The sequence below is a fragment of the Leuciscus leuciscus genome (genome assembly GCF_965113295.1).
Source record: "Leuciscus leuciscus genome assembly, chromosome: 6".
NCBI lineage: Eukaryota > Metazoa > Chordata > Actinopteri > Cypriniformes > Leuciscidae > Leuciscus > Leuciscus leuciscus.
This window is the reverse complement of record NC_138730.1, coordinates 33,466,987-33,523,854: the sequence shown is the minus strand read 5'-3', so window position 1 is coordinate 33,523,854 and position 56,868 is coordinate 33,466,987. Positions and strand designations below refer to the sequence as shown.

The 56,868-nt window shown below is 38.8% G+C and overlaps 5 protein-coding genes across 9 annotated transcripts; 1 reads left to right on the top strand and 4 right to left on the bottom strand.

Moving 5' to 3' along the window:
• Positions 1 to 303: 303 nt before the first annotated feature.
• On the bottom strand, positions 304 to 1,382 carry gpr160 (G protein-coupled receptor 160). Its single transcript, XM_082172870.1, has one exon. The coding sequence runs from the start codon at positions 1,212 to 1,214 to the stop codon at positions 309 to 311; it is 906 nt and encodes a 301-aa protein (XP_082028996.1). The 5' UTR covers positions 1,215 to 1,382; the 3' UTR covers positions 304 to 308.
• Positions 1,383 to 4,462: 3,080 nt separating this feature from the next.
• Positions 4,463 to 13,396, top strand: nadkb (NAD kinase b). Of its 4 annotated transcripts, none has more exons than XM_082171892.1 (12): positions 4,463 to 4,601; positions 5,417 to 5,677; positions 5,765 to 5,848; positions 6,629 to 6,758; positions 6,915 to 7,023; positions 7,149 to 7,234; positions 7,425 to 7,527; positions 7,634 to 7,788; positions 9,800 to 9,899; positions 11,566 to 11,723; positions 11,885 to 11,967; positions 12,239 to 13,396. In XM_082171892.1, the coding sequence occupies exons 2-12, from the start codon at positions 5,427 to 5,429 to the stop codon at positions 12,396 to 12,398; spliced, it is 1,419 nt and encodes a 472-aa protein (XP_082028018.1). In that variant the 5' UTR covers positions 4,463 to 4,601; positions 5,417 to 5,426; the 3' UTR covers positions 12,399 to 13,396. The 4 variants fall into 4 exon arrangements, with proteins under 4 accessions (XP_082028018.1, XP_082028020.1, XP_082028019.1 ...); XM_082171894.1 differs by having other exon boundaries at positions 4,468 to 4,616; positions 5,425 to 5,677; XM_082171893.1 differs by lacking the exon at positions 4,463 to 4,601 and adding an exon at positions 4,627 to 4,877.
• Positions 13,397 to 13,711: 315 nt separating this feature from the next.
• Positions 13,712 to 26,150, bottom strand: sec62 (SEC62 homolog, preprotein translocation factor). The gene is made up of 8 exons (XM_082171896.1): positions 26,077 to 26,150; positions 22,529 to 22,637; positions 21,787 to 21,892; positions 20,845 to 21,052; positions 20,668 to 20,763; positions 16,567 to 16,627; positions 16,371 to 16,490; positions 13,712 to 16,258 (listed from the first exon to the last, which is right to left on the bottom strand). Exons 1-8 carry the CDS (start codon positions 26,110 to 26,112, stop codon positions 15,759 to 15,761), a joined length of 1,236 nt encoding a protein of 411 aa, XP_082028022.1. The 5' UTR covers positions 26,113 to 26,150; the 3' UTR covers positions 13,712 to 15,758.
• A 1,621-nt stretch (positions 26,151 to 27,771) lies between these two features.
• Positions 27,772 to 31,601, bottom strand: samd7 (sterile alpha motif domain containing 7; the record flags this gene model as incomplete). The annotated part of the gene is made up of 8 exons (XM_082171806.1): positions 27,772 to 28,008; positions 28,524 to 28,634; positions 28,720 to 28,832; positions 29,237 to 29,925; positions 30,049 to 30,127; positions 30,216 to 30,340; positions 31,238 to 31,361; positions 31,499 to 31,601. The coding sequence occupies 8 exons, from the start codon at positions 31,599 to 31,601 to the stop codon at positions 27,772 to 27,774; spliced, it is 1,581 nt and encodes a 526-aa protein (XP_082027932.1).
• Positions 31,602 to 42,699: 11,098 nt separating this feature from the next.
• LOC309500327 (apolipoprotein D-like) lies at positions 42,700 to 54,893 on the bottom strand. 2 transcript variants are annotated; one of them, XM_082171897.1, is made up of 5 exons: positions 54,831 to 54,893; positions 43,936 to 44,070; positions 43,366 to 43,484; positions 43,079 to 43,167; positions 42,700 to 42,989 (listed from the first exon to the last, which is right to left on the bottom strand). In XM_082171897.1, exons 2-5 carry the CDS (start codon positions 44,053 to 44,055, stop codon positions 42,748 to 42,750), a joined length of 570 nt encoding a protein of 189 aa, XP_082028023.1. In that variant the 5' UTR covers positions 44,056 to 44,070; positions 54,831 to 54,893; the 3' UTR covers positions 42,700 to 42,747. The 2 variants fall into 2 exon arrangements, with proteins under 2 accessions (XP_082028023.1, XP_082028024.1); XM_082171898.1 differs by lacking the exon at positions 54,831 to 54,893 and adding an exon at positions 44,164 to 44,172.
• Positions 54,894 to 56,868: the final 1,975 nt, after the last annotated feature.

The window sequence follows — 56,868 nt, the reverse complement described above, 5'->3', positions numbered from 1 at the left end:
CATTATTTTACTTCCATAAGCTCACCTCCAGCTCGCGCAGTGCAGTAACGTGAACATTTTTAAATCCGTAGAACCATCAAGAAAATCGGTGGCCTACTGTCGGAAGGGGAGAATTGGGCCCAAAATCGGCTCGATTATCTTGTAGTGTGTGGCTGCTTTAAATTTTACCTCAGTAGGCCTAGTCTTAAAGGGTGCTGGTATAGCCTATTCACTTTTATTCTACTAAAGAGAATCAGTTTTTTTGTGTGTTTAATTTTATTTTTGTAATGCAAACAGAAAAACAAATACGCATACTCCACAATAAATGGTCAAACATTTAGTGTTTTAACTTCAGTGCGGTCAGTTTGTTGTCCATAATTACACTCGTAAGCTCCATATGTAAAACAAAAGTACCAGGAACAAAAACCATCTGTAATGGTGCCGGTTTTCTGGAAATTAGTTGTAAAAGAGCGGAGACACAGTGTCAAAGCGACAGAAAAACTGTTGAGGAAACTCAACCAGACGACGTTTAACTGCAGGTGCGCATGCATCTCTATCATTAGCAGCGGTGCGATGATCATCAGAACGAGAAACGAGGCCCATGTGCTGAGAAACGTATGCATAACCCTCCTTAAACAAAACAAACAGCATTGTTGAGTGGAATGCAGAAAAACCTGCACCCTCCATTTCTCAAACGGAGTGTATGAGTAAAGCATGACAAAGGTGACAGTCAGTAGCAACGCAACAAGAATCTGAGAACTCTGAGGGCTACTGAACAGCTTGCATTGCTTCTCATCATCTCCAAACAGTAGAGCAACGTCATCCACCCTGAAAACATACAAAGCTGCTAGAATCCAAAGGAGACACACTCCCGCAATGTAAGTCAGTTTTTGTGTCCAGGATGTGTGTCTTGAGCTTGATGATAGGGTCCAGAAGTTATCTAGTCCTACAAGGAGGAACACTGGCCAGTGGAGCATGGCGTAGATAAAACAAGCAATCTGAGTCAGTAGGCATATGTAGTACCTGGTGAAGTGCCAGCCTGAGATGCTGACGTCTTCCAGATAGAAAATAGCTGTGAGGACAAAACTCAAGAGACTGTCAGTCAGTGCCAAGGAAATGCAAAAGAATCCTGAGAAAGTCCGGATCATGTAGTGTCGCTGTACCACGACCACCAGCCAGTTCAGGAAACTCTTGAGCCACAGAACCAGCAGAAGAGAAGGGATTGATGTATCCATGGTAAGGCATAGTCCACAGCAGAAATCACAACAGTCACAATTTTAGTCTTTGTTGTAACTGGCAAGCAGTTCCTCATTGAAACAGTTTACACCAATACTGTCAGTAGACACACCCCATTTAAGCTAAGTCCAGCCCTACACATCAAACGAATAGCTCTTTTCATTGGAAGTTCATTATTATGGTAAAGCGTTTTTCCACACAATTAAATTTAGGTGTTGGTTTACCTTTAAGTTAATCCGTTCTTAGGTACTATTGCTGATTCAACAACACTACTCATTCAACAACTTTATTAAAATAGATCTAAAATTTTAAATGAAAATAACTAGAGTATCATAGCAGCAATACAGTACTTGCACTTTAATTAATCAATTACTATATATATATATAATATATATATATATATATATATATATATATATATATACATACAGTATACAAATATCTATGATATTTCTGTAAATATCTTACAACTATGATGATCTAAACAAAGTGTGAAACACAGTGTGAATAATCATGAACCATTTCAAACATTATTATGCGACAATGATTTATATCCATCTGTAAGAGAAAAATATATATTTGATTGAGGAAATAATTGCATGACAACAAACTATTTTTCCACAAGTAAATTGTTTTACCCTAAAGTTTCCCAAAAGTGAAAGAGAAAGTCACATGATAAATCACATTATCACAAGCAGCTTATCCATAGAGCTGAGGCAAATATGAATATATATGGAAGGCGTACGCAGTGTCATTCACACAAATATCAAACAGTATAATGGTAACTCACACGACACTAAAAATAATATTAAATAATAATAGAAATATAAAAACATAAGGTGTAACATTTAACCCTAATGTGCATAATTGATAACAAAAGATTAAGAAGCAGCATAATTATAAAAAAAAAAAAAAAAAAAAACAATAACATCAAATGTGAAGTGTCACAGGGAATTCAGTTTACAGCTTTGGCACTGTAAATTATAAGATGATTTGTTCTTTTTTTTTTTTTTACTTCCAAAAATGGTCGGCTACATTTAACATAATCTTAAAATTACATGACATGTAAGGTTATCTATTAAATTTTTTACCCATATATAGTAAGGGAACTTACTGTAGTATACTTTTTTTTTTTTTTACTGTAGCAATTTTACTGTCTTTTACAGTTAAAATGTGAAAAAACATTTTTTACAGCATATTAAATATAAAATAAAATCTGTATTGTGGTGGCAATGACATTGAGGTGAAAATGTTCAATATTTAAAAATAAAATAAATAAAAAACATGACAAAACTTTTCCTCAGTCATGCACGTGTGTCCACTGTTGGACATTTGTTAGTAGACAAGTTAAAAATAATAAAATTACTAAATAATTAAACTAGTGAGAATGTGAAAAGTGTTTAAGAGAGTTTATTACTTAAAGTCCTCATTGTCTCTTCAGCTAAGGGTAAAAGAGTATATATCATTGTGTGAGAAGGGGCTTGACTTTAAAAGGGAGTCGTTACTGGGAACAAGAATATGCTTTAAAAGTCTAAACTGCTAAAACAGAGCATTTGTAATGTTCAGAATAGACAGTTAGGGAGGTGTCTGACATTAGCAGGCACATCAAGTGGACCAATACTTTCTAATGCTGAGGCTTTCCTGTAGCTCAAACTTGCACTTGCAACGCCAAGGTCATGGGTTCAATTCCCAGGGAAAGCAAGAACTGATAAGAATGTAAATGTGTACCTTGAAATGCAATGTAAGTCACTTTGGATAAAAGCGTCTGCCAAATGTATAAATGTAAATGTAAATGATGTTTAAACCTGGGATGTATCATGAGTGATTGTTCTGACTATACGCTGGTGGTCATAATTACACACTAATGGCTCTGTCTCCATCCCTGGCTAAAATTGCTGTGCCTGGCCCTGGTCACAATTTACAAGATGCAGGTGCAGCTCAATCCTTCTATGGCTGTCCAATGAGCCCAAGACAGAGTGTTAATGAGAAGGTTTTGAGATGAAACATGGTTTGCTTAAATTCACTTTTTGACCAGAGGTGGTTTAAAGTGAACAGATAACAAACCTTTCAACTTTCAGAACTCAAAACAGGTAAAAAAAAAAAAAAAAGAAGGTATTTTGTAACAAACATTCGAACACAAGACGATGAATATGTTTTTACCAATAACATGTTTCAGGATCAACATCTTTGTTGACCTAGGATAGGAACAACATTCCAATCAATCATCATGGATAAGTTTACAGATCATTTTAAGGCTTAAAACCAGTGTTGGAGCTTCTGCACCATTCTTATAAATCTCTCCTTACCCTCTGACTTCAGGAGTAAGTTGGGTTAATAATAGGTTTAGTGGTAAGCAGGGTTAGGACTATGTTTTTGGACAGGAATGTTCCAGGATCAACAAAAGATATTGATCTAGGTCCTGGAACATGTCTTGACTGGTTAGCAATAGCATAGCCTACTATTTGCACCCAAAAATCACTTTCCCCAATTGATGGCCATGCACTGTTTTATTTGCAAACAAAATTCAAATCACAAATTCTTCTTTTTACTATTGCAGACATTTTGCCAGTAGCCTTTTTAACGTAATAAAGCAGTTTAAATGTAGCAGAACCCTAGGAACAACGAACATGTAAAAATAATAACATCAGCTTTTTTTGCATTGGTTTTTATGTACGGTTTCACTGCAAAAGCAGAACGTCGCTGGAAGACGGATGTGTTAACCGAGTGAAATGAATGAAGAAGTGCAGCTGCTATTGACATGATAATCAACCCATGTTGAAAGAATGAAAAATTACAAACCACGCCTGTTTGTTTTTTGCTTTATTCACCCTGGAGAAGTATCCATTTGTGTAATCGTCCCAGTTACACACCTAAGTAAAACAATTTATCATATGACAAGATTAAATTAATGTCTTTTTAATTGTTGTACTGTTTATTTAGGCCTACTCGAGAAACCGTGTGAGGTTTAGCCTAACGTTAGTTGACAATAGGCGTAACGTTATGAATCGCAAGCATACATGTGTAGCCTTCTTCTTGATTTGTTGAGGTCAGGTTGTCCATAAAGGGCATTTTTTTCAGTATGACTAAACAAATGTATCAAAACAACACAAAAAGCAAAAATAAAGAAAGAAAAATCGATACAAAAATCAAGGCAAACTATAGCGATAAGAGTTTCAATTAGCTTCTCAGAGATTCTGCGCAGCAGCTAGTTTGTCAGCCTCGTGATGTCATAGTGGACATCCCATAATAAATAATATTAACAGTCGTTTAGCGTGGTTTAGTAGAAATAATGTTGCTGTCAAGGTAACGCGGTCTAGTGTATTCAATTTACCTCTTAGGTGGTGAAGACTGTAAAGTCCAAAAGGGAAGTTTCGCGGTGTTGTGTGGTAAGCGCTGGGGAAGTGTGTTTGCTTAGCTAACGTTAGCTTCGAGCGGCTATCTTAACTTATGGGAAGTTTTGGTCGATGGATATGATCCTACTGATGTGTGCTTTCAGTGCAATGTCTCGTGTCGCTTAACCTATTTAAGACAATTGATCCTTGTCACCTTGTGACCGCAAACCCCTTGTTAATAGCTTGATAGTTTGCATGTTTAGTAGTATGAGTAAATCTGCCTTTGCGTATTGTGCAGCTCACATCAGATGCGTTTGCTGGCTATTCATGGTAAATAAATACATGGTTAGTTGACAGATAACATGTCCATGGAGTTGTTTTCATCAACACTAAGGTTTTAGTGTTACAGTTTAAAGTGACTATATTTTAGTATATTTTTAAGTCGTCACCCCTTTACATCTTAAATCATCTAGTTTGTGCTAAATTGCATTGCAATATGGCGAATTATGAATATATTTAATGTAGTCTCTAAATTAAACTAAAAGTTAAATGTATAATAATAATAATAGAATTGTGTTAAAATAGTTAAATAATAGTTATGAAATACTAGTGTCTGAATGAGGGAGGGCATATGTATATATAAATGTATTTACACATGAAACCAGCTGAATATGTTTGATTCCTCTGTTCACACAAGCCATTGTTTTGTAATGCATGTCAAAATGTCTATTTTGATCAACAATATCTCATATAAAGCAGGGGTGAGATCAACCCCTGCCCCCAGATGAGGGGGCTCAATTAAGTCTTCCACCTCATTTTTAGAATTTATTTGATTCTTGTAATAATATTGAATTGTTTTTTCCCATAAGAATTGAAGGCATGGAAGACGGGCTGCCCTCCAGAAAGGTGGAGGAGGGTGGTTCATCTAAGCGGTCACAGAGGCAGCAGGAGCGGCAGGGGAAACTTCCTAGGAGACGGAAAGAGGTGAAGAGGTCTCTTCGGAGGCCGGACTGTCCAGAACACCTGTCGGGGGGAAGCGTACATCGGTTGCCTGAACAGCACGAATCAGAAGCCTCTGCATCAACGGAGGACACTGCCGAGAGTTGCCCAAAAAGATGGGATAGATGCAGGTATATAACATGCCATTTGATGTAGATCAGTTAAACTCTAAAGATAAAAATGTGAAGGGACTTAAGTGGAATGTCTGTTTGTTCCAGACGAGGGCACTTTCTACATGGACCATATCCTGCTACTCACTTTGGACCCAAAGCTTGTGTTCTTCCCAACCCGACCTCAGTCATGTAAGTAAGCGCAGGCAGGCCTTCTTTAGGTGAGGGGTGAGGTCACATCCCTTGTTACTGTTTAAACATTAAGTCAAGCAAAGGATTGGACAAACAAGTGACAGGACCCTGTGTGCCAGAGGGCGTTTTTTTGGGTGGAGCTGGATTGTAGTGCAGTCGGGTACTGCTGCTACCGTCACAGGAGCGCTCATGTTGGAACTTTCTAACGGACCCCTTCCAAAAGCCCTCCAGCACTATGCCTGTTTTACACCCCTCAGGACAGAATGCACGCAGAGGGTAATGTGGGGTTTTATGGTTTGATATCTGATGTTGTGCCTTCACATTTTCTTCATATTTCTGTGTCAATAAGGATGATTAGAGTGAATCTAAAAATGACTTATTCTGGATGTCATGCAACATTACATTTTTTAAATGATAGAAACCTAGCTGTTACTTAGGCTTGGTTATTCCTTGGTACAATAAATAAAATGTGTGTATTAAAGATTTATTTAAATATTTGACAAAGTAAGAAGAAAAAAACAGTGAATGTGTCATAACACCTATTATTTGGTGAAAATATTATTATTTTCATTTTTCCACCCATTTATCAATATCAAGAATGATCTGATCCTAGATCTGCCAGAAACCAAAAGCAGAAGTCCACATTTACAGTGCTTACAAAATGTTTGACCATGACTGTAAGTTGCGTAATCAGTGTACAAAGTACATGCAGTGTTTCTCTTTGTGAAGTACAGTGCAGACTCTTAGAATGTTTGCCTACTCTGTCGACTTTCCCGGCAGGCACATTCAGGATCCAGCCAGCCAGCGGCTCACCTGGAGCAAACCACCACTCAATGTCCTGATCATCAGAAAGATCCGAGACGAGACCCTGCTGGAGCCGTTCAAAGAGCTTTGCAGGTTTCTCGTGGAGGTAGGTTACACAAAATCCAATCTAGAAGCATGTTGTTGATTTAGAGTCTTTAAAGCTACAGGTGCTATTTTTTACCCTTTTATTTTCATCATATTATATAAGATTTATGCTTAGATTTGGTTATACAAATTTGATCTAAATTATTTCTACCATCAGGAGAAACATCTGATGGTTTATGTGGAGAAGAAAGTTGTGGACGATGGCTCTCTCATGAAGGATGAGTCATTTTCCGCCATCCGCAATCAGCTGTGCACATTCAGGGAAGGTATGAGTGAATTGTCGGCAGGTTGACCAGTAACCGTATTTACATAACCCTGACACACCATTAACCAATAATGGAGTAGGTGCATTAGGAAAATGAGCGATTCATCATTGTGTTTGTTCATACAGGGTATGATGACATCTCGGACTGCATTGATCTGATTATTTGTTTGGGTGGAGATGGGACTCTTCTGTATGCATCATCTCTTTTCCAGGTATTCTCTCATCTCATTTGTTTGTGCACAAGAATCTCCTACTAGGTCATTCTCAGCTGCTTTCCATTAGATGGTCTCTGTGTGCTCCATATTAGCTGAGAGAATTTGGATATGCAAAAGGTAGTTGGAGATCGATTTAAGAATCAAATGTGGTGTAATCATCCCAGGTTTTTTGTCTCGTTTGTTTAAGGGCAGTGTTCCCCCGGTCATGGCCTTCCATCTGGGTTCCTTAGGATTTCTCACACCATTTAAGTTTGAGTCCTTTAAAACAGAGGTGGATAAAGTTTTTGAAGGTAGAATGATTGAAAGTTTCTAATATTTTCCATCTTTTAATCTAGACAAACTTGTTTTAGTAGCATGTTGTTTGTTATCTGAAGTGTTTGTGTCTGGCTCTTATAGGTAATGCTGCCATCATTCTGCGCAGTCGTCTGAAAGTTAAGGTGGTGAAAGGCATGTTCCAGAGGAACGAGCAGCTCTTCAGCACTCAGGAGAACGGAATAGTGCCTCATAACCACATAAATAACGAGGCAGGCAAAATCACTCTGCAGTTACAGGTAACGCAGCACTCAATCAAAACATTGGGCTTGAGACAAAGTCTGTCTGTTATTTGCCCACACATTTTGGCACACAGGGCAAAAAAAGTACAAAAGGTTGTTTAAATACAAACACTGACAAAATTCAAACTTGCAATCCACCAATTAGGACACTGGAAAAAAATCTGATGATATGGTGTCTACCAGTCACATGACACAAAGGGAGATACCATAAAACAAGCTAAGGGCCTTTTTTTTTTTATGTCATGCCATTTTACCTAGTACTTTGTACCAAATAATAGGTTATAAAATAAAATAAAATATAATATATACACACACACACACACAAGAGTGCATTTATATTTATAAATGTATACATAAACATTACCGTTCAAATGTTTGGGGTCAGTAAGATTTATTTTTGAAGGAAATCAATACTTTTTTTTTAGCAAGGATGTGTGAAATTAATCAGAAGTGACAGTAAAGACATTTATAATGTTATAAAAGATTTCTGTTTCAAATAAATTCTGTTCTTTTGAACTTTCTATTCTTCCAAGTATCCTGCAAAGAAAAATGTATAACAGTTTTCACAATAATATAAATCAACCCCACGACTGCTGTCTTCTTATTAACATTAATAATAATTAGAAGAGCTGTTTTAAAATGGGAATAATAATAATGTTAAAACATGAATGTCTGCCATGTAAGGGCACTCTTTGAATATAATTAAAAAAAGAGTTTTTTAGGCCAAAGAAGCTTAAACAACTGTTTAGGCCAGTCTAATTCTACAGTTTTTTTTTTCTTTCTTTTTTTCCCTTTTTTTTAATGTCCTTCAAGACTGTTTAGAGACATTTTTCCATGGTGACAGACATAATAGGAGTTTTTAAAAATAACAGCTGTGATAGGTCTGTATGTTCAGTTGCCATAGCAATAACATGATGTCATTGACAAGCTGCTCTTTATGTCTGAGATGGATATTTTTGACCAGAGTGGCATGTGTTTTGTGCAGAAATACACCTGCTTTTGTGTGTAATTCATCCATTCACATTAATGATAATTAGAAGAGCTGTTTTAAAATGGGAATAATAATAATGTTTCTTGAGCACACAATCAGCATCTTAGAATGATTTTTGAAGGATCATGTGACACTGAAGACTGGATAAATGGCTGCTGAAAATTCAGCTTTGCCATCAAAGGAATAAATTACATTTTAAAATATATTAAATTAGAAACGGCTATTTTAAATTGTAATAATATTTTACAATATATCTGTTTTTACTGTATTTGATCAATTATTTGCAGCCTTGTTGAGCATAAGAGACTTTAAAAAACAATTAGTAAAAATCTTGCTAACCCTAAACTTTTGGATGATAAGAATACATCTGTATTCATGCATATCCACAAACATAGGCATATTTATAAACGTATACATATAAATGCATGTACCTGTACCTGCTCACAATGAATATACAATTTATTAGCTAGCCATAAAATAATTTACAACTTTTTTTTAGAATGCAGCATTCATATACATTAGTTATTGTTGTAACTATAAATTGTTATAAGGGTTGAGGAGACAAGAAGACAAGTAAAATGACTTCAAAGCAGATCTTGAAATTTGTTGCACAAGAAAAAAACATGAATGTCTGCCATGTAAGGGCACTCTTTGAATATAATAAAAAAAAAGATTTTTTTAGGCCAAAGAAGCTTAAACAACTGTTTAGGCCAGTCTAATTCTACAGTTTTTTCTTTTCTTTCTTTTTTTCCCTTTTTTTTATGTCCTTCAAGACTGTTTAGAGACATTTTTCCATGGTGACAGACATAATAGGAGTTTTTAAAAATAACAGCTGTGATAGGTCTGTATGTCCAGTTGCCATAGCAATAACATGATGTCATTGACAACCTGCTCTTTATGTCTGAGATGGATATTTTTGACCAGAGTGGCATGTGATTTGTGCAGAAATACCACTGCTTTTGTGTGTAATTCATCCATTCACCATCTGTGTTATGGATATTATGTGTGTGTATGAAGGTGCTGAATGAGGTGGTGGTGGACAGAGGACCCTCATCCTACTTGTCCAATGTTGACCTTTACCTGGATGGACGTCTCATCACATCTGTACAGGGAGACGGTGAGCACAGATTGGCCCGACCAGTTTTTATCTATCTTAAGAAATTAATACTTTTATTCAACAAAGTTGTGTTGAATTGATCAAAAGTGACAGGAAAGACGCATTGTAATAATGCTGTTCTTTTTAATTTTCTATTCATCAAAGAATCTACAAATGTATCACGGTTTCCATGTAAATATTAGGCAGCGCAGTAGTTTTCAACATTGATAATTGCAAACATTCAACATTGCAAATCAGCATGTTAGAAAGATTTTGTCTGTGATATTTTTTTAATATGCTCTAAAAATCATAAGTCAACATACCATAGCTGAGTATTTTCTCTTTAAAACTGCAGTGAAAAAAAGACAATCTCAAAAACACGGTTTGAAATCGCCGGTGTTTCTCACGGGCAGGGGAGTCTCGAGAGAAGCCAGGTTATCCTGGTATATATATATATTTTTTCTGTTGATATGGAAAAATCGTTTTATGTAACATTAGCAACACATTATTAGCTGTTTGATAACGTAGTCTAGCAAAAGGCTAATCATATTGATTACCGCTATGTGTCCGATGTTGTAAAGATACCATCGTGCAGCGTTTACCTCAGGAAAGTTGACCGAGTGAATCTCTGAGCTGGTGTGAATGGCTAATTAGCATATTCATGAGTCCACGTAACTTATACTAAATAAAGCAAAGGTGTAAAATTACATTCAAGCTATTTAAAGACATGAATTAAAAAAATTCACAGGAATTTTTTTTAAATGTCAATTTGTTGATAAAAGATTAGTTTTAAGGGATAAAATTCACAGGATTTTTTTTAAATGTCAATTTGGTGATAAAAGATTAGTTTTAAGGGATAAAATTACAGGGGGACTTAAAAATTATATATATTATAATAGTAATATTTCACAATGTTGCTGTTTACTGTATTTTTGATCAGATAAATGCAGCCCCGATGAGCATAAGAGACTTCAAAAACATTAAAAAAAAAACCTTACAGAACCCCATGGCGTGTAGCTTATCTTAGTAAGCATCTAAGGCTGTGTTTACACTTGGCATTAACAGGCGACCTGTTGTTGATGTTGTCCACATACACATTGAAAAGACAAGTGTAAACACGCTTCTGATCGGAATGTTAGCCGATCAGCGTGTCCAGGTTCGGAGGTAGTCGAGGACGCATTGTGATCGGATCTCGGTGTAATGTAAACTCAATCCAGCCATCGTGTCTGCATTCACAGGTGGACGTCACACAAAACCCCGCCCACTGTCATTATTCCCCCTCCTCTCTCTGGAACTGAGAGCTGTGTGGTTTTGCAAGATTTGTAAAATGTCCCCCGACTGAAAACTGTAAAAGAAAACCCACCACGTCAGGTCGACTTCGCACTTTTCAGGTCGACAAAAGCCATACTTTTTTTTTTTTTTACTCCACGGGAATGCGAGATCCGATCTGTTATCCAGATACAGAAGCCACTTGATGTGGACAGGTGTAAACGCACCGTGTCCTGATTGACTTATGATCGGATCACGGTGATCGCATGTTTATGCCAAGTGTAAACGCAGCCAGTGATTGATTAGTTTTTTTTCTTCTAACCCAAGCAGGTCACAGTAAATTATGGTCGTTTTTGCTTTGACAAGAGTCCAGCTGCCATGAAAATAGATGTAAATATGTGGCTTTGTTTCTATGCAGGTGTAATAGTTTCCACCCCCACGGGCAGCACAGCCTACGCTGCTGCAGCGGGAGCTTCCATGATCCATCCCAATGTCCCTGCCATTATGGTGACCCCCATCTGCCCTCACTCCCTCTCTTTCAGACCCATAGTGGTGCCCGCTGGCGTGGAGCTCATGGTGAGAATGGCATTTTGCTAAGGTTTAGCCATTTGAATGACTACATTTACCAAGCAAACTTGAGTTTTTTGTTTGTTTGGTTTTTTGTTTTGTTTATTCATCTCATATGAGAGCTTCAGAAGAACGGTGTGATCTTACGACAAACTGTATTTACTCTGCAGATAACGCTATCGCCGGATGCTCGCAACACGGCCTGGGTCTCATTTGATGGCAGAAAGAGGCAGGAAATCCAGCATGGTGACAGGTGACACTTGTTTTTTACAATCCCACAAGCAAACAAATTTTGCAGTGATAAAACAACAGCTGTGTTACAGTTATGGAAATGAGTATCAACAGTATCAGTAGGAATCAGCACTCAGCCTTTGTACAGTTCAAATGCAGTTTGCCCCTTTTTTCATTAAAAATTCATTGACTTCATTGTATAGTAACACAAAACGGGTAGTTTAGATTAAATCATCACTTGAACTCTCACAACAATCGTGTCTGTTAATCATGAGTTTTGTTTTCCCCCATAGCATTAAGATCACGACCTCTTGCTTTCCGGTTCCTTCTATCTGTTGTCACGATCTGGTGTACGACTGGTTTGACAGTTTGGCTCAGTGTCTTCACTGGAACGTCCGCAAGAAGCAAACACGTTTAACAGATGTTAGCGACTCTTCCGAAACGGAGAACTGAAACCACCATGAAAACCAAGTGTTCTCACAGTCTGTTGACATTCCAAAAGAATTCCGATTTCCTTCCTGATTCACTGAAAAGGAGGGTTCTTTATATTTACATTAGTCCATATTCATAGATTAATTTCATTATAGCTCACAAGTGCTTATGTTCTACCTGGAAAAATAACACATTAACTAGTTAGAGGTCAGCCTGGATTACTCGTAATTTATCGGTATCTAAAAGTTTGTTTAAGAGCATCTAAAATCATGATGCATGATTGCTAAATGTCATTATGCAGACAGTTTCCTACATTCTGTTGTTGTAGCTGACGGCTTCTCATAATTAACAACATGCTGAAGAGTAACTTAGCCAATTTACTTTAGAACAGTTGCTGTTGACTAAATTGGACATGAGTTGGGCTATATGTGGTTTGCTACAACAGTAGTTCCTCTTGTGTGGTAATAAATTGCATATGAAGCTATTCTTTGTCAGTTTTTGTGTTTGCAATCAGTTTTGTGCACTCTACTAGACACATTGTACATTCAACTACTAAGATTAAACACGGTTTGGCAGGCTTTTTCTTGTAGCTCACTTCAGCTGTTCGATTTCCATTCAGATTGACTAACCTGTGCAGAGCCTTTATGAATATGAATCAAGTGTTCTCGTTTTTCTCTTTGTCAGTTTGGCCGTCTGTCGATCTTGAGAAAGAACGTTGTAGCCTCCCTGTGGCGACAGGATGGTGTCACATATACTGCATTTTCAGAGCTGCATTTCTTAAGCCACCATCCCTTGCTTAATCTTTGCACTACATAAGATGTAATTTATTCATTTTTACAAATGCACTGTGTTTTGTATTTCTCACTATGTATTACTGATCCTTTATCTAGGTCGTATCACATTATTGCATAAGAACTGGTATTGCTGAATGTAAGCTGTTTACTTTTTGATGTAAATAAGAGATACTATGACATGCATTTGTCTGGTTTGTAATATTTCAATAAAAATAATTTCTTTTTATCTTGGATGTTTTATTTTATCCTTTTAAATATAACCTTATATTTTAGGGACTATTTTTTATTAAATTTACTTAATGCTCAAGATTTGAAATGTACCAATCCATCCTGCAGTGGTACAATCTTGTATTTAATCTTATGCATAACGGAATAAATTTAATTGTTTTTGACTATTGGTAAGTGAAACAATCTGTAATGTTTGCAGAGCAATGAAATAGAAATCATTACATATATATTAAAAACTATAATAGCTTGTGTGAAATATATTATAAAACCCGAAATGCTTGTGACATTTTTCAATAAAGCAATGCAAACTGCTTGTGTTCTATATTTTTATTGCAATGAAAGGATACAGATAGTTTTTGACAGACACTTCAATTATTCTCCATATACTGCAAAAAGACAATCCTCAACATTGATCCAAATACGTACAATTAGTTAGTTGAAGATGCTGGCCACATAAAAAAGATGAGATTTAAATTTTGTATAAATGATATAACTACATTTTTACATGACAGTCACCTAATGTCAAATGAAACTTCCTGCAAAAAACAAACAAAACTGGGATGTCAGCATCTTTCTCTCTCATAAAGACAACGGGACAGAAAAAAGGTGAGTGAAGTTACATATAAAATAAAAACATGTCTTTAGTTACACGTTGTGTCATGCCCAGTCTATCCAGGTCTTCAAAGTCAATGACAGAATATTGAAAACATACATAGTATTTCTACAGGAACACTAAGTGTGACCCCTCTGGGGTTTTGACTGACAAGATCATCTACTTACAGACGTGATTAAAGATTCATACATTTGATGAAGAGAAAGAGAGAGGCGTTCTCTCAGGCACGAGGGCTTTCCCTGCTCCTCGTCAACTTGAGATGACCATGAATTTTGAGAGATGCGTTTAACAATGGTTTTTATTTATTTTTTTATATAGGAAAAACACCTTTTCAGCATCTTGTCTTGTGCGCTTTCGTCAACCAGTAGAACTCAGATGTTTGCTGCATTCTTTCTGAAGTCTTCAGCATTGAAAACAATTGGTGGTTTTAGTATTAGTACAAAATGCAGTGAAACGAAAAACCTGTGTGTCTGACATTATAAAATAGAGTACAGTTCATGCTGAACCTGAACTGCTGGCATGAACATCTCTGATAGATTTATAGAATCCATATATAAATGATACATTTGTATTTTATCTCTTAAATATCATCCTCAGTATGAGTCAAAGAAACAGCTAATGTAAAATAATACTCTAGCCAATTAGTTAGCAACCCTACGGAAAGATAGCATTGGACCTTGGCCCTGTTAAAATGCAAACTAACAAACTATTTTGGACCACAAGCTGCTCGGGGATGTACGATTTGTCAACCTCGGACTTTGAACACCAGATGGGAGAATCGGAGGCTATGATGCACAGATGTGATTGGCTCTAGAGGACATATACGAGCTACGGCATGACATGTTTGAACTCCTTATCTGTAAGTTGGTCATCATTTAAATGTACATGAAAAAAAGCATCAATATCCCGCATCATTTGGCACGAATGTGGATGTAGTTTCCCCCTTTTGAATGCAGACATAAGACTCAAATGAAGTTTGGTTTTAAATAACTGCCCACCAGTCAAGGATACTGCTCCAATTTATTAACCCTTCCGTTTTCACTAACAAGAACTATTTCTCGTTAGGGTCACAAAACGTGATTGCAGAAATGCATGTGGCAGATTAACCGTGTCAATTGCACAAAAATATAGCTCTCGTCCCAAACCTAGCAAGATCTCCCAGAGTTCCTCAAAGAAATGTCACAGGTCGAGTGCCATTGACATTTATGACTGAAACCTAAGACAGATATCTAAGACAAAATATGTTGGTCCGTCCAAATTATCCAATGTATCTAAAAGGAAAGAACAAAAAAAACCCCTTCAACTTCAGATTTGAATCTTTCAGACTATATTGGAGAGCGAACATTCATATGTGGGTTAAAAAAACCAAAAAAACATTGTGAAAGTTGACCGATTCAGTCCTTAACACTACCAACATGTTTATACAACAAAACGCTTGACATTAGATAAAGTTAACATGGAAAAAGAGAAAAATCAAGGAACCAGAGAAACATGGGGCTCGGGGAGACTTGCATTGTTGCATCCACAGTGGGGAAAGCATTTTCAGGGAAACCAAACAGCCTTTGCGATATTTCCATTGTCATTGTAGTCGTTTCCTGCTCTCGTTTATCCTTTAAGCCTGTCTGTTTTCACAGAGGAAGATCTCAGCCTGTACAGAAATGGGAAACATCTTCTGAACTTGACAGAAGAACGTCAGCAGGTCCACGTGGAGCATGGGAGTATGTGTGTGTGGTGTGAGGAAAACGTTTAAGTCTGAACAGTCAAGGGCTTTGTCTCACTTTGCTCTTCTTCGTCACCTTCCTCCTCATCCTCATCCTCCTCCTCCTCTTCTGTGTGCTGCTCCAGCTCTTCTCTGGTGATCATTTCAAAGTCGTTGCCGTTGCTGTGTTGCGAGCCCTCGTCCTCTCGCCTGTCACTGTCTGTGTCTGACTGACGCTCTGCGCCCGCTTCCCCGCTCGCCTCCATTTCTTTATTCTCGTCTTCATCCTCTTCCTCCTCGCCGTCTTTCTTCTCGCTGTCTGACTTATCCTCGCTGTCTGATTTCTGCGCTTTGCTGGAATCCGAGCCCTTGTCAGATTTATCGCTGCTGGATTTCTTGGAGCTGGAGCGGGGACCCTTGTAATCGTGCGTATAGAGGGGCCGGAAAGAGTCGATAAAGCCCACGTCGGCTGTCAAGTTCGGTAGGAACCAGAAGTGATGGCGGCCGCCGGTCACCAGCCAGATGAGCAGGAACAAGATGCAACGAGCTGAACGAAAGGGAAAAAAAGGAGTAAGAGGATGAGAAAAGATGGAACATATCATTTGAAACTGGTAGACGATATCAAATTACAACTAGAATGTAAAGTCTTGAGGTCGTACCAACAGCCAGTAGTAGTATGCTGGCGACGAAGCATCCTGCTGCCACGCTCAGGTAATACACACCAACCCTCATCTCAGCAGGCCACAGAGGGAACAGAGTGGCTGCGATGACGGCAATGACTGCAAACACACACAACGCTCTGAATCAGGACTGGAGCCAGTCAAACGACAGATACTGTAGCAGAAGAGATCCTACCTAGAATCAATCCCATGGCAAAGGTTTTAAAGTGGACTGGATCGTAAATCCAGAAATAAACCTGTAGGGAAGACAAATGTTTGAACTTTTTCATTAGGAAAAAAAAAGACGAAGAATCTATAACAGAATATTTTCATTTTATCACAACACAATAACAATAACCAGCCAGCCTGAATATTATATTATTACTTTACACCAGGGGTTTTCAAACTGGGGGCCGCCAGGGGGGCCGCAGCAAGTTGGAAAAAAAAATTGTTAATATGAGTATTGTTATAAAATAACATTTTAATAATTTGTTGCATAGCCTATCTGAACATTATACTTTTAATGCTTATCTTTTAGAGATGAACTGATTGATCAGCTGGTGACCAGAATTGGCCGATTTTCACGTGATTTTCAGTCTGACATAATGGCGATTCAAATGCACTCGGGCGCCGCATGATTAACATCGCGCAACATCAGCATCACACGTGCACACAGAACGCACATGTAGGAAACCTTGTGAATTACGGCCGTTTCAGACCACGAGCGTCGCGTGAGTAGCGCGAATTTTTTTCGGCGTGCATGTTCAGTGAGTGCATTCACACCGCGAGCAGGAGCACCGCGTGAGCGTCAAGCAGGAGCGTCGCGTGCTGTGAGCAGTAGTGAAGCGGAGGGTTTCGGCGCCGAGTCTATTTTTGCTGCGCTGCTCACGCTCAGTTAAAGTGAAAGCACACTTTTGATGGACAAAATAAATATGATTTCACACAAAAAGTACCAAAAATGCACATAATTTGCATGTATAGTGTGTTTTAACAAGAACTTCAGTAGGCTTCAAGAAAATGAAGACTCAAAAATATTTATAGAAAATGTACCCATTTAAACTTGTTTTTATTAATCAGTTTGGATAAAAGTGGTGTTTTATAAAAAATATATATATAGAAAATAAATATTTGTGTGTGCTGTAAAGTGGTTAGAAAAAATTGACAATGACAAATCGGAATTGGCCTTGAAAATTGTAATAGGTTCATCTCTATAATCTTTCTGATTGGCTGGTATCAAACACCATCACATAATCTGATGTTCACCTAGATGTTTTATTTATTTATTTCTACATTTGCCATAGTATTGTTGATGGGTTCAATAACACATCCTGCAAAAGGGGGGCCTTGGCCAGAACCTAGTGGTATTTGGGGGGCCTTGTCATGGAAAAGTTTGGGAACCCCTGCTTTACACAAGTCTATAATATAATACAATATAATATTCAGGTTGGCTGGGTTCCAAAAACAGTGTAAATTGAATTATATTATTTTAAATAATAACAACAGTAATAATATTAAGATGATAAGAAAGACTAATATATGAACAATGTTATTATTAAATATTAAGGTAAATAATTAAAATAATTATTATGCTACTAGTGTGGATATTGTTTATTAAAGCTCAAATTTAAAATGAATAAAAATGACAGGGGCACATAACAAAATTACTAACAAACTAAAATTAAAATGAAAACTGAAATTATAAAAAAAGCTAAAATAAACAATAAAAATAAATTATACCAAAATAACACTGTATACTAGCCCTGTGCAATATTTTATTGTTTTATTCCATAAAATAGTTAAATGTTGAAAAAAATCGTACTATATAAGGTAAGGTGTATTTTTCTTACACTGTAAGCGTTATTTCGATTCTCGATTCTGATTGGTCAATAGCTGTTTTATTCACGATAAGGCACGACTATGAGCTCTTCACCCAACGGTTCTGTGTATCACTGCGCAACAAACATATCTTTTTTCTTATTTGAAGAAAAACATAATTAGAAGGCAAAAAATTTTAAAGTACATTTTCAATTCATAGGCGGCATGACAGTAGATGAGTGGTTTGAGTAACAATTTGGAGAAGTGAACCGTCATGCTCCAGTGCTGAAATTATTATTACATGTATTATGTATTGTGTATTATAAGTACAAGTATTATGAGAGAGAGACCAAGCGAGTGTATTACCTGCATCTGATATACCATTCATTCTTCTAGTCAAGCTTATATCCCAAAAATAAGTTGCAATGACTGCTGAGTAGTGTTGTCAAAAGACCCGGTACTTCGGTACCAAGTCGGTACAAATTTTTTTTAAACGTCACGGTACCAGGTTTTCTCAAACCCGGTACTTGATGCGCGTGCATGCCCGAAGCGCGTGCAGTTGCGTCCTCTTCATAAAAGCGCTGATGGCGATCGGCGGTGCTGCTGCTGATGTGGTGCTGATGTTTTTGCGCGTGCAGATACGTTATTTCAAATGGCGCGCGGCAAGTGCGCTCATAATAGAAGCGGCGCGCTCGCTTTTCCATGTGCGTTCATGGATGTATAGCAACGACAGACGCCACGGGAGTACAAACGCTTGTGCGAACTGCGCTCTCCATGACGACGAGGAAGTGTGACATAGGCCTATTAATTGATTTCTAGCCCTTGCATTAGCTTTACTACTACATATATTTATGGAGATGAGAAATAAAAAGCCGTCATTAATATCAGTCCGTCAGAAAAGCAGTTATAGTCTTATTCTTGGCTGGATAACTCTTAGCAGGTTTAAAAAGCCCTTTTAAAGTTAAATATGAATACAGTTTTGGATTAAATAAAAGTATAGTCAAGTCAAATAAAACATTTTATCTCCTGTATAGTTTGGTAATGCTACAATAAGATACCATTCATTAACATCACTTAATGCGTTATCTAACATAACATTGAGTGAACAATATATTTTTACAACATTAATTAATGTTTGTGAATGTTATTTAATACAAAACACTTGATTGGTCATTCATTGTGCATTAAATAATGTTAACAGAAATAATGTTAACTTTTGATTTTAAAAATGTATTTTTAAATTAACCCCTAAAGGAGAATAATTGCGACAGTATATAACTATTGTTTTTTTTGTTAGGTCATTTTATCTAATGTTATCTAACAAATGGAATCTTATTGTAAAGTGTTTTTAATACTACAGTTTCCATCTTTGTGATATACACTTTAATATAATTATGTAAATTTAATCTAAATTAAGCTTTGGTACCGAAATTGGTACCGAGAACCGTGGATTTTCACTGGTATCGGTACCGAATACTGACATTTTGGTACCGTGACAACACTACTGCTGAGAAAAGCTATATCTTTGTCTTTTTCCTTTTAACAGTTAAGGGAATTCTCCATGACTAGTCCATGCATTTGTTGATTGTATCTTATAAGGTGTTGTTTAAAGTAAAAACAACATCCGTTTACAACCTTGTTCCAGGAACTTTCAATATACAAGTCTTTGCTACGGACTCTAATGACGGACCATCTAATGACGCAACAATGTAACTTTCACTGAAGTCGAAAAACCCAATCACTAACAGACCCTTTTTCAATACAAATTACGGCATATTATTTATATGAAATAAAATACTATTTATTGAACAATAATATTAAAATGAACAATAATATTAAAATGAACAATAATAGTCATTATAAAAGTATAAGAAGTATTTGTGAGGAAATAATATTCAGGATTATTTTATTCAGGATACTCCGTCTGGCGCGTGCAATGATGACGCAGTGAATAGTGACGATTCTCTCTGACCAATCAGCAGTCTGCCGTGTTTTCACGTCACATTTTAGTATCGCCTCAGCTCGCTTAGAACCTCGCCGGAGGTGGTACGAAAAAAAGTACCTGGAAGCAGGTACAGGTACAACTTTTACACAGTGGAAAACCAAACAGAGCCGAGGCAGGCTGGTACTGTGTAGTGGAAAAGCGCCATATGAGAACGGTTCCAAGTCTGTTTTTATTTGAGCTCCATGAAATGGCGTATTTTTTCCAGCGGAAGGAGGGCATTTAGGGATTTTACTTCATGAAAGTAGCATTGATACATATTTTTGGCTTTAATATTTGTATTGTGTGGTAAGCGTTTTATAACAGCAATAAGGTGCGACAGGCTGTGCTGTGAATAAGTAACGGCTGAAGGGCGTTGTTAGGAACGACAGGCATAAAGACAATTAAATTGTTAACTGCAAATGACAATTCATCGTCAAGCAAGATTTATATTTACAAGCTTCTGTTAGATATGACTTTCTGAATGCTACTCATCCTGACCTCACTGCCATCCAAGAACAGTTGGTCATCATGAGGTTCCAGCTTGAACTTCTTTTTCACATCCTTCTTCTTCTTTGGAGATCCTGGACTGTCATCCTAAACACACAGAAATAAGCCATCAAAATAAAGATTCATGACATGTAACAGCACTCATCCTCTCAGATGTTCTAGTCATACATTTTTTTCCTTCTTTGTGTCCGCAGCCTCAGAATCCTTCTTTTTGTCTTTGTCTTTTTTGCTCTTTTTCTCCTCTTCCTTGCCACTGTCACTTTTAGCCTTCTCTTTTTCCTTTTCTTTCTCTTTTTCCTTCTCTTTCTTTACATCCTTCTCTGGCTTCTTCTTCATCACTTTCAGGGCTCTGTGGAAAAACTGCTTCTTTAGGAGCCTGTGAATAGTAAGAAGAGTTAAAATTAGTGGTTGATTAGTATTTTTCAAAATACTAATTTTCAAATACAGATATAATGGGAGCAGAGTAGACTAATGGAGAAGTATCATAAAATAAAATAAAATGAGACGTACACAAAATTATGGAATTGAAGAATTTTACAAGACATTTGTAATTTAATTAAATAAAAGTTATTAAATTACAAGTCAAAAGTGGCAGTAAAGATTTCTATATTAAAACGGTCTTCCCACAACACAACAATGTTTTCAACATTGATAATAATAATAAATGTTTCGGTAACACTTACTTTTACAGTCTCTTTGTTACATATGTTACACGTACTTACCATAGTGATAACAGTAAATTATGCATAATTACATGCAACTAACCCTCAACCAAATCCTAATCCTACCCTAACCCTATAGTAAGTACATGTAGTTGCTTAATATTACTCAGTACTTAAATATATAATTACACTAACAATGACACCTTAAAATAAAGTGTAACCAATGTTTCTAATATGCCAACTCTGCATACTCTGATAATATTTCACAATATTACTGTTTTTACTGTATTTGTGATCAAATAAATGAAACCTTAGTGAACATAAGAGACTTATTTCATTTTTCTTTAGCTTCGATATCTCAACTAATTTCGATAAACAGCTTTGTAATATCAAATACTACAGAAAATTCACATTCGGCATCATAAAAAGAGAAAAAGACTAGGTTTACCTGTTGCAGTAGTCCACCACTGACTCTCTGGTTGTGAACAAAGCTTCCTCACCCTTCTTTGCTTTGGCCCACTTTGAATCCAGCAGACATTCGACTGCTTTAGAGGCTGATGAGCAGAAAACAAACATTTGGTTTAATGACAGCATCTGAAGCAAAAAATAAATGAAGTCCCCCTGGAGTAATAATTGTAATCAACAATAATTGTATCCCTTAAAACTCCTCTTTACAACCCAAATTGACATATTTAAAAGTATTTTCCTGTGAAAACAAATTCTTCATACCTTTAATTAGCTTGAATGTAACTCTACACCCTTGTGTCATTTAGTATATGCGGATCCATGAATTGTAAGAGTATCAACAGAAAAATATACCGGGATAACCTGGCTTCTCTTGAGACTCCACTGCTTCAAAGAAGTCATAGTTAATGATATGCTAAAGCCCACCCACACGTTGACGCGATTGGTTACAAGGTAGTTTGTGACATAAGAAACACCAGCGATTTCAAACAGTTTTTTTTTTTTTAGATCACTGCAGTTTTAAAGAAAAAATACTCAGCAATGGTGTTGACTTATGAATTTGCACATGGTTTGCCTTAAGGAATATTAAACAACATATAGACATAGAAAACAACATTTAAAATTTTTTTTTTTTTTTTTACCACAGGGGGTCTTTAAAAGAAGCCTTGATATAAACCCTATGCTGAGGGCACAGAAGAAAACAAGACCGGAATGAGTGCACTGACCGACAAAGTAATCCACTCGATGTCCCATCATGTTGGTGGATTTGGTGGGGCAGTTAAAGCGCAGGTACTTGGCCACCGCCTTCTCCTCCTTGGTAGGTTCATTGACCTCCTGAAAAAAAATTATAAAGATTGTAAAGATGATAAAACTGGTCTGCTGAAGATCTAAACAAGCATCCATCTGAATCTGCAATCAGATCACATTAACTATAATGCTATGCAGTCAGAACGTACAATATATAGGTAAATTCAGTACCATATTGGTTACCAGCTGAAATTTGTGAATCTTTTAAAGATAGATACTTTTATTTTTAAAAATTATTCAAAAAAGACAGTAAAGACATTTAAAATCGTACAAAAGATTTATATTTCAAATAAATGCTGCTTTTTTTTCCTTTTCCTTTTTCTATTCATTAAAGAATCCTGAAAAAAATGCATCACGGTTTCAACAACAACAACAACAACAAAAATATATTAACAACATTGATAAGAAAGATGTTTCTTGAGCAGCAAATCAACATATTAGAACGATTTCTGAAGGATCACGAGACACTGAAGTCTGGAGTAAAGATGCTTTGTCATCACAGAATCCTAAATTACATTTTAAAATAGAAAAAAGGATAAATCGTAATAATATTTCACAATATTTTTTCTTTATTTTGATCAAATAAATGCAGCCTTGGGAAGCATAATTTTTTTTTTAAAGAAATCTTACCGACCCCAAACTATTGAATGGTAGTGTATAATTGTAGGAAAAATTAACATGCATATTTTACACTAATAATTTAATAACACGGTTAAATGATATCTTCAGCAAATTGTTGTAATGCTGACATTACCTTCTGAAACTATTTGTTTTACTTTTTAATTACTTCAGACAAAATAGCATAGAATTGTAATACCGGCCGAAACTTCAAAAAAAAAAAAAATTTGTAATATGTGCATCCCTATTATATGTAGAGCATAATTCTGGACCAATGAGACTTGAGACACCATGGGAGTGGACCTAGATACTAAAAGACTCATAGATGTAAAAAAAAAAGACAAAAAGCTGGTTTGTTCCTTTGGCTACAGCCCTTAATTCCAGTGAAAAATGATATCAAGAGAATTTAGGATAACAGCAGTGCAGGAATCCAGCTAACCCTCTGAAAAAAGCTTTGAAATGAACCTCCTGCACTGCAGCAGGACCCTCGTCGATCATGGACTCAATGAATGTGAACTAATTAAAAGCCTCAGCTCACCACATACTGATGTGCTGTGCTCTGTAATCACGACTCCATTCAGACACACAGAGTACTCACTGACCTGCTTTATTAAGCCAAAGATCATTACTTGTGTGACCACTATACAAAAAAACTCCAGCCTATAGAGATATCATTCATTTGAGTAATGAATGACTATCAGGCATAACAACACTCATAAGCCTGAGGTTTCAGTATAGGCTCCACAATCCTTCAGTCATACTCTATTTGGTCAGAATGTCTCCTGCACGGCTCAGAGAAACATTCAATGAAGAGTGAAGACCATATAAACATGGTATTTTTGTCTGGGAGTTTCTGGCACGTTGCCTGATATTCCTTTGGATTTTGTAAAGTCAGCCAGCTAACTGTTTATGGATTATATTGTCTCACTCACCTTGGTAAATAATAACTGGTCTTGTTATCATTACGGTTTGGTGGTCTCTCAGTGAAAGCTGTACTACTTTAGACAGGCTGATGACTTCAGATAAACTGCTTGAAGGGATAATAACTCATTTCTTTCGTCCTAAACCTGTATTACTTTCTTCTGCGGAACACAAGATTATGTTTTGAATATGTCATTGTTGCAATTGACTTTCATTGTATTGACAAAAAAAAAAACATTTAAAAAAATATCTTCTTTTGTATTCCACAGAAAAAAAGAAAACCGTACAGACATGAGTAAATAAAAGATGATAGACTTTTCATTTTTGGGTGAACTTCCCTGTAACTCTTGATCTAATTGGCATCTTTACAGTGAAACACATTCAGTACTTGTTTTAGCTAGAAACTTTAAAATCTAAAGATTTGATTTAGGTTTCCTATTGATGTTATTAAGTAAATGTAATGCAGGATTTCTCATCTAGGCTATCACTCAGAGTGGAAATGTCATTTTAATTTACTTGGCCTTTACAGTGGCACTTTTATTCAGCAAGGACACGTTACGTTGATCAAAAATTACAGTAAAGAGATTTATAATGTTACAATACATTTCCGTTTCAAATGAATGCTGTTTTTTAAACTTTCTATTCATTAAAGAATCCTGAAAAAAAGTATCATGTTTTCAACTAATTTTAAACAGCACAACGGTTTTAAAATAATTATATTAAGAAGGGTTTCTTGAGCAGAAAATCAGCATCAGCATATGATCATGTGACACTGAAGACTGGAGTAATGATGCTGAAAATTCAGCTTTGCATCACAGGGATAAATTACATGTTTATGCACTGAAAGAAAACTGACCAGCAATGACAGTGGATTTCAACCTGTTGCATAAGAGCATAAACAAACACGCTGGAAGGATCATGAAGAGTGACTCTCTTATCAAGACAACACGTCATTACTCAAAACTCCACAGTTCTTTTACATAACACCATCTTTTTTCCAGGAACACACAGTGGCTGTCTCAAAGCCAAAGGAGTTACCAACCTAACAATGTTTTTTAGGGATGATAAACGCATTCTGACTATGACCAAAAATGATGTCTAAGTGGTAGCACACTAGGTTTTAAATCAGTGGCAGATCCACATAATATAGCATGATGGAGAATGGCCTTACAGGGATAATTCACCCAAAAATGTAAATCCTGTCAGCATTTTCTCACTTGTTTGAAATCTGTATATGCGTTTTCTCATGGAAAATGAGATATTAGGTCAAATGTTATGGAGAGTTCACTTTTAATGCAGTAAAAGGTGACTGAGGCACACAAGTCCTTGTGTACTCGACGCAGAAAGATAGTCAAATGAGATTGAAACAACATGAGGGCAAGTAGCAGCTAAATGATGACAGAAATTTTATTTTGGGTTGAAATGTCCGTTTAATTACACTGCAAATAAAAACAAATGTGGCGATTGTGCAATCGTTGTGAAGTTACGTATTATGGGCGAAATTTGGTCAAATTCGTGAAGCATCTGAGACAGCAGCTGGTTAATAATAAGAACAGCCTGCAAACCGAGCAGTCTGTGCCGAGCTAAGATGGCCAACTCCATCAGCTGTGCCACCAGACACATACTCTTCACAGGGGAGAGACGTTCAAATCAGGTCATGCTCACATCAAATACATCGAGTAAATGTATAAGTGTTTAGATACCTGCCAAGAGATACACTGCATTACCGAAGAAAGGCGCAAAAAGTGCGCCAACACTGATAAATAATCCACCTCCCATATATATATGAAAGCACTGCAAAAATAACGGATCATTGTACAACTGTATGTTATGTCGAATAAAACCCTAATTCGAGAAATGACACAATGCCAAGCAGAGGCCATCTAAGATTGAGCATCTGATAGCAAATATTACATGAATTTGGTACCTGAATTCGCTTCTTGTGTCTCCTGCGCTCCGCCATGATTTCTAACTTCTGGGTTCCCTTGACGTGGTCACGAACAGAGTGGGGAGGGAGATCTCGCGATATTTCGAATAGCCCGTGATCAGTTTCTTCTTCGCTTTGCAGATTGAAATCTGAAAGGGTGAATACTGCCATCTGAAGTGCAGGTGAGGCACACAAAGTGCGTCAGTGCATTGAAGTCCTTTTAAATATTGTTAATGCAACTGATGGAACGAAGCAAACTGCTTGATGAAAATCTCCACAATTTAACAACACTGAAACAGGTGCGTTTAGTTTGTCTGTCAGTCACAGTATTGTGTAATTCTAAGCCTGACAAATCCCACAATTTTGTTGTGAGAACTAGATGATAAAATATTATCTATCATAAAATTAACACATAATGTTCCTTAAATGTTTGACACCTTAGAAGAAACATTTTAACCAGGGTTGTTACTAGTTAACTAAACCTTAAATAAAATGACTGTTGTTAACAAAAAAAAAAAAAAGAAAAAAAGAAAAGAAACTATATATATATATAGTTAACAACAATCATTAAATAATTGTTATAAATTATACAATTAAAATACATTTATGTATTTATGTATTAGCTTGTTTTATTTAAGCTAGCTGCCGAGGCAACATTTCTCATTTTCATTTAGTTTAACTTGATGATAAATAAAACTAAAATAAAAAATTATAAAAACTGATGAAACAACAACAACAAAATGACTAAAACTTTAACTAAACTTAAAAAGAAAATGGAAAATATAGCCTACAAAATAAAACAAATATTTTAAAATATTATTAAAAACTGTATAGTATATCAGTTATCCTAAAATAACACAAAAATTTGGAACCAACAACACAGAGGGAAAAACAATAAATAAATCCACCATTTTCTTAAGTTTTTGCAAAAAATTATGTTGAATGCATTAATAAATCTTTCAACCATTCAGCTGTGTTAATCTAGGTGTTAAGCTATTGTAAGAATAACAATATTCTTTTATATATATATATATACATTTAAAAAAATATAAAACAATTTTAAAACAGCATTTGCTACAAACTAGCTAGCCCTATAGTGAGTAACAACTTAATTAAGGCTACATTGGATTTTGTTTATTTCTAGAAAATATAAAAAATCACAAGGGATTTATTCAGTCATATCAAAAATTATATATTTTCATTTGTTGAAAAAGAAAAGAATAGTATAGATTTTGTGCATTTCTTGTGTGGAAAATGCTGTATAAAAAAAAAAGAAAAAAAAAAAATTGACATACCAATTTAACCAAACAAAGATCAAAGGAATAATTATTTTTTATTTACTTCACAGCAAACAACACACAACAATAGAGAATAATTCAAGTTTGAAGTAAAAACCAAAATACAATTTTACAATAAAAAATAATAAGGACAAAATGTTTTAATTGATTTGCTAATTTATTACAAAATATACATAATATACTGTACGTAGAAAAACCCAACATTCAACAGTCTACTAAGTCTGTTGGAGCACATTTTGAACCTATTGTATTACACAGATCATTATATATTTGTGATTTAAAAATATATGTGATCAGTATATTCGCTATGTCAGTTTCTGTCTACCTTATGCATTAGGTGTCAAAACAGTAAAGGATTTTGAGGTGGAATAAAAAGAAGTCCAATAGTTGTGCTCTTTCAGGTGGTCTCACTCATCTGGGTCGGTGAAGGATTATCAGCCTCACTAACAGGCTCCGTAGATTTAAGAGCCTCTGTGTCTCTGGGGCTGCTGAGAAGCTCCACGCTGTTGCAGTTGAGGGGGGAGCTGATGTCTGATGATCTGTCCCCACTTTTCTCAGGTGGAGGCTGCAGGCCAGAGACAGGCAGGGGCAAGTTCATCATGTTGTAGAACATGCTACCCATCCGTCGGGACAACTAAAAAAAGAGTAGAATAACCTAATGAGTAAAAAGAGTTAGAGGTAATTCTTTAAAAATCTTTAACCTTTTGAAGATCAAGGACCCATTGGAGGATAGAAAGAACCCTTAAATACACCATGACATCAGAATTGACAATTCTTTTTGATGGAATATTGCAGTGTTTCTGCAATTAAAAAACTCTGTGCGACCTCATAATCTTTCATCAAAATAACTCCCTCTTGCGGTAACATCTCTTCTCTTCTCTGATGACGTTCACAGTCAACCTGTCACTCACATGAGATCGACCAATAGCAAACGACTACAAAATCAAGTCCCGCCCTACATTTTTTCTTGTTTGAGAAGCCTTTTTACTCAGATATATACAACAGGAAAGAAAAGATTATTGCAACTTCTGTTTGATTTTAAAATATATTTAATTTTCTTAATACTAACTTAATTTAATTTGAATGATTAACCTGCTTATTGGGATATTATATGTAGAGAATCTTGTCCTTTTAAAACATTGTAAATACCTGTGATCGTATCTTGAGCGCCGGCCCAAGCTTTAGCCTAAGTGTATCCAGGAGATGCTCCTCTGTAAGAAGAGGTAACGTCTCTCCGTCAATCATGTGGTCTTTGAATGTCTGAAGTGGATGACACACAAAAGAATAAGATTGAAAAACAGCTTTAAAATTATAATTACATTTTGTCATTTTACATTTCTATTACCTGTGCATATTCAGCGCAGCTTGGTATTTCACTAATAAAGTTGAAGACGTCATCAACTGTCCATTTGCGAATATCAGACATCTCTTCTCCATTAAGAAACATATTAGGAGGACCTAGTTGAAAACAAAACAAATTAATAGGTAGCATTGACTATAATGTGTCATCATCATCTTAATATTTCTTAAGAGAAATGTATATTGGCTCACAAAACATGCCCAACAAACAGCCAAACACCTGTGTTGTATTGTTGACTAGAACTATTAAAAATGTTTTCTTTAATTGATATAAAGCAAAAAATAAAATATAAATATTAGATGAAAAAACGAACTAAACTTTATTAAGAAACCCGAAAGTTCGAAATGTTGCATTTGGATAACTGAAATAAATAGTTAAAAAGATAAAGATGAAGTACTAAAATGGCTAAAACTAAATAAAACTAAATAAATAAAAAGCACGTAACAAAATTAAAACTTTATCTAAAATATAAGCTAATTTAAATTAAATTATAAAAACACACCAAGTGGTAGAAGTCCATTTCCTGGCACGGGGAGCATGTAGGGCATCCCTGTGAGAGGGCCGGCGGCAGATGGGTACAGAAACTTTTCTTGGAAAGCCGAGCAAGGGTTGGAAATGTCTTTTTCACTGGTGCCGACATTGCAGTTGTTGACTTCTGCACAACCCTCCTGTCCACTAATACATGCCTTGCGAATCCCTGGCTCTCCTTCCTTAAAACTTTTCCTACTGCTGGCTGAAGACAGCTCTGTTTCTACTTTGGTTTGGTGTGGTTTGCTGCTGGTGGCCTCACTGCTCATTTCACCTTTCCCATCAACTTCCTTCTCTTCCCCCGATGTGGCTCCTGGACTTTGCTCGATGTTCTTCTCTTCTGATTGGCCTTTAGGGAGAGTGATGTTGCTGTCTGAGCTCTTATGATTGGTGGTCCTCCTGCCTGTCCTGCGTCCTCGCTCCCTTTGCAGTGTGCTGATCTGTGGGTAAGGGCTTGACATGAGGAGACTGTTTGCATGCAGGTCTTCAAGTGTGGTGCGGTGGACGAATACATCATGACCATCTGGGAGTCGCTGGCGGCCCCTGAAGGCCATTGGATTGGGTTGGATGCCCTGGTACATCATGGGATTCTCCATACCAATAAGACCCTTTTGGTGGGCGTTCTCCAACTCTTTTTGATGCAGGATAGCATTCATCTCCATCCTCGTAAAAAAAAAAAAGAAAAAGAAAAAACGTATTTATTACATTTGTTAATAGCTTTGTATTGTATTCATATTTTTTACTCCAATATTGTTTTACATAGCAGGCAAATACACAGACATTTACCTGGCTATGTTCTGTTTGTGAATTAACTCTTGTCGCCTGGCAACCGTCTCCATGGTTTCAGTTGGAAGGAAGCTGTAACCTGGAAATTAATAAAATTAATAAAATTAGTTTGCTCAATGAGCTTCCCCTATTCTCTAAAATTAACCTGTATATTATTCCATTCCAACCTGTGCCAGGGAATCCCCTGCCTTGAATAACATTGGAGTTTTGGGGCAGAGGTGGGCCGAGGTGGGCACCCATGTGCATTTGTCTACCATCAGCTGATACCATCTCAGTGGGCTGCACCAGTTCTCTGCAGATAAAGAGGATTCCATCACCATTAAAGTCCAGCTTACATCTTGTTTGACTTTATTCTGCTATCTAATATATTTCTATTTTCTACATTGTGTTGCAATTCTATTACTGTAACATTTTATTCTTATGCATGTTCTATTTTTTCTGGATTTCCTGTTCTTTCTATTACCAAGCATGTCCTTCTGTCATACTGTGTGTGGGACACATTTTTTTTTACATTTTGATTTAAGTATGTACATTTCTAGTCTAGTTGAAACTGCATAGTTTATTCACTGAATTTTTTTCTTACTTTTTTAATCGATTTAATTTTGCACTAACTGCAATTTTATTTTCAATGTAAATATGAACTGCAGTACTATTATTGTACTTTACATTGCACACATGATTCTTGTACTGTAGTGAGTGTAACCGGTCCTACTCGACCAGCTCGGAGCAGGATTCGAACTGGGGGTCTCTGGCGTGGGAGGCGGGTGCGGTAACAAGGAAGCTAAAGACCTCAGCCCCTTGAGCGCCTCTTGAGACCAAAGGAAGTAAGATTTATAAGGTCTTACTGGCTTATGTCCGTTACACTCACCCCCCTAAACCACACTCACGTCTGGGTCACGGCACCAAATGTAACCGGTCCTACTCGACCCGCTCTGAGCGGGATTCGAACCAGAGTCTCTGGTGTGGGAGGCGAGCACGCTTACAAGGAAGCTAAAGACCTCTAGCGTCAGTTGTTAGAGCGCCTCTTGAGGCCAAGAGAATGAGGTTTACACACAGGTTTCTTACTGGCCTACATCCATTGCATGAGTACAGTAATAACTGAAATTGTCCATTAACAATTAAATCTCATTCTTAGTATTAGAGATTCTCTTTTACTGTCTTGCTAGTTTTAGAGTTCATTCTAACTGACCTCTCCATGAAGCGCGGATCAAACTGCGCAGGAACACCCTGCAGTCTCTGCTGCCCTTGAGCCAAGATCTGTGGAGCCATGGCCATCTGGTTCCTCATCATGAGCTCCTGCCTTTGCCGCAACTCTGTTTCACACGCAGGGTAAAGATGAAGGTGTCGGTAATAGTATTAGTTCTTTCCTAGCCATATTTTTTGTCAAGACTGTGATCAGCTCTAGATAACGTGTTTCATGGACAGTGCCACTTCCGTGATGAACTCTCACCTCCAGCAGACATTCCATTGATCAGTCGGTACCAGTGTTTCTCATCTAGGGCGCCTTGCTCTCCCAGCGCTGATATCTTCCTCAGCTGGTCACGTGGGGTCATGACACTGCTTCCTCCTTGAGTGTAACAAACATACACATTCTCTAATTAAAAAAATCTCTAATTAAAAAAAACACACTGCATTATAGGGACAAAAAAACAACAACAAAAAAACAACAGAAGTCAATGGGAAATGAAACCTTTTGGTTATCAACATTCTTCAAAATATCTTTTTTTGAGTTCAAAAGAAGTAAGAAATGCATACATGTTTGGAACAACACGAGGGTGAGTAAATGATCACAAAAGTTACATTTTTTATTGGCCTTTAAAGGGATAATTCACCCCAAAATTTAAAATTTGTCATCATTTACTCACCCTCATGTTGTTCCAAACCTGAATGAGTTTCTTTCTTGTGCTGAACGCAAAAGACAATATTTTTGTTGGAAAAATGTTGGTAAAATATCTTCTTTAATGTTTAACAGAAGAAAGAAACTCATACAGATTTGGAACAACATGAGGGTGAGTAAATTATGACAAAAACATTCATTTTTGGGTGAATTATCCCTTTAATGCACAGACTGTCTGGAACGTATGGAACATTGTGTACTTGGCATGATGTAGTCTAACTATTTACAGTCACTACTGAAATAGCACAGAGACAAATGGCATAGTATTCACACACAACCGATCACAGCGACTCTTCAGGGCTAATAGAGCAATAGTTTTTTTTATTTTCTAACAGTCCTACTAAAGATTTTCTTTTCTTGTCAGGTCAGTGAACGACACGCATTTAAGATTCAATAAAAACATTCCAAGAACTCAAATGTCACTGTTATAAAGGAGATGTGATGTAATAAAGTAGCCTACCTGTTCACTTCTCCTTTGCTTTATCTTCACTCACTCAGGTGTAAGATATTTCCGTAACGTCGCTCCTTTCAGTCTGATATTGAGAAACCAGATAGAGAAGGAAAATGATAGGCTGTAACAAATTTGTCAACACTTTTGTTCCTCAGTAGTTTGAGATTTCCAGTTAAAATTATTAGCTTGTTTAGTGTAATAAGAAGTTGGGATTTGCCCCCGTTATTTCCTGTAGTCTAATTTCAGAGCCAAACAAAAACCAGGGCTATAACAATTAGGACAATTTATTATATTAATTATATTATATTATATTATATTATATTATATTATATCATAATGTATTATATTATATTATATTATATTATATTATATTATATTATATTATATTATATTATATTATATTATATTATATTATATTATATTATATTATATTATATTATATTATATTATGATGATTGTCATGTAGGCTTATTGGGTGTCTATTTCTCAACCTGCAAGATTTTCTTTACTGGAATAATAACATGGTCTAGATAATTCGATCTATACAGATCTTTATTACTGGATAATTCTCCTGTGCTCTGCTTGGGACTGCCTCTGTGCGTATTACCCGTTATGAGGAGCCGTTCTAATCTGAGTCCAGTAATCCTCCTGTTAGTCCAGCAGTCTGCCTGCTACATCTGCTGACCTGCATGCGTGCGGTACGCTTTTCAGCCAACCCCCAAACTACCTTCAGGGCCCCTATTCCCCCCTCAGATCCTATTAGCTAAGTCCTGACTATACAGCATTTTAAAGGGATGTGTTGGAGGTAATCCCAGAGTTTAGAGTTTTACCCTCAGCAAACCTTGCCTGTAAGCATACCGGACAATACACCCTAAGTGCTAAGCCTATTAGCCTCCATTAGCCCCAGAGATGTCCTAAAAACACCTTGGGGATAAATCTGGGATACAATCGGTTTATGTGTTAAATGTGGTGCAGGCAGACACTCCGTCAACAGTGTTAAAACCCTCCCTGATACACAGAAGAGTCTGTTTATTATAGAATTAAAGAATGATATTTATTATATTTATTATCTATGAGCATATTTCTATAGATCATTTTTAAAATACTTTTTTCAAAATTCATTTGATAACTTTTATCAAAATGTATCTGTCAATATATTTTCAAATAATACCCAAACATATGAATTCATATCATTTGAAAATTCATAGACATAGGTTGATGTTGATGAACACATGATTTTTTGGACAAACAATGTTCTTCATATAAATATGACCCCCCTTTTGGAGTAATAAATACATTATTCCATCACTTGTCACACATGTGACAAGTGATGCCATATCCAAGTCACAGACTTGAAATGGATGGATTTGCTTGGGACTAATCTCATTAAAGGAATAAATTAAGGGAAAACTGCTGACGACTTAAATCAAGCCTTGCATTTGGGTAGGTCATAGATAATAATCATCTGGTCTAATGTACTTCCTTTGTACGGTAAGGGCACACAATAATTCCAATGGTACACATCCAAGTCTAAGACAGTTATGAACAGAAGTGACAATGATACGAACACTACCAACTACCTTGTCTTTGATCACTTCTTTGGCACATAACAAAGAGTTAAATTTAATATTAACATTTAAAGGAATAAAGATGGTTAATATTAATTGCATGTTCTAGTCAAGTCAAGTCACTCTTATGTAGATAGCGCTTTATACATTACAGATAGTTTCAAAGAAGCTGCAGTGATAAACAGGAAAATAATTCAGTGAATCAAACAGAATTAAATTCTGCTGTAAAGCAGCTCTAAAAAGACAACAGTGTCATTATTCAAATGAAATCAGTTCAGTGTTGATTTAAAGTTAATTAATTATTATGGAATCAGTTCAAGTCATCTATAAAGCACAGCTCTGCAGAAAAAAAGTGATATACTGATGACATCACAGTTCTATACTGTTAAAGTTCTATACTGTGCGATGACAATGTTGCACACCATTGCAATGGTTCTACAGTGAAATTAACATGTTTAAAATACAGTCTAAATCATTAACCTTACATTACAGGTTAAAAATGTACAGCAAAAACTAGAAAAACACCAAATGGAAGGAAAAGTGAAGCCATAAAGACAGATGAGACATTAAACTCACCTCTGAATGTTGGCCGGAGAAATGGGAATCTGTCCAGGCTTTTAGTCAGGAAGTAAATATCAATACATTCATTCCAAACAAGAAAAATGATTCCAAAATGAGTATGAGACCCGAAGCTGCAACAAAAAAGGAAGCAAGTCAACAACTCTCAGGACTCTCAAGTCTTCAGTCCTGCCGCAGGTGCCTTGGCCAACAAGTGCCAGCTCCTTGTCTTAACTAAAAAAGACCTTTAATTACAGATTCATGTTATCTCTATTAGCTTGGCTTTATCTGCCTGCTTAAGCCCCCCCTTACCTGACATCACTATGATCTCTCGTCCAACTGCATGCAGGACACTCTGCTGAAATGTAATTAAGAGCACTGCCTAAGCACAGTGGCTAAACCTCTTTCAACATTTACCTCAGTAATCCCCTGTTAGCACTTTAAGACAGAGGGTAAGACACCTAAACGCTCAGCTTCCTTTTCCATGGAAAAGACAGTCAATTGAAACCAAGCAGGATGTGCACGTGCCTTTCAAGTGCAACTCATAGAAGTCATTCTCATTGTGTTAATCAGAGACTATCAGGTTGCATTAATTGGGCGCCTGCCCTCCTGACTATGTTGTGGATGATCATGTGCTCAGACTTGTTAATCTGACAGTTTGTGCTCACCACATGCATACAGCATCGTCTGCAGTTCCCAGACTTATATTTTTTAACACTGAGAGGATCAGGGAGAATTAGTACAGGGATAGGTGTGCGCACAATTGGGCGGCATATGAGCGTTTAGCTGGAAAACAGATTCTTGGGGAGACGCAGAGATTGGCGGCAAGTGTTCACCTCCCGTGGGGATAAGCTGACAGAGGGCTAATAAAGCTGTTTTGCTGATTATTATAAATGGCCCCACACACCACCTCCTGTGCTGTGCAGAGCTTTGTAAGAAATGAGTAAATAAATGCTTGTAAAACCGCAGGAATCTCAAGTGCTTTTTGATGACATTACTACTATAGTATTTCATCAAATGGCATTTGAACTTGAGGCCTTGAAAATTACAATATACAATGTAGCCAATGTACCATTTAAAAAAAAAGAAAAAAGATTTGGGGTCAGAAATGGATACATTTCAGTAAAGACATTTACATTTACATTTATTCATTTAGCTGACGCTTTTATCCAGAGCGACTTACAATTGCTATATATGTCAGAGGTCGCACGCCTCTGGAGCAACTAGGGGTTAAGTGTCTTGCTCAGGGACACATTGGTGTCTCACAGTGGATTCGAACCCGGGTCTCTCACACCAAAGGCATGTGTCTTATCCACTGCGCCACCACCACCACCTCCTTTATAATGTTACAAAGATTTCTGTTTCAAATAAAGGCTGTTCTTTTGAACTTTCTGTTCATTAAAGATTCCTGAATGACAGTTTCCACAAAAGTATTAAGCAGCACAACTGCCTTATTTTTGTTTCTGAAAATGTTTCTTGAGCATCAAATCAGCATATTAGAATGATTTCTGAAGGATCATGTGATGAAGACTTGTAATGATGCGAAAATTCAGTTTTTTGTCAGAATAAATTACATTTTTAAATATTTTAAAATAGAAAAGTTATTTTAAATTTTAATTATATTTCACAATAATACTGTTTATTTTATTTTATATATATATATTAAAAATAAATGCAGACTTGTTGGGCATAAGCATTAAATTAAAACATCTTACTGACAAAAAGCAAAAATTATTTGAAGTTGACAATTATGCAGTTCTGTGTAATATTGTTTTTAAAATATTTTTGGACAGTCTAAATTCAACACAAAAATCTGATTTTTTTCACACAAAAAGACAAATTAAATCTTATTAATCCTAATTTTAAAACATATATTTTCATATTTTCAAGTCATTCACACAGGTTTGACTAAACACTCATAAAAACAATATCTACAATAAAATTCTGAACGAACCATAGATCTATTAGTAGCATTTTTACACTTTTGTCTCGTTGGATCAAAGTTAAAAAAATACAAAAATACAAATAAAATGGTTACAAGTAATCGATTTACTTTTTCTCAACTGAATTTTTTTTTGTTTGAACAAATCAAATTTCTATGGTCAGTTGAAACTAAAAATACTCTTTGAACCAAAGATGTTTTTTTAATTTTTTTAATTTTTAATTTTTTTTACATGATTAGATCACAAATTATCACAATCTTTTTGGATGAACTTAATTTTTTACATTGTTTTAAATCAAAAATCCAAATAACTACAAACCAATATGGCATAAATTAAACAATATCTTCACCTTAAAAATTTGTGATTTTACTGTGTGCGTTGGAATTACTGTTTGGAAAAAGGTGCATGTTTCCCCCTTTTTGAAACTACTCAAAACTGAGTCAGATGATTTGCAGTGTGGACTGCAATGAATCATAGCTTGGTGTGCTTGAATAACAAATGTAACACTCAACACACATCATAATTCAGACATCAGCCGTTCTTATTGGTCATCAGTTGAGTGTTTGCTGAGATGCACGATTAGATGAAAACATTGCACATGTTGTGGACTCATATCAGCCAAAAAGAGAGAATCACGAATAAAGTGCTTAGACTTCGAGAGAACAGAGTATTAAGACATGTAAACCACTAATTTAAGAATCTATGAGGAGTAAGCTTTTTAAGAGGGATTTCTGCCCAGCCTGTTTGTGCACTGTATTATAGAGTCACAGTGAGGCAAAGGGATAACGTGGGGTTTAACCCCAAAACAACTCTGTTTGTGAAGTCCGAATTATGCTAAAGGATAAGGGAACTCTCCATTGAAATTAAACGGATAAATAAACAGACATAAATAAACACAAAGTGTAACCAGTGACCACTAATACATACCAAATGCAGAAGACCTGTGACCTCTGCCCCCATACTGTACCTGCAGTATGAACTAAGACGGCTTTTAGACAAATGGATATACTGGTTTAGTTTCATAATACATTATTTTTTATAATTCTTTACACAGTAAAGTAGACATGTAAACTCTGCAACTACACTTAAAAAAATGCTGGGTTGTTTAATATGGATTTTTTTTTTTTAAATTTTTTTTTTTTAAACCCAACGATTGGGTTTGTTGGGTTGAAACAACCCACCATTTTAAATAATATTTGCAGCCACTTGGAATCAAGACATCACAAAAACAAGTTTTGGAGAAAACACATTTTCTCAGGTAAAAACTTTTATTTGATTCTAATTTATTTATTTATTAAACTAAAGGGCATTTTGGTTGGATTTTGGTCAGTGTATTTTTTTTGTTCAGATGTATCAAGTCTATCTATGATAGACATATCATATATATATATATATATATATATATATATATATATATATATATATATATATATATATATATATATATATATATAATTTTTCAGATATTAATATTGTAAAACCTTCTGTCCGCCAAAATCAAATGTGTGGTGACCAACGTGCATCCAGGATCAACAAAGATGTTGATCCAGGAACATGTGGTACTTGGTGAAATCACGTTCACCCACATTATAATAAAACAAAACACAACATAAGTCCAGGCCTGTTCCTCTCTCGCTCTTCACTGTCGTCGCTCCACCTTTGCTTCCGCTCTTCTGTGAGAGATACGAGACCGCTTGTCAGTAATCACGCCACCGGCCTCACGCTGTTCTCTCGCGGCCCTCTGCCTCGTCCTGCTCGCCACAAGCCTATTCTCTCAGTTTCACCTGAATGGATATAAACACCAAAAAGTAGTTTTAGCCAAAATCATTTGTGAAACTTTGTGAAACTTTCTTATCCTGTGTAAAAGTAATAGAGAAGGAGGACATTCAAACCTCATCTTACCTGTGATCTTGGGTGTGATCTAGAAGGATATATATATAATCCATGCTATGGCAGTAAACCCTGCCCCCTGGACTATTGATTTTCTTGGGGAAGTTTGGGGCTCTTCACATCTGTTCATACAGGGGGCTTGTTTCACACAAAGGTCATTCAAACAAACCTTGATCCTTTCATTCTCAAGAAGAGCTGGTACATTTTATCACATCCAACTGACATTTAACATTGAATAAATAAATGACATCTAGTTCTCAATAATTGTCAATTACTCTGAACATTGTGTAATCGTACATTACATAAAAAGTTATTTTTGCATGTTGTGTAACATAACTCTTTTTTGGCATGAATCCCGAAAGTTTTCTCGTTAAATGCCCTTTTCCCTTCCTTTAAGCCCAACAACAAATTACAAAGACGATTTGTAAGATTATATAAATATTTATATCAAGGGTTGTAAATGTGGCCATATAGAAAAGATTATCTGTCTTCATATAATTTAAAATAAGAACAATTCATACATTGATTTTATCTATGCAAATGATTTGATTGCAAAGACTGAATAATGTACTGTATGTTTGATGTTAGTTTATTTTAGTGTTATTGTGCAATTTAGAGAAATGTGCTATGGTCAGTGCATGGGGTACAGCTGCTGGAAGCCACTGTATCAACTGTACTTGCTGTAGAATCATATTGTCTCGGATGCGTTTAAAGCCTAGACATTTGGGATGAACAACTTCATCTAATACCACAATTAGTAACTCCATAGTAAGTTGACTATGAGTGAATGAGTGAGTTACTCCCTTACTGACTGAGTGAATGTTATTTGTTTGCTGGTTTTTAATAGTTCAACATTTTTTGTAATTTAAAACTGTTGTTCAGAATTTTTGAGATTAGCTATTACTAATTTGAACTCTTAATCTTAATTGGTCAGTGATTTACTGATGAAGTGTGGGTTATATCAGTTACAGAACAGGAAAAAAGAGAAGAGTTTAAGGTAAAATTTCCAGTAATGCAAACTACTCGAGTTTTTGTCAGATTTCGCATATTTGAAGAGGAGATGTGGAGACATGTAAGTTAAATCATAACTGAATGTGACAAGACAAGAAACATTAACAGAACCGTTTTCGACATTGGCCTATTAGGCAGGCAAATGAGTAAGTGTGAATGTGTGCATATTAAAAATGTGAATAATGTGAAAAATAAAAAATGTGAATAATTCAAATAATTCCTTTCGAAACGGTCTCACATATTGCGTGAATCAGGCTTTGGACCTCCATTTTCTCTGAATTCTAAAGCCTGATTTGTTAACGTTTGCCTATTCAGCCTGCCAAAACGAACGGGGCCGACTACAAAACGAGGGAACTCGCTTCAATTCGCTCCCAGGCCTCCCCGCTTCAGGGATGTGGTTTAAACCTCTGTTCAGGACAACGACGCTCACGTTCTCCACTCCGAAGTGCAGTGTCTGCTGGCGATGGGCTCATGAGTCAGGCTTTTACTGCCGTTATTTCCTAGAAAGTTGGAGGGCTCAGGCCCACCCTCGACCTCAGGCTCCTGAACAGTGTTGCCAACTCTTGCAAGACAAATAAGCAACTGCAGCTTCAAAAACAAGCCCCCTAAAAAGCCCAATATTATTATGTTATTTATCATCATCAATATGATTTATTATTAATTATTTATTATCAATAAATGAGCCTGTAACATTAAACTGAAACCATTCGGAGTTTGAAAAGCAAAAATAGACATTATTTTACAAAAATCATCAAATTACAATATCCTCAGATTTTCTGTGAGAAGAATAGGTTTGGTGAAGGAAAAGGAGAAAAGTTCCATCGCCTCAAGGTGGATCATCGCTGTGTCACAGCTGTGGCTCCTCGGAGGACCCTCGCCTATATTGGGCAAGCGTCCAATTGGGACTGAATTCCAGAAGGAAGGTTGTCACGACAGATGCCTCCAACTCGAGTTGGGGAACTCTGTGCGAGGGCAGACCGGAGTTCAGCTCATGGTCCAGCCTGGAGCAATGCCTGCATATCAACTGCCTCGAAATTAATCTTCCAGCCATCCCTAGCACCACGTCCTCGTCTGTTCGGACAACATGGCGGTGGTGGTCTTCATAAATTGCCAAGGCGGCCTCAGGTTGTGGTCTCTTTACAAAATGGCAAGACGTCTTCTCCTATGGGCACAGTGCAACCTGGGCTCCCTGAGGGCAGTGCATGTTGCCGGTCTGGACTGTGTTTCCTGAGGCTCCAGCCTTGTGGCCTGAGCCTCGTAATTAGTTTCCTAGGGTCCTCGTATTGGCTCCCTTAGACTGGGCTCGTAGGACAGCTTTTGTTCTGGGCTTGTACGGCCCTATGTTGTATTGTTCCCCAAAACGTGATTCATGCAATGGGAGAGACCGTTTCGAAAGGGAACGCTCCAGTTACTAATGTAACTTTGGTTCCCTGAGATAACGGGAACGAGCGTGCTCTGCTGTGCTCTACAGCTGCATGCGAGTCAACGCTGCCGCTTCTCAGTCGAATCGGGCTTCAGTTTTCTGAGAAAACGGTGATTCACTCAATGCTCGTTCCCATTATCTCAGAGAAACAAGGTTATGTTAGTAGCCGGAGCGTTCATTTACTGTTATTCTTAATGTGTATTTTGCTATAGCCCTATTTTTTAAATGCAAATATGTAAACTTTATTGTGTAATCATTTTCATGAAAGAAGTGCCTTTGGCTTCAGATGTCAAATCTTGATACCAATGGATAAAGAACTTCTGTAAATAAAGCAGTGAGGCCCTTTTTTCAAGAGTCTGTCCCACAGTTTAATAATATTATATAGAGACTTTATAAAAATATGTTTCTTGTGAAGCACTGTGTGAACTGTGTGGTCAGAGAAAGTCTACCAAAACATAGATTCATGTGTCATAGATCCAAGATTATTTTAATGAAAGAAGTGTGTTACATTGCATTCACACAAAGTAATACTGTGAAGAGACATGTGACAAAAAAATACAGAAGCAAGATCTTGTAACTTATGCCTGCACAATATATTCTGAAACATGTAAAATGATGCATACTCAGATAAAAATAATAATAAATCATTATAAATAGTTGCTGATCAATACTGATCCGAACAATTTACATTTGCATGTTCATCTCTCCAGGAGATGCTATTATTAGTGATTTTAGTTACAGTGATCTGGTCTGTTTTAATTCATATCTATATTTTATGTTCACACACATGTACATTTTAATGAGTTTTTATATTTTGTATGAGGTTTTCTATGAGCTAAGTCAACTGCAGGTAGCAAAAAAAGTTTTAAAAGTTTTTAAAAAATGTGTTGAAGCTCCATGTATTCACAAACATTACCTGATAGCTACCTCTGTAGAGGAGGGAAACATATTATTTATTTTCATTTATTCATTCATTCATTAAAATGTTAAGACCAAGGAAGAAATACTTTTAAATGCTTTTTAGGCTCATTGAGCTCTGCCAACCATAGCATAGATTTTCTGTAGGTTATATCTTCTCTGCTGTGCTGCTGCCTCTCTCCATCTCAGTCCCTTCACTCATTCCATCGTTCAAAGGTGGTTTTGGCATGCCTTTGGACATTGGAGGTGGCTAAGGAAATCTTTGGGGTCTTTTTTTGCTGGCTATTCACCAATGGACAAGGGTTCGGATTTCATCAAGCATGGAATCACCGCTGTCCTCAACCATTTTTGCAATTGGTGGCACAGTGCGCCTGGCAGGACAGCGGATCAGCCTTTTAAAAGCTCTTCTGCTCCTGAACTCTTCTCTCTTCTTTTTCAAATTGTATTAATGTTATCTGGATGTCATCATTAAAATACTTAGTTATCTATTGGCAAAATGTTAGAAAGGATGCATTTCTTGCAAGAGTATAGCCTACAAAAATTCTTCAATAGCTAGTTGAATATTGGTTAACTTTATAATGTCAGCTTATTACCTTATTAACGTATTGTTTTGGTCAAAAAGCAAACGTTTTACTACTAAATAACAGGTGCTTTTATGCAAAGCAAATGCCAAGAACATCTTATAACAAAACCTATAACAAAAGAAATGACAAAAGGCAGCATTTTGATATGTAGTCCTTTATTCAAAGTCTTATCCAAAGTCTTTGATTTATCACACAATATTATCTAGACAACATTCAACTGTTTGAAGAAAGAAAAGTGACATCAGCAATGGATAAATAGGATTAAACTAAAAGCTTTAGTTTACATTGCGACCTACGATTCAGAACATATTTATTCACATTCTCATGCCACAGACCACTGATTAAGAATATGTTGTGGGAATATTACGGAAAAAAACAATAATAAATGAAAGGTATTTAAAAAAAAAAAAATTTGACCACAACACATCTCACAGTAGCTCATTATTCAAGGCTGTATTAAGGCATGCCGCTGCACAGTCCCGGTCTCTGGTCGGTCTCAGTAAAAACATCAGTTCTGATGCCTTGGGATTTGAGGATGTCTAACAGCGCAGAGACGGTCTCCTTGGGAAGTGTGCGTGTCCTGCTCATGATCCAGGAAAACTCAGCGTGAAAGAGACCAGCGAAATCAGAGCATGAATAAACCAGGGTGTATTCATCATAATCAGTGGCCAGCACCCAGTAAGGGGCATCAGGAGCATCTGAAAGAGAACATCATGGATAACTCAAATCAAAGATTTGTAAATCAAATCAAATTAACAGCTGAAAATAATGATTTTTTTAGACTTACTTTCAAAGAAGCTGACTTCAAGTTTGGCAGGCTCTGATGCATCTACAATCTTGGCAGTTCCCTCAATGAAGTTGACAGTGCCATTAGCACTGTGAGGATGTTCAGAGAAAAGATATTAGCTTCATTTAAGCCATTTCAGAAGAAAGTGCAAAACTCTTTAAAATATATTCTGAATATCAGAATCAATTTTATTTTATTATAATTTTATTTGTTAATACTTATCATATTCTGAATATTAACAAATGTATGATATATTTATAGTGAACTATTTGCCAATCAATACTTACAGTAGCTCATCATTTCGAACCAGGACAATGCCGTCACTCAGAGTGTAAGTGGCCTGGCAGCACTCGCCCAACTGGAACGGGGCTGGAATCTTCATGATCTCATGCCATCTGCCCATGTACTATAAAATAACAAAATGATAAGTTATTTTAAATAAATGATAAAATTATGCAACAAGATTTTTTTCCTGTGATAATACAGGTAATTTTGTGGCTGAAAGTGAAGTTTCATATGAACAAATGCTAATATTCTACTATTTCTGCTACATTGTTTTTGTTATCAATATGGGATTTATTTTATGTTGACAAAGTGGTTATCATAATGATGTTCCTGATACTAAAAAAGTAAATATAAAGATTAAGAAACATGAAGATATGATTAAGTCAAGATAACTTGTTTTTACATTACATAAACTCATCAAAACAATATTTTGTGCAAGTTATTTTTTTAAAGTCTGTTTAATGTGATATAAGTTGAAATGACTTGTATAACCAAGTTAATCATAAAGCCAGCAACTGAACTTAAGTTTTTAAATAGGTGGATTTTTTTACAGTGTATAAGCAAACACTTACCCTAGCAGGATCAAAGTTTTGCTGAACAGGAGGTTCTGGACATTTTCCAGAGCTGATGGACTGAGCGCTGGCCGCCAGCACGGACAGCAAAGTCAGAGACAGAACCTGAAGAGCCTGCATTCTTTCAGTTTGAACCTGAAAAACCCCCAGAAATTCATACTTAATGAGCATAACAATTTAATGTGAATTAAAGGTTGGATAGTTGCAGACTCAAAGCAATCACCTTACCTGTTTGGACTCAAGAGTGGAAGGTAAAGAACAGTGACAAAGTTTAGTATATATAGACCGTTACATCTTTTGGTTATATCACAAACTCCACCCTCTTCAACTTTAAAAACCCCCGAATTAAAATAGGTTTGGGGAACCTGGGCATCTGCTCAAACAGATGTTGAAGGTTAAGTAAACACACCTTGAGTTGAACTTCTCAGAAGAAGGTGATCATCAAGTCACATGTATAGCTTTCCACATCTTTGAAACTAAAGCTTTAAAATAAAACTCAAAAGTTTTCCCGAGAATCCATGTGCCGGCAGTATTTTAATGAACAATTATTTTGCTAATTTTACACGATTGTACATTTTATATAAGAAAAAAAAAAAACATACATTTTGTGACAGAACACATTAAAGCTTTAATTGGTGTGAATGTGATAATCTAAGTCCCATATCTGTCACGTAAGCAACATTTTAGCCTGAAGAAATGCATTTTAAGCTAAAGACAATCAAAACACTGATATAAAAGGTAGCAATTCATCATTTAAAATGTAATTCTCCAGCACCATCATTGTGCACATCTGTGATTTACGTTTTCGAAGAAACTGCCTGAATCCATCAAGCTTTATAGTTTTACAATTATGTTGGTTTATGATAAAGCACTTTGCTTTCAAGTCTGACAACTTTATTCTCATTACTCAATTTTATGTTTTGTCACTTTGCATCTTGCAACATTCAGGGTGAATATTGTTTTTCCTTTTCTAGAATTAAATTACACACTTAATGTTCAAACATTTGGAATTTTTAGTCTGCAATGAAGGTTCAAAACTTTGAAAATAACGGTTTAGTTTGTTACCCATGATATATTTAAATAATAAATAAATTGGCCAATATATCAATAAAACTCAAAAGTTTGAGTTCTTCATATAATATCCATGAAGTTATTCAATGTTTTTCCATTCATCCTTTTGTTACAAAACTTGTGTCCTTAAGGTTGAGTCACACATCATATGTTCTTATCACACTAGTGTTGTTTGAGTTATCACAAACACCTGTAACATGCAAAAGCCACAACACATGAGGATACGGTCCTTATGTAAAGACACATGTCTACTGCATACATTTGAGGAGAAATAGCCTGCACGTGACTGTTGAATTGCACTACTTGAAAAAAATAGGCATTGCATTAACCATGCTTGCACATTAATGCATTGTATTTTTAGGGCTTGCATTTGGGCTGAAATTCAACATGGTTGAATATTTAAGCTGAGAATATTTCAATTCAAAACATTTCAAACACATTTTCATTATTAAAAATTCAATAATCTATATTCACCTTTCATATTTCACCTCCAAAATATTAAAACTGTTTAAAAAAAATGTAAGCTTTGCAAATTCGCTTCCACAAATTCAGTGTTTCAAATTCGACAGTAAATTCAACATCGACATCCAGGAACTGCTACCCTGGAAATCCAGAGTTCTCGCGAGAGCACAAGTTGAATTTGCTCAGCGAGTTACTCTGGTGTCTAGTAATGATGCTCATTAAATATGCCCTTGTATCCGAGCTGCACCAATCACATCGGGTTATCTGATATAGGCGGGCCAGAGGCGAGCTAAACAGATGATGACAGCGCTGTGACGTCAAAGTCATTAGTAAACATTGCAAGATGGCTGGATGAACACCAGTTATTTGAAACCTCTTTGGCTGCTACAATGAACGAGTTAGACTTGGCTTTTTAGAGACGGCGCTCTAATCGTTCCTTTGCAAGAAGGGCGTTTTTGCTGTTTTGCCAACCGTATACAGCAAGAGTAATCTACCAATTAGCTCCGCTGGTAGCTAAGCATATGGGGCTTATTGTTGTGATTGGTCATAGTGTTATACAATTGCGTGCAGTGAGATTTTCAAATGCATGCTTGGTGCCGCCCCTCGAGCTGGCCGATTTAGAATAAGGTGGATACAGGCCATAGACAGTATATAAACTGGACACAGCGACCCCATTGGATTCAACGGAGACAAGTGAAGTCAATTAGAAGCTCTTACTTCCTGGGGGTCGAGCGTACTGCGCAGACTCAAACTGAGCTTGACGACGTAGATGTGACGTGAGCAACCCGTCTGTCTTCTAGTAGCTGTGCCAAGCGAAATCTAAATCATTCCCTTCCGAAACTTGCAGAGGCGGAGAGTGTGAGTAGGAGGTGTCCATAAGCTAGGAGCAGGAGAAACTTTTCTTTGCTATCAGAATACTTTGCTATGTATTCTGATTAAAGCTGCCGTCGGCAAGTCTGGCAGATTGGGTCGATTAGCCAAAATTTTGAATGTTTACAATTCTCATGCCCCTCCCCACTACCAGCGAGCACCCTCCCATCGAGGTCGTGCTCGTCAGTGCGTCACTGTGCGTGTGTACCTGATTTTCTGTGAACGCGTCCGTCTCTTCAGCATCTATCAACACCATGGACTCGGAGGTAGGCTGCCCTGGCTAATCTATCCATAGATAGCAATTAACCGAGGAATTGGAAGCTTGTTAGTAGATTTTCTCTCCGCCATCACGCTTCATGCAATCTCCAGGAACTTCAGGCGTGGCGTGTGCATGTGATATTAACGTGCGCGAGTGAGGGGAGATCTGTGACGTGTGCATGACCTGTGATTGACAGTCAGATCTCACACCCCCCTGCGCTGATTGGACCTGATGAAGCGGGAGCGCTGGATTTTTGCAAAACAAATAACACGCTCCAGGTGGAGTTAGAAGCTCGGGTTTTTTTCTAAAACCACCTTATTTATGTTGTTCTGTCGGATTATAGTGTCGATTACACTGAATATGATCAAAATTTTTTTGCCGACGGCAGCTTTAATTATTTTGTCACTTTGCCTCCACGTCCCCCCGATTGCCTGCGAGCTTCTCCTCCTGTCCATACGGTAATTCTCTACTGTGCGACAGAGAGTCACGTGGTTATGACACAATCGTTAGCCTATTTTTACAAAAATTGCTTCTACGGGGCCATAACGAAAGCTACAAGGTAATGGAGGCTATCTTCTTTTGTGTTCAGCAGAAAAAAGAAATTCATACAGGTTTGAAACAACTTGAGGGTGAGTAAATGATGACAGAATTTTCATTTTTGGGTGAACTATCCCTTTAAAATTCTACTAAGAACCATATTACTATCACACGAGCCAATGGCAATTAAAGGATAACTCTATTTTGTAGTTTGTTTTGGATGAACTAGAGTGGTGGACACAGAAATGTTGACTCTTTTAGAATCGCCTTTGACCGCTTCAGAGTGGCTGTCTATGGACATGCACGAACATGTCCTTAAAACAACCCTTAACGTTCGTTTTCACTGTGCAACTCACCGAGTGGTTAGCTGTTCGTTTACTCGCACGTGGCGGCCATCTTGCCACAGGCAGCTCGCTTACTCATAACATTGTGTTTTAATACCGCATGTTCCTTTTAAATAACCATAACTTGCTCAATTTTCTACCGATTTTCAAACAGTCTGGTTTGTTATAAACTTCAGAGATGTAGTTATGACACTGCATACATATGAATAATTATGTTCAAGCATTCAGAATTATAGCCACGTTAAAGGTACAATATGTAAGAATTTTGCATTAAAATATCCCAAAATCTCAAGGCCAGTGTTATATATTTTGTTAAGTTGATTACTTACAATATCCCAAATATTTCCAACTATTTTTAAATAATGAGAAAATTGCGATTTTAACCAAGGAAACGGGGCGTTAGAGCAGGGGGGAGCTGGGAGTCGCCAGTCAATTGTGTCATATCCGCGTTACCCTCGGTTTCCGCTCGTACTGCGTGGAGTCCTGGACAAATGCGGAAGTTGTAGGCCTAGTTGTAGCGTCTATCAAGCAACAAACGTTAGCTTGTTTCGTGCTGTCGTTATGGAACACAATTATTATTTACTGATTGCAGCTGGTTCTGTCGACAAAACATGCTTAATTTTATATTTTCCAAATGTAGCATTCGGTAATAGTTATGTTTATGCAAGGAAAGTATTATTGCTTTAGGTTTGTATTTAGTTTATTGACATTGTTTATCACGTCTGGTGTTTATGGCCATGTAAATAAATATAGCATGTGTTATACATAAAGATTAATCAGTATTTTGGCAAATGATGTGGGCATGTTCGAATGTACTTTTACAACAATTGTTTAGAACACGTAAAACGTACTCGGTTACTAACGTAACCTCGGTTCTCTCTAGAAGAGGGAACGAGTACTGCGTAAGATATCTTACGCTAGGGGAAAATCCTTTTCCGCGAGATATTGAAGCCAAAAATTATCCTTAATTTTGTAATAATGCAAAACGCGTTGCAGCAGCAATGCAGACATAGGCGAGACAGCTCGCGCGCCTATTGGCTGCTCTGCGGCAACTGCAGCAGCCTATCGAGCGAGGCCTGGCGTGACGTCAGACCCAATCAGGGCACTTCGCGCCCGCTGCGTCACGTCCCGCCGAAATGGGCGTGGTCTAGGCCTATAAATATCGCTCGCAGGCAGCTATTATCTGGTTTTTCATCATCGAAGCAACCAGAGCGTGTGCATGCACGGCAAGATACGCAGTACTCGTTCCCTCTTCTAGAGAGAACCGAGGTTACGTTAGTAACCGAGTACGTTCTCTTACGAGAGGTCTCTCGTACTGCGTAAGATATCTTACGCTAGGGGACCCAATGTAAAACGCCGTGCATGCTGAGATCTGACACCAAAGACCCAAGGGCGAAAACCCAGGGTACATATAGTGCACAATCACTCAGGGAACTCACAGGGAGTCCGGGAAGAGGGAGGGGTGCAGCCTCACTTTTCCACATATAGTAGCGTCGATGGGACGCGAATTTCATCATACAGACAGGGCGGGGTACGGCCTGAACTGATGGGGAAAAAGTGGGTCTTACACAGTTTGCCCAGCTTTATACTGTCGAACATTGAGCTGTGCTCAGCAGACGCAGCATTCTGAGCTGATCGCATCAGGTCAGATAATACTGGTAAATTTAGACCGACAGCAGCCTGGCCTGCAGGGCGGGAACCTCTAGGTTATAAAACCTTATAAATGTAGACGGGGAGGCCCAGCCTGCCGCCATACAAATATCTTGCAAGGCAATCCCACTTGACCAGGCCCACGAAGAGGCCATGCCTCTCGTGGAGTGCGCTCTGACACCCAATGGGCACTGCATGCCCTTGGAGGCGTATGCCAGCGCTATAGCATCAACTATCCATCTGGATAGGCTCTGTTTCGACGCGGCTAGTCCCTTAGAACGTCCGCTAAACGAAACAAAAAGCTGCTCCGTCTGTCTGAAAAACAGACGAGCGAGACACATAAGCTCGTAATGCCCTGACTGGGCAAAAGGAGGCTCGCGTCTCTTTCCTCATCAGGGACCGGTAGGGCTGACAGGGAGATAACCTGCGCCCTAAACGGTGTGTTGAGGGATTTTGGAACATAACCGTGCTTAGGTTTGAGTATAACTTTTGAGTCATTGGGCCCAAACTCCATGCACGCCGCGCTCACAGAGAGCGCGTGCAGATCCCCTATGCGCTTCACTGAAGCGAGAGCCAGCAAAAACACCGTCTTGAAAGACAGGTGTTTCAAATCGATTGACTGTAAAGGCTCAAATGGCGCACCTTTCATGGCTTCCAGAACCGTAGAAAGGTCCCATACGGGGACTGAGGGAGGTCTGGGAGGATTCAGTCTCTTAGCTCCTCTAAGGAAGCGGATGACTAAATCGTTCCTTCCTATTGACTGACCAAGCGTTGTTTCTGAGAACGCTGCTATAGCCGCCACATAAACTTTGAGCGTGGAGGGGGCCCTGCCCCCATCCAACAGCTCTTGTAGGAAGGAAAGCACCTCCGTCACACCACAGTTTGTGGGTGACACACCACGGGCTGTGCACCAGCCCGAAAACACCGACCATTTCGAAGAATAGAGTCGTCTTGTAGACGGAGCTCTAGCCTGCGTGATCGTGTTTAATACTCCTTTAGGGAGTCCAACATGTACCCGTTGATGGCCCAGACATGAAGGGACCATAGTTCCGGGTGAGGATGCCAGATCGAGCCGCGGGCCTGTGAGAGGAGATCTCTCCCCATCGGTACTGGCCACGGGGCAGTACTTGCTAACTGCATCACGACTGGGAACCAAGGTTGTTTTTTTCCAGAACGGTGCTACCAGCAGTACTGAGCATCCTTCTTCCCTGATCCGTTCCATCACCTGAGGCAGGAGAGAGACGGGGGGAAAAGCATAGAGCGGGCGGCGGGGCCACACATGGGCCAGCGCGCTCCTGCTCTTGGAGAAAAATTCTTGACAGTGAGCGTTTTCTTGAGACGCAAACAGGTCCACTTCCGCTCTGCCAAATTTCTTCCACAGCAGATGGACTGTCTGTGGGTGTAGAGACCACTCGCCTGCCGGAACATTGTTCCTGGACAGTCTGTCCGGTCCTATATTCAAGATCCCTGGCACGTGCGCTGCTCTGAGCGAGCGCAGGTTGCACTGAGCCCATACCAGGAGGCGTTCTGCCAGCCTGTACAGTTTCTCGGATCTGATGCCGCCCTGGCGATTTATGTAGGACACCACAGACATGTTGTCCGAACGGACCAAGACGTGGTGACCTTTTATTTGGGGACAAAAACGCGTCAGCGCGTTGTCTACTGCCAGCATTTCGAGGCAGTTTGTGTGCAGGAGCTTCTCCCGTTCTGACCACTGGCCGAAGAACGGTCTGCCCTCGAGCAGCGCTCCCCATCCCGAGGTGGACGCGTCCGTGGACACCACTTTCACCCTCGAGGAAGTCCCCAGGCTTACACCTGATTGGTACCAGTCGTTCGCCTTCCAGGGTTTCAGAGCTGTAACGCATTTCTGATTGACCCTGAGGCGAAGCAAACCGGGTGCCCACGCTTCGCGTGGGACTCGCGCTTTCAGCCAAAACTGCAGCGGGCGCATGCGGAGCAGACCCAGCTGGAGCACTGACGATGCTGAGGCCATGAGACCTAGCATCTTCTGAAATCTCTTGAGCGGGACAGACGCGCCGCAGCGAAAAGAGTTCGCTGTGCGTCGAATGTCTACCGCGCGCTGTTGTGATAGTCGCGCTATCATGGATAGTGAGTCCAGTTCTGTGCCCAGGAAAGATATTTTCTGACTGGGTGACAGGGAGCTCTTCGCCCAATTGACACTCAGACCCAAATCCTCGAGGTGATCGAGTAAAATGGTTGTGTGTTCTATGAGCACTGCGCGAGATTGCGCTAGAATCAGCCAATCGTCCAAATAGTTCAGCACTCGCATGCCTCTCATTCTGAGGGGTGCGAGCGCCGCATCCATGCACTTCGTAAATGTACGGGGTGCTAGGGACAAACCGAACGGCAGGACTGTGTACTGATATGCCTGGCCCTCGAAGGCGAATCTCAAATATCGCCTGTGACGTGACGCTATCTGTATTTGAAAATACGCGTCTTTCAGATCTATTGACACAAACCAATCTCCTTGGCGAATCTGCACAAGGATTTGCCTGGTCGTGAGCATCCTGAACTGTCGCTTCACAAGCACTTTGTTCAGTTGCCTTAGATCTAGTATGGGTCTGAGACCCCCGTCTTTTTTCGGTACCAGGAAGTATCTGCTGTATAGCCCTCCCTCGCTCTGATCTTGAGAGAGAGGTTCTATGGCCCCTTTGCTCAATAGTTTCGTCACTTCGGCTCGAAGTAGATGTGCTACTTCTGTTTTTACCGTGGTCTCGACGCGCGCCACATAGCGGCGAGGGCGTCGGCGAAACTGCAGCGAATAGCCTCTTTCTATAATGTTCAGCACCCACTTCGAAACCCCGGGTAGCTTTGCCCATGCTTCTGCATGGATAGCTAGGGGTCGAATACGAAGCGCGCTCCGCTCGCTCAGCGATGGAGAAGCTTCGGTGTGCTGTAACACAAGCGTGTCGCTCGTGACATTTGAGGCATGGGGCGCGCTGATGACAGCGGGCAGATTGCCCGCGCTCGACTCCTCTGCGGTGGTTAACCGCGAGGGGGAGGGCTGGGCGGTTCCCGTGGGAACTGTCATGTCTATGTGTGGATGTGGGCGCGGGACAGCGGGCACATTTATCACACCGAAAGCATCGTTCGCTTGCGTGAAGCGAGTGCACGTTGGTTTAGTTTTTACAGAAACCGTGAGACATGCATAACGTGGTGTTAGTGGGCACATTCACCATGTTTGAAGCGCAATCGGTCTGAGTCGATTCATGTGCGCGAGCCCTGTGTGACGGGCTGTGCTTGTGTGTAGAGATGGGCACTGGGCAGTGGGCATTCTTCTTACACATAAAGCACCATCGGCCGTGGCCGGGACACCAGAAAAATTCACACTTATGGGATTTATCTGGGTAGCCGTAAAAACGGCGTTTGTGTGCAGGCAAGCGGGTGACAGAACCGACTTGTTTACTGCAGGATACACTGGAACAGTCACATTTACTGGAACTGAACGAGCGAGAAGTTGCCATAGAAACAGAGAGCGTCAACATGCTGGCGTTTATTGCAGGCCTGCGTGCATTACAACAGGCTTGTTCACTGCAATATTGACATTTCCAGTCGCCTGAATTCCAGAGGGGAATGGGAAATGTATAGGAAAAAGGAGGTTGGTCCGTCCGCAGCGGGACCAGAAAAACTCCCTTTTTTCCTTACGCCAGTGACGCACGGAACACCATAGAAACGGTGTTTGGGTGCAGGCGAGCGGGTTGTACAACGCGCTCGTTGGCTGCAAAATACACATCTGCAGTCGCCTTTTCAGGGAACTGACAGAGCGAGCATTTACGGCATAAGAGAGCGTCAACGTGCTGGCGTTTGTTTGCAGGCATGCGTGTATTACAACAGGCTTGCTCACTGCAATACTGACATTTCCAGTCGCCCGAACTTCAGAGGGGAATGAGAAATGTACGAGAAAGAGGAGGTCGGTCCGTCCGCGGGGGGACCAGAAAACGCTCTTTTCTCCTTTCGCCAGTGACGCACGGAAACCATAGAAACGGTGTTTGGGTGCAGGCGAGCAGGTTGTGCAACGCGCTCGTTGGCTGCAAAATGCACGTCTGCAGTCGCTTTTCAGGGAACTGACAGAGCGAAGCATTGGCGGCATAATTTTAACTGCCGCTAGACCGGGATTCGAACTCCGGTCTCTCGTGAGAAAAACCAATGATTCCGCCACTGAGCCACAGGGGGGGAACGCAAAGGTTTTCGGATGCACGAGCATATAAGAGCGTCACATGCTTTCTTCGGCGTATGCTTGCAGGCGCGCTTGTATTAAAACAGGCTCGCCTGCTGCAATATTGATATTTCCAGTCGCATGGTCAGGGAAGGAGCAGTCTCGGAGCCAGGTGAGTCCTCAGAGTCACCATAGGCAGAGCGAGTGCGAGAGCTGCGTGAACAGGAAAAGGGGCGTCTTGAAAAAGACGCCCAGCTCTTTTAGTGCAATGGGAGTGTGTGTCGCGGCGGCGAGCACACACACATACATAAACACAGTAGCAGAGAAAGGATATAATGCCGGAAAGCGCAGCAGGAAGGCAAGGAAGGCGGCGCGGCCAGCGACTTCAGTGACTCGTCCCGCTGAAGGTGCTCTCTTTCAGACGGCGCGGCTTCTTATCCAGCTCCAGCGATGCGTGTGCTTCGCTTGAAGGATGAAAAATCAGATAATAGCTGCCTGCGAGCGATATTTATAGGCCTAGACCACGCCCATTTCGGCGGGACGTGACGCAGCGGGCGCGAAGTGCCCTGATTGGGTCTGACGTCACGCCAGGCCTCGCTCGATAGGCTGCTGCAGTTGCCGCAGAGCAGCCAATAGGCGCGCGAGCTGTCTCGCCTATGTCTGCATTGCTGCTGCAACGCGTTTTGCATTATTACAAAATTAAGGATAATTTTTGGCTTCAATATCTCGCGGAAAAGGATTTTCCCCTAGCGTAAGATATCTTACGCAGTACGAGAGACCTCTCGTAAGAGAACTGCGCAGCGTTATCACAACAATGAATTCGACAAATACAGTAACATCTGTGATAACCAATTTAGTATTAAACCTTACTTTTCTTGCTGTTAATTCATTTTAATGAAATAAAAGTGTGATGAGGTTCAAGAGTCAGGAAGAAGACGGGTCGGCGTGACTGGGACTCGTACTTTATTAAAATAAAACAAAACAAACAAAAGTCGCGCACAACGCGCATTCACCGTGGCGACGGCACAAAACAGTTCAAAAATGAGAGCTCGGATCCACCGGTTTTCTTTCTCTGCGTCCAATTTTCTCTCCAGTCTCTGATTCCAGTACGGTCTCTCCACGCTAATAATACTGCAAAAAGACATAGGTGTTCGTCATTTGCACTTGACCTACTTACGTCCCGCTCGTCTTGTTTCTATCTCTCCCGTTACAGACCGCGCTGAACCACGCCCCCCCTCGCCACAAAAAGCATGTCATTAAACGCAACATTTATAAAAATAGAACATCCATGAACATGATTTTTCGATTCCCGTCTGACTGATTTACATCCACGGTGGAGTTGAAAACAACAGTTCCCATCATTCCACGCTCCTTCACATCGTCATCAAGCTACGCCGTTGTTGTTGTTTGGAATATAGCGCCCTCTAGCGGCAGAAAATGTTGCATATTGTACCTTTAATAACGTTTGTAAATCGATCAAGATTTCAGCGAGATAAGAGTATTTGTGTTCGTGCTGATCACTCACCTTGCATCAGGTAACGTTACCACAGAGTCCGCCAGAAAGCCTGCCTGTGACAAGATGGCCGCCGGTGATGCCGTAAGACATCTAGCCTTATGGATATCTATGGCTATAGAGACAGAGCGCAACGCGTCATAATTTGAAGACCACGCCCACCAAGGGGAAAAACAAACCAACTGTCTCCATTGACTTTGCATTGCGAGAGGCTGCCTCCTTGTCATTTCTTGCTTCTAACAAAATACAGAATAATGCTTAAAAGCTGCTATGTGACAAGGTGTACAGCAAACAAGCTAAGAAACCCAGAAATAATTTTTCATAAGCTGTCGACCCCAAAAAACGAGCGTTTGAGGACATAAAAGTGGATACAGGCTGGAACGAATGGGTAAATTGTGGGATCCTGACACTCAGTATGCACTAAAATACACTACGTGTGCAGTAAGTTAAACATTTGGTCACTGGTGAGTCAAATATCCAAATGTCAGTTTTATATATTATATTTCTGTAAGATAAACTATCCTGTGTTGCCGATTACAGTCTCCTCCGGCGGGCGTACGTTAGTTCTCAGAGTAATGAGACACGTGACGCTCTGTCTCAACTGCCTGTATCCACTTTTATGTACTAAACACTCGTTTTTTGAGGTCGAGAGCTAATAAAAACGTATTTCTGGTTTTTTTAGCTTGTTTTCTGTACACCTTGTCACACAGCAGCTTTTAGGCATTTGTCTGTCTTTTGTTAGAAGCAAGAAATGACAAGGAGGCAGCCTCTCGCAGCCTCTAGGTCTCATGGCCTCAGCGTCATCAGTACTTCAGCTGGGCTTGCTTCGCATGCGCCCGCTACAGTTCTGGCTTAAAGCGCGAGTGCCGCGTCGAGCGTGGGCTTCCGGTCTGCTTCGTCTCAAGGTCAATCAGAAATGCATCGCAGCTCTGAAACCTTGGAAAGCAAACGACTGGTACCAATCAGGTGTAAGCCTGGGGACTTCCTCGAGTGTGAAGGTAGTGTCTACGGACGCATCCACCTCGGGATGGGGAGCGCTGCTCGAGGGCAGACTGTTCTTCGGCCAATGGTCAGAACGGGAGAAGCTTCTACACATAAACTGCCTCGAAATGCTGGCAGTAGACAACGTGCTGACGCGTTTTTTTTTCAAGATTTCTCCAAGAGCAGGGACGCGCTGGCTCATGTATGGCCCCGCCGCCCGCTCTATGCCTTTCCTCCCGTCTCTCTCCTGCCTCAGGTGATAGAGCGGATCAGGGAAGAAGGATGCTCAGTGCTACTCGTAGCGCCGTTCTGGAAAAACCAACCCTGGTTCCCAGTTCTGATGCAGCTAGCGAGCACTGCCCCATGGCCAGTGCCAGTGAGGAGGGACCTCCTCTCTCAGGCCAAGGGCTCGATTTGGCATCCGCGCCCAGAGCTGTGGTCCCTTCATGTTTGGGCCATCAACGGGTACCCGCTGACCTCCCAAGCGGAGTGTTAAACACGATCACGCAGGCTAGAGCTCCGTCTACGCGACGTTTCTATTCCTCAAAATGGTCAGTGTTCTCCAGCTGGTGCACAGCTCGTGGCGTGTCGCCCCCAGACTGTGGGGTGACGGAGGTTCTCTCCTTCCTACAAGAGCTGTTGGACAAGGGCAGGTCCCCTTCCACGCTCAAAGTTTATGTGGCGGCCATAGCAGCGTTCTCAAAAACAACGCATGGTCAGTCAATAGGAAGGAACGATTTAGTCATTAGGTCCTCCCAGACCTCCCTCAGTCCCCGTATGGGACCTTTCTGTGGTACTGGAGGCCATGAAAGGTGGCCCATTCGAGCCTTTACAGACGATTGAGCTTAAACACCTGTCTTTCAAGACAGTGTTTCTTCTGGCTCTCGCTTCGGTGAAGCGCATAGGGGACTTACACGCGCTCTCAGTAAGCGCGACGTGCATGGAGTTTGGGCCTAATGACTCAAGAGTTATACTCAAACCTAAGCACGGTTATGTTCCAAAATCCCTCAACACACCATTTAGGGCGCAGGTCATTTCCCTGTCAGCCCTACCGGTCTCTGACGAGGAA

Coding starts and splice junctions, on each gene's coding strand:
- gpr160 (XM_082172870.1), bottom strand. CDS start 1,214: ATGGATACATCAATCCCTTCTCTTCTGCTGGTTCTGTGGCTCAAGAGT.
- LOC309500327 (XM_082171897.1), bottom strand. CDS start 44,055: ATGCAGGCTCTTCAGGTTCTGTCTCTGACTTTGCTGTCCGTGCTGGCG. Junction 43,485..43,935: donor AAAACTTTGATCCTGCTAGG/GTAAGTGTTTGC, acceptor GTTATTTTATAG/TACATGGGCAGATGGCATGA. Junction 42,990..43,078: donor TGAAGTCAGCTTCTTTGAAA/GTAAGTCTAAAA, acceptor GTTCTCTTTCAG/ATGCTCCTGATGCCCCTTAC.
- nadkb (XM_082171892.1), top strand. CDS start 5,427: ATGGAAGACGGGCTGCCCTCCAGAAAGGTGGAGGAGGGTGGTTCATCT. Junction 7,235..7,424: donor ATGCATCATCTCTTTTCCAG/GTATTCTCTCAT, acceptor CGTTTGTTTAAG/GGCAGTGTTCCCCCGGTCAT. Junction 11,724..11,884: donor CCGCTGGCGTGGAGCTCATG/GTGAGAATGGCA, acceptor TTTACTCTGCAG/ATAACGCTATCGCCGGATGC.
- sec62 (XM_082171896.1), bottom strand. CDS start 26,112: ATGGCGGAGCGCAGGAGACACAAGAAGCGAATTCAG. Junction 21,893..22,528: donor TCGAGTGGATTACTTTGTCG/GTCAGTGCACTC, acceptor TCTGCTCATCAG/CCTCTAAAGCAGTCGAATGT. Junction 16,491..16,566: donor TGCCATGGGATTGATTCTAG/GTAGGATCTCTT, acceptor GTGTGTTTGCAG/TCATTGCCGTCATCGCAGCC.